This window comes from Ascaphus truei, chromosome 6, assembly GCF_040206685.1.
Source record: "Ascaphus truei isolate aAscTru1 chromosome 6, aAscTru1.hap1, whole genome shotgun sequence".
NCBI lineage: Eukaryota > Metazoa > Chordata > Amphibia > Anura > Ascaphidae > Ascaphus > Ascaphus truei.
In genome coordinates this window covers 137,310,577-137,382,665 of record NC_134488.1, presented here as the reverse complement: position 1 = coordinate 137,382,665, position 72,089 = coordinate 137,310,577, and the positions used below count along the sequence as shown (strand labels likewise).

General features: G+C 52.7%; 1 protein-coding gene across 1 annotated transcript; it reads right to left on the bottom strand.

Annotated features, from left to right (window-relative positions):
* Positions 1-20,697: 20,697 nt before the first annotated feature.
* LOC142497969 (sialic acid-binding Ig-like lectin 16) lies at positions 20,698-71,050 on the bottom strand. Its single transcript, XM_075606455.1, has 8 exons — positions 70,893-71,050; positions 68,389-68,513; positions 32,073-32,277; positions 27,401-27,543; positions 25,678-25,843; positions 25,425-25,557; positions 24,428-24,526; positions 20,698-21,162 (listed from the first exon to the last, which is right to left on the bottom strand). The coding sequence occupies exons 1-7, from the start codon at positions 70,945-70,947 to the stop codon at positions 24,436-24,438; spliced, it is 918 nt and encodes a 305-aa protein (XP_075462570.1). The 5' UTR covers positions 70,948-71,050; the 3' UTR covers positions 20,698-21,162; positions 24,428-24,435.
* Between the last annotated feature and the right edge of the window lie 1,039 nt (positions 71,051-72,089).

The window sequence follows — 72,089 nt, the reverse complement described above, 5'->3', positions numbered from 1 at the left end:
CCCCTGTGTGTGGCAGGCAGGAGAAGCGCACCGCCCCCTGTGTGTGGCAGGCAGGAGAAGCGCACCGCCCCCTGTGTGTGGCAGGCAGGAGAAGCGCACCGCCCCCTGTGTGTGTCAGTCAGGAGAAGCGCACTGCCCCCTGTGTGTGTCAGTCAGGAGAAGCGCACTGCCCCCTGTGTGTGTCAGTCAGGAGAAGCGCACTGCCCCCTGTGTGTGTCAGTCAGGAGAAGCGCACTGCCCCCTGTGTGTGGCAGGCAGGAGAAGCGCACTGCCCCCTGTGTGTGGCAGGCAGGAGAAGCGCACTGCCCCCTGTGTGTGGCAGGCAGGAGAAGCGCACTGCCCCCTGTGTGTGGCAGGCAGGAGAAGCGCACCGCCCCCTGTGTGTGGCAGGCAGGAGAAGCGCACTGCCCCCTGTGTGTGGCAGGCAGGAGAAGCGCACTGCCCCCTGTGTGTGGCAGGCAGGAGAAGCGCACTGCCCCCTGTGTGTGGCAGTCAGGAGAAGCGCACTGCCCCCTGTGTGTGGCAGTCAGGAGAAGCGCACTGCCCCCTGTGTGTGGCAGGCAGGAGAAGCGCACTGCCCCCTGTGTGTGGCAGGCAGGAGAAGCGCACTGCCCCCTGTGTGTGGCAGGCAGGAGAAGCGCACTGCCCCCTGTGTGTGGCAGGCAGGAGAAGCGCACTGCCCCCTGTGTGTGGCAGGCAGGAGAAGCGCACCGCCCCCTGTGTGTGGCAGGCAGGAGAAGCGCACCGCCCCCTGTGTGTGGCAGGCAGGAGAAGCGCACCGCCCCCTGTGTGTGGCAGGCAGGAGAAGCGCACCGCCCCCTGTGTGTGGCAGGCAGGAGAAGCGCACCGCCCCCTGTGTGTGGCAGGCAGGAGAAGCGCACCGCCCCCTGTGTGTGGCAGGCAGGAGAAGCGCACCGCCCCCTGTGTGTGGCAGGCAGGAGAAGCGCACCGCCCCCTGTGTGTGGCAGGCAGGAGAAGCGCACTGCCCCCTGTGTGTGGCAGGCAGGAGAAGCGAACTGCCCCCTGTGTGTGGCAGGCAGGAGAAGCGCACTGCCCCCTGTGTGTGGCAGGCAGGAGAAGCACACCGCCCCCTGTGTGTGTCAGTCAGGAGAAGCACACTGCCCCCTGTGTGTGTCAGTCAGGAGAAGCACACTGCCCCCTGTGTGTGGCAGGCAGGAGAAGCTCACTGCCCCCTGTGTGTGGCAGGCAGGAGAAGCGCACTGCCCCCTGTGTGTGGCAGGCAGGAGAAGCTCACTGCCCCCTGTGTGTGGCAGGCAGGAGAAGCGCACTGCCCCCTGTGTGTGGCAGGCAGGAGAAGCGCACTGCCCCCTGCGTGTGGCAGGCAGGAGAAGCGCACCGCCCCCTGTGTGTGGCAGGCAGGAGAAGCGCTCCGCCCCCTGTGTGTGGCAGGCAGGAGAAGCGCACCGCCCCCTGTGTGTGGCAGGCAGGAGAAGCGCACCGCCCCCTGTGTGTGGCAGGCAGGAGAAGCGCACTGCCCCCTGTGTGTGGCAGGCAGGAGAAGCGCACCGCCCCCTGTGTGTGGCAGGCAGGAGAAGCGCACCGCCCCCTGTGTGTGGCAGGCAGGAGAAGCGCACCGCCCCCTGTGTGTGGCAGGCAGGAGAAGCGCACCGCCCCCTGTGTGTGGCAGGCAGGAGAAGCACACCGCCCCCTGTGTGTGGCAGGCAGGAGAAGCGCACCGCCCCCTGTGTGTGGCAGGCAGGAGAAGCGCACCGCCCCCTGTGTGTGGCAGGCAGGAGAAGCGCACCGCCCCCTGTGTGTGGCAGGCAGGAGAAGCGCACCGCCCCCTGTGTGTGGCAGGAGAAGCGCACTGCCCCCTGTGTGTGGCAGGCAGGAGAAGCGCACCGCCCCCTGTGTGTGGCAGGCAGGAGAAGCGCACCGCCCCCTGTGTGTGGCAGGCAGGAGAAGCGCACTGCCCCCTGTGTGTGGCAGGCAGGAGAAGCGCACTGCCCCCTGTGTGTGGCAGGCAGGAGAAGCGCACTGCCCCCTGTGTGTGGCAGGCAGGAGAAGCACACCGCCCCCTGTGTGTGGCAGGCAGGAGAAGCACACCGCCCCCTGTGTGTGGCAGGCAGGAGAAGCACACCGCCCCCTGTGTGTGGCAGGCAGGAGAAGCGCACTGCCCCCTGTGTGTGGCAGGCAGGAGAAGCGCACCGCCCCCTGTGTGTGGCAGGCAGGAGAAGCGCACTGCCCCCTGTGTGTGGCAGGCAGGAGAAGCGCACCGCCCCCTGTGTGTGGCAGGCAGGAGAAGCGCACCGCCCCCTGTGTGTGGCAGGCAGGAGATGCACACTGCCCGCTGGCAGGTTCCTCCCCAATGGACATGTGACTATGATTAGCCAGTAGAAAGGCTGGTGAAGGAGGAGGGACTAAGATGGAGAGGGGCTTCTAAAAAGGGGGAAACCATGACAGTTGGGAGGAGATCCACGAGGGCCTCATGGACTTCAGGCTCTATCAAGAGAAAGTACAGAGACGGGGCACACGCGTGTTGCTCTACATGAGTACAGAGACGGGGCACACGCGTGTTGCTCTACGTGAGAGTACAGAGACGGGGCACACGCGTGTTGCTCTACGTGAGAATACAGAGACGGGCACACACATGTTGCTCTACGTGAGAGTACAGAGACGGTGCACACACATGTTGCTCTACGTGAGAGTACAGAGATGGGGCACACGCGTGTTGCTCTACGTGAGAGTACAGAGACGGGGCACACACATGTTGCTCTACGTGAGAGTACAGAGACGGGGCACACACATGTTGCTCTACGTGAAAGTACAGAGACGGGGCACACGCGTGTTGCTCTACGTGAGAGTACAGAGATGGGGCACACGCGTGTTGCTCTACGTGAGAGTACAGAGACGGGGCACACACATGTTGCTCTACGTGAGAGTACAGAGACGGGGCACACGCGTGTTGCTCTACGTGAGTACAGAGACGTGGCACACGCGTGTTGCTCTACGTGAGAGTACAGAGACGGGGCACACACGTGTTGCTCTACGTGAGAGTACAGAGACGGGGCACACACATGTTGCTCTACGTGAGAGTACAGAGATGGGGCACACACATGTTGCTCTACGTGAGAGTACAGAGACGGGGCACACACATGTTGCTCTACGTGAGAGTACAGAGATGGGGCACACGCGTGTTGCTCTACGTGAGAGTACAGAGACGGGGCACACGCGTGTTGCTCTACGTGAGAGTACAGAGATGGGGCACACGCGTGTTGCTCTACGTGAGAGTACAGAGACGGGACACACGCATGTTGCTCTACGTGAGAGTACAGAGACGGGGCACACGCGTGTTGCTCTATGTGAGAGTATAGAGACGGGGCACACGCGTGTTGCTCTACGTGAGAGTACAGAGACGGGGCACACACTTGTTGCTCTACGTGAGAGTACAGAGACGGGGCACACGCGTGTTGCTCTACGTGAGAGTACAGAGACGGGGCACACGCGTGTTGCTCTACGTGAGAGTACAGAGATGGGCACACACATGTTGCTCTACGTGAGAGTACAGAGATGGGGCACACACATGTTGCTCTACGTGAGAGTACAGAGATGGGGCACACGCGTGTTGCTCTACGTGAGAGTACAGAGACGGGGCACACACATGTTGCTCTACGTGAGAGTACAGAGACGGGGCACACACATGTTGCTCTACGTGAAAGTACAGAGACGGGGCACACGCGTGTTGCTCTACGTGAGAGTACAGAGTTGGGGCACACGCGTGTTGCTCTATGTGAGAGTACAGAGACGGGGCACACACATGTTGCTCTACGTGAGAGTACAGAGACGGGGCACACACATGTTGCTCTACGTGAGAGTACATAGACGGGACACACACATGTTGCTCTACGTGAGAGTACATAGACGGGACACACACATGTTGCTCTACGTGAGAGTACAGAGATGGGGCACACACATGTTGCTCTACGTGAGAGTACAGAGATGGGGCACACACATGTTGCTCTACGTGAGAGTACAGAGACGGGGCACACACATGTTGCTCTACGTGAGAGTACAGAGATGGGGCACACGCGTGTTGCTCTACGTGAGAGTACAGAGACGGGGCACACGCGTGTTGCTCTACGTGAGAGTACAGAGACGGGGCACATGCTTGTTGCTCTACGTGAGTACAGAGACGGGGCACACGCGTGTTGCTCTACGTGAGAGTACAGAGACGGGGCACACACATGTTGCTCTACGTGAGAGTACAGAGACGGGACACACACATGTTGCTCTACGTGAGAGTACATAGACGGGACACACACATGTTGCTCTACGTGAGAGTACAGAGATGGGGCACACACATGTTGCTCTACGTGAGAGTACAGAGATGGGGCACACGCGTGTTGCTCTACGTGAAAGTACAGAGATGGGGCACACGCGTGTTGCTCTACGTGAGAGTACAGAGACGGGGCACACGCGTGTTGCTCTACGTGAGAGTACAGAGACGGGGCACACGCGTGTTGCTCTACGTGAGAGTACAGAGACGGGGCACACACTTGTTGCTCTACGTGAGAGTACAGAGACGGGGCACACGCATGTTGCTTTACGTGAGAGTACAGAGACGGGGCACACACGTGTTGCTCTACGTGAGAGTACAGAGACGGGGCACGCGCGTGTTGCTCTACGTGAGAGTACATAGACGGGACACACACGTGTTGCTCTACGTGAGAGTACAGAGACGGGGCACACGCGTGTTGCTCTACGTGAGTGAACAGAGACGGGGCACACACGTGTTGCTCTACGTGAGAGTACATAGACGGGACACACACATGTTGCTCTACGTGAGAGTACATAGACGGGACACACACATGTTGCTCTACGTGAGAGTACAGAGACGGGGCACACACATGTTGCTCTACGTGAGAGTACAGAGACGGGGCATACATGTTGCTCTACGTGAGAGTACAGAGATGGGGCACACGCGTGTTGCTCTACGTGAGTACAGAGACGGGGCACACGCGTGTTGCTCTACGTGAGAGTACAGAGACGGGGCACACACATGTTGCTCTACGTGAGAGTACAGAGACGGGGCACACGCGTGTTGCTCTACGTGAGAGTACAGAGACGGGGCACACGCGTGTTGCTCTACGTGAGAGTACAGAGACGGGGCACACGCGTGTTGCTCTACGTGAGAGTACAGAGACGGGGCACACGCGTGTTGCTCTACGTGAGAGTACATAGACGGGACACACACATGTTGCTCTATGTGAGAGTACATAGACGGGACACACACATGTTGCTCTACGTGAGAGTACAGAGACGGGGCATACGTGTTGCTCTACGTGAGAGTACAGAGACGGGGCACACGCTTGTTGCTCTACGTGAGAGTACAGAGATGGGGCACACGCGTGTTGCTCTACGTGAGTACAGAGACGGGGCACACGCGTGTTGCTCTACGTGAGAGTACAGAGACTGGGCACACACATGTTGCTCTACGTGAGTACAGAGACGGGGCACACGCGTGTTGCTCTACGTGAGAGTACAGAGACGGGGCACACGCGTGTTGCTCTACGTGAGAGTACAGAGACGGGGCACACGCGTGTTGCTCTACGTCAGAGTACAGAGACGGGGCACACACGTGTTGCTCTACGTGAGTACAGAGACGGGGCACACGCGTGTTGCTCTACGGGAGAGTACAGAGACGGAACGGGTGGAGAGCAGCCTAAAGTGTGGGCGCGAGACCAGGAGATCGGGAGCAGCCCTGAGGAGCGACAGAGGGGATCCCCCAAATGGTCAGAGGAGACAGGGGTACCGGAGTAACCTTTGTGAGGCACAGGCCTGCTACACATCAGCCATTATTACCATGAGCTCCAACCATGTGCTGGTACCTACAGTATGGGTCTGAATACCCAGGATTGGGAGGCCTCGGAGTTAGTGACACTGTAATACGCAGGGTTGGGAGGCCTCGGAGTTAGTGACACTGTAATACGCAGGGTTGGGAGGCCTCGGAGTTAGTGACACTGTAATACGAAGGGTTGGGAGGCCTCGGAGTTAGTGACACTGTAATACTCAGGGTTGGGAGGCCTCGGAGTTAGTGACACTGTAATACGCAGGGTTGGGAGGCCTCGGAGTTAGTGACACTGTAATACGCAGGATTGGGAGGCCTCGGAGTTAGTGACACTGTAATACGCAGGATTGGGAGGCCTCGGAGTTAGTGACACTGTAATACGCAGGGTTGGGAGGCCTCGGAGTTAGTGACACTGTAATACCCAGGATTGGGAGGCCTCGGAGTTAGTGACACTGTAATACTCAGGGTTGCGAGGCCTCGGAGTTAGTGACACTGTAATACTCAGGGTTGGGAGGCCTCGGAGTTAGTGACACTGTAATACTCAGGGTTGGAGGCCTCGGAGTTAGTGACACTGTAATACACAGGATTGGGAGGCTTCAGAGTTAGTGACACTGTAATACTCAGGGTTGGGAGGCCTCGGAGTTAGTGACACTGTAATACGCAGGGTTGGGAGGCCTCGGAGTTAGTGACACTGTAATACGCAGGGTTGGGAGGCCTCGGAGTTAGTGACACTGTAATACGCAGGGTTGGGAGGCCTCAGACTTAGTGACACTGTAATACGCAGGGTTGGGAGGCCTCGGAGTTAGTGACACTGTAATACGCAGGGTTGGGAGGCCTCGGAGTTAGTGACACTAATACCCAGGATTGGGAGGCCTCAGAGTTAGTGACACTGTAATACGCAGGGTTGGGAGGCCTCGGAGTTAGTGACACTAATACCCAGGATTGGGAGGCCTCGGAGTTAGTGACACTGTAATACGCAGGGTTGGGAGGCCTCGGAGTTAGTGACACTGTAATTCCCAGGGTTGGGAGGCCTCTGAGTTAGTGACACTGTAATACCCAAGATTGGGAGGCCTCGGAGTTAGTGACACTGTAATACGCAGGGTTGGGAGGCCTCGGAGTTAGTGACACTGTAATTCCCAGGGTTGGGAGGCCTCGGAGTTAGTGACACTGTAATACGCAGGTTTGGGAGGCCTCGGAGTTAGTGACACTGTAATACGCAGGGTTGTGAGGCCTCGGAGTTAGTGACACTGTAATACCCAGGATTGGGAGGCCTCGGAGTTAGTGACACTGTAATACTCAGGGTTGGGAGGCCTCGGAGTTAGTGACACTGTAATACGCAGGGTTGGGAGGCCTCAGAGTTAGTGACACTGTAATACTCAGGGTTGGGAGGCCTCGGAGTTAGTGACACTGTAATACCCAGGATTGGGAGGCCTCGGAGTTAGTGACACTGTAATACGCAGGGTTGGGAGGCCTCGGAGTTAGTGACTCTGTAATACCCAGGATTGGGAGGCCTCGGAGTTAGTGACACTGTAATACTCAGGGTTGGGAGGCCTCGGAGTTAGTGACACTGTAATACGCAGGGTTGGGAGGCCTCGGAGTTAGTGACACTAATACCCAGGATTGGGAGGCCTCGGAGTTAGTGACACTGTAATACGCAGGGTTGGGAGGCTTCGGAGTTAGTGACACTGTAATTCCCAGGGTTGGGAGGCCTCGGAGTTAGTGACACTGTAATACCCAGGATTGGGAGGCCTCGGAGTTAGTGACACTGTAATACGCAGGGTTGGGAGGCCTCGGAGTTAGTGACACTGTAATACTCAGGGTTGGGAGGCCTCGGAGTTAGTGACACTGTAATACCCAGGATTGGGAGGCCTCGGAGTTAGTGACACTGTAATACGCAGTGTTGGGAGGCCTCGGAGTTAGTGACACTGTAATACTCAGGGTTGGGAGGCCTCGGAGTTAGTGACACTGTAATACGCAGGGTTGGGAGGCCTCAGAGTTAGTGACACTGTAATACTCAGGGTTGGGAGGCCTCGGAGTTAGTGACACTGTAATACCCAGGATTGGGAGGCCTCGGAGTTAGTGACACTGTAATACGCAGGGTTGGGAGGCCTCGGAGTTAGTGACACTGTAATACCCAGGATTGGGAGGCCTCGGAGTTAGTGACACTGTAATACTCAGGGTTGGGAGGCCTCGGAGTTAGTGACACTGTAATACGCAGGGTTGGGAGGCCTCGGAGTTAGTGACACTAATACCCAGGATTGGGAGGCCTCGGAGTTAGTGACACTGTAATACGCAGGGTTGGGAGGCTTCGGAGTTAGTGACACTGTAATTCCCAGGGTTGGGAGGCCTCGGAGTTAGTGACACTGTAATACCCAGGATTGGGAGGCCTCGGAGTTAGTGACACTGTAATACGCAGGGTTGGGAGGCCTCGGAGTTAGTGACACTGTAATTCCCAGGGTTGGGAGGCCTCGGAGTTAGTGACACTGTAATACGCAGGGTTGGGAGGCCTCTGAGTTAGTGACACTGTAATACGCAGGGTTGGGAGGCCTCGGAGTTAGTGACACTGTAATACCCAGGATTGGGAGGCCTCGGAGTTAGTGACACTGTAATACTCAGGGTTGGGAGGCCTCGGAGTTAGTGACACTGTAATACGCAGGGTTGGGAGGCCTCGGAGTTAGTGACACTGTAATACTCAGGGTTGGGAGGCCTCGGAGTTAGTGACACTGTAATACCCAGGATTGGGAGGCCTCTGAGTTAGTGACACTGTAATACGCAGTGTTGGGAGGCCTCGGAGTTAGTGACACTGTAATACCCAGGATTGGGAGGCCTCGGAGTTAGTGACACTGTAATTCGCAGGGTTGGGAGGCCTCGGAGTTAGTGACATTGTAATACTCAGGGTTGGGAGGCCTCGGAGTTAGTGACACTGTAATACGCAGGGTTGGGAGGCCTCGGAGTTAGTGACACTGTAATACTCAGGGTTGGGAGGCCTCGGAGTTAGTGACACTGTAATACGCAGGGTTGGGAGGCCTCGGAGTTAGTGACACTGTAATACTCAGGGTTGGGAGGCCTCGGAGTTAGTGACACTGTAATACGCAGGGTTGTGAGGTGTCGGAGTTAGTGACACTGTAATTCCCAGGGTTGGGAAGCCTCGGAGTTAGTGACATTAATACCCAGGGTTGGGAGGCCTCGGAGTTAGTGACACTGTAATACCCAGGGTTGGGAGGCCTCGGAGTTAGTGACACTAATACCCAGGGTTGGTAGGCCTCGGAGTTAGTGACACTGTAATACGCAGGGTTGGGAGGCCTCGGAGTTAGTGACACTGTAATACGCAGGGTTGGGAGGCCTCGGAGTTAGTGACACTGTAATACTCAGGGTTGGGAGGCCTCGGAGTTAGTGACACTGTAATACGCAGGGTTGGGAGGCCTCGGAGTTAGTGACACTGTAATACGCAGGGTTGGGAGGCCTCGGAGTTAGTGACACTGTAATACCCAGGATTGGGAGGCCTCGGAGTTAGTGACACTGTAATACGCAGGGTTGGGAGGCCTCGGAGTTAGTGACACTGTAATACGCAGGGTTGGGAGGCCTCGGAGTTAGTGACACTAATACCCAGGGTTGGGAGGCCTCGGAGTTAGTGACACTGTAATACCCAGGGTTGGGAGGCCTCGGAGTTAGTGACACTGTAATACTCAGGGTTGGGAGGCCTCGGAGTTAGTGACACTAATACCCAGGATTGGGAGGCCTCGGAGTTAGTGACACCGTAATACGCTGGATTGGGAGGCCTCGGAGTTAGTGACACTGTAATACGCAGGATTGGGAGGCCTCGGAGTTAGTGACACTAATACCCAGGGTTGGGAGGCCTCTGAGTTAGTGACACTGTAATACGCAGGGTTGGGAGGCCTCGGAGTTAGTGACACTGTAATACGCAGGGTTGGGAGGCCTCGGAGTTAGTGACACTGTAATACGCAGGATTGGGAGGCCTCGGAGTTAGTGACACTGTAATACGCAGGGTTGGGAGGCCTCGGAGTTAGTGACACTGTAATACGCAGGGTTGGGAGGCCTCGGAGTTAGTGACACTGTAATTCCCAGGATTGGGAGGCCTTGGAGTTAGTGACACTGTAATACGCAGGGTTGGGAGGCCTCGGAGTTAGTGACACTGTAATACGCAGGGTTGGGAGGCCTCGGAGTTAGTGACACTAATACCCAGGGTTGGGAGGCCTCGGAGTTAGTGACACTGTAATACCCAGGGTTGGGAGGCCTCGGAGTTAGTGACACTGTAATACTCAGGGTTGGGAGGCCTCGGAGTTAGTGACACTAATACCCAGGATTGGGAGGCCTCGGAGTTAGTGACACCGTAATACGCTGGATTGGGAGGCCTCGGAGTTAGTGACACTGTAATACGCAGGATTGGGAGGCCTCGTAGTTAGTGACACTAATACCCAGGGTTGGGAGGCCTCTGAGTTAGTGACACTGTAATACGCAGGGTTGGGAGGCCTCGGAGTTAGTGACACTGTAATACGCAGGGTTGGGAGGCCTCGGAGTTAGTGACACCGTAATACGCTGGATTGGGAGGCCTCGGATTTAGTGACACTGTAATACGCAGGATTGGGAGGCCTCGGAGTTAGTGACACTAATACCCAGGGTTGGGAGGCCTCTGAGTTAGTGACACTGTAATACGCAGGGTTGGGAGGCCTCGGAGTTAGTGACACTGTAATACGCAGGGTTGGGAGGCCTCGGAGTTAGTGACACTGTAATACGCAGGATTGGGAGGCCTCGGAGTTAGTGACACTGTAATACGCAGGGTTGGGAGGCCTCGGAGTTAGTGACACTGTAATACGAAGGGTTGGGAGGCCTCGGAGTTAGTGACACTGTAATACTCAGGGTTGGGAGGCCTCGGAGTTAGTGACACTGTAATGCGCAGGGTTGGGAGGCCTCGGAGTTAGTGACACTGTAATACGCAGGGTTGGGAGGCCTCGGAGTTAGTGACACTGTAATACGCAGGGTTGGGAGGCCTCGGAGTTAGTGACACTGTAATACGCAGGGTTGGGAGGCCTCGGAGTTAGTGACACTGTAATACGCAGGATTGGGAGGCCTCGGAGTTAGTGACACTGTAATACGCAGGATTGGGAGGCCTCGGAGTTAGTGACACTGTAATACGCAGGGTTGGGAGGCCTCGGAGTTAGTGACACTGTAATACCCAGGATTGGGAGGCCTCGGAGTTAGTGACACTGTAATACTCAGGGTTGCGAGGCCTCGGAGTTAGTGACACTGTAATACTCAGGGTTGGGAGGCCTCGGAGTTAGTGACACTGTAATACTCAGGGTTGGAGGCCTCGGAGTTAGTGACACTGTAATACACAGTATTGGGAGGCTTCGGAGTTAGTGACACTGTAATACTCAGGGTTGGGAGGCCTCGGAGTTAGTGACACTGTAATACGCAGGGTTGGGAGGCCTCGGAGTTAGTGACACTGTAATACGCAGGGTTGGGAGGCCTCGGAGTTAGTGACACTGTAATACGCAGGGTTGGGAGGCCTCAGACTTAGTGACACTGTAATACGCAGGGTTGGGAGGCCTCGGAGTTAGTGACACTGTAATACGCAGGGTTGGGAGGCCTCGGAGTTAGTGACACTAATACCCAGGATTGGGAGGCCTCAGAGTTAGTGACACTGTAATACGCAGGGTTGGGAGGCCTCGGAGTTAGTGACACTAATACCCAGGATTGGGAGGCCTCGGAGTTAGTGACACTGTAATACGCAGGGTTGGGAGGCCTCGGAGTTAGTGACACTGTAATTCCCAGGGTTGGGAGGCCTCTGAGTTAGTGACACTGTAATACCCAAGATTGGGAGGCCTCGGAGTTAGTGACACTGTAATACGCAGGGTTGGGAGGCCTCGGAGTTAGTGACACTGTAATTCCCAGGGTTGGGAGGCCTCGGAGTTAGTGACACTGTAATACGCAGGTTTGGGAGGCCTCGGAGTTAGTGACACTGTAATACGCAGGGTTGTGAGGCCTCGGAGTTAGTGACACTGTAATACCCAGGATTGGGAGGCCTCGGAGTTAGTGACACTGTAATACTCAGGGTTGGGAGGCCTCGGAGTTAGTGACACTGTAATACGCAGGGTTGGGAGGCCTCAGAGTTAGTGACACTGTAATACTCAGGGTTGGGAGGCCTCGGAGTTAGTGACACTGTAATACCCAGGATTGGGAGGCCTCGGAGTTAGTGACACTGTAATACGCAGGGTTGGGAGGCCTCGGAGTTAGTGACACTGTAATACCCAGGATTGGGAGGCCTCGGAGTTAGTGACACTGTAATACTCAGGGTTGGGAGGCCTCGGAGTTAGTGACACTGTAATACGCAGGGTTGGGAGGCCTCGGAGTTAGTGACACTAATACCCAGGATTGGGAGGCCTCGGAGTTAGTGACACTGTAATACGCAGGGTTGGGAGGCTTCGGAGTTAGTGACACTGTAATTCCCAGGGTTGGGAGGCCTCGGAGTTAGTGACACTGTAATACCCAGGATTGGGAGGCCTCGGAGTTAGTGACACTGTAATACGCAGGGTTGGGAGGCCTCGGAGTTAGTGACACTGTAATACTCAGGGTTGGGAGGCCTCGGAGTTAGTGACACTGTAATACCCAGGATTGGGAGGCCTCGGAGTTAGTGACACTGTAATACGCAGGGTTGGGAGGCCTCGGAGGTAGTGACACTCTAATACCCAGGATTGGGAGGCCTCGGAGTTAGTGACACTGTAATACTCAGGGTTGGGAGGCCTCGGAGTTAGTGACACTGTAATTCCCAGGGTTGGGAGGCCTCGGAGTTAGTGACACTGTAATACGCAGGTTTGGGAGGCCTCGGAGTTAGTGACACTGTAATACGCAGGGTTGTGAGGCCTCGGAGTTAGTGACACTGTAATACCCAGGATTGGGAGGCCTCGGAGTTAGTGACACTGTAATACTCAGGGTTGGGAGGCCTCGGAGTTAGTGACACTGTAATACGCAGGGTTGGGAGGCCTCAGAGTTAGTGACACTGTAATACTCAGGGTTGGGAGGCCTCGGAGTTAGTGACACTGTAATACCCAGGATTGGGAGGCCTCGGAGTTAGTGACACTGTAATACGCAGGGTTGGGAGGCCTCGGAGTTAGTGACACTGTAATACCCAGGATTGGGAGGCCTCGGAGTTAGTGACACTGTAATACTCAGGGTTGCGAGGCCTCGGAGTTAGTGACACTGTAATACTCAGGGTTGGAGGCCTCGGAGTTAGTGACACTGTAATACACAGTATTGGGAGGCTTCGGAGTTAGTGACACTGTAATACTCAGGGTTGGGAGGCCTCGGAGTTAGTGACACTGTAATACGCAGGGTTGGGAGGCCTCGGAGTTAGTGACACTGTAATACGCAGGGTTGGGAGGCCTCGGAGTTAGTGACACTGTAATACGCAGGGTTGGGAGGCCTCAGACTTAGTGACACTGTAATACGCAGGGTTGGGAGGCCTCGGAGTTAGTGACACTGTAATACGCAGGGTTGGGAGGCCTCGGAGTTAGTGACACTAATACCCAGGATTGGGAGGCCTCAGAGTTAGTGACACTGTAATACGCAGGGTTGGGAGGCCTCGGAGTTAGTGACACTAATACCCAGGATTGGGAGGCCTCGGAGTTAGTGACACTGTAATACGCAGGGTTGGGAGGCCTCGGAGTTAGTGACACTGTAATTCCCAGGGTTGGGAGGCCTCTGAGTTAGTGACACTGTAATACCCAAGATTGGGAGGCCTCGGAGTTAGTGACACTGTAATACGCAGGGTTGGGAGGCCTCGGAGTTAGTGACACTGTAATTCCCAGGGTTGGGAGGCCTCGGAGTTAGTGACACTGTAATACGCAGGTTTGGGAGGCCTCGGAGTTAGTGACACTGTAATACGCAGGGTTGTGAGGCCTCGGAGTTAGTGACACTGTAATACCCAGGATTGGGAGGCCTCGGAGTTAGTGACACTGTAATACTCAGGGTTGGGAGGCCTCGGAGTTAGTGACACTGTAATACGCAGGGTTGGGAGGCCTCAGAGTTAGTGACACTGTAATACTCAGGGTTGGGAGGCCTCGGAGTTAGTGACACTGTAATACCCAGGATTGGGAGGCCTCGGAGTTAGTGACACTGTAATACGCAGGGTTGGGAGGCCTCGGAGTTAGTGACACTGTAATACCCAGGATTGGGAGGCCTCGGAGTTAGTGACACTGTAATACTCAGGGTTGGGAGGCCTCGGAGTTAGTGACACTGTAATACGCAGGGTTGGGAGGCCTCGGAGTTAGTGACACTAATACCCAGGATTGGGAGGCCTCGGAGTTAGTGACACTGTAATACGCAGGGTTGGGAGGCTTCGGAGTTAGTGACACTGTAATTCCCAGGGTTGGGAGGCCTCGGAGTTAGTGACACTGTAATACCCAGGATTGGGAGGCCTCGGAGTTAGTGACACTGTAATACGCAGGGTTGGGAGGCCTCGGAGTTAGTGACACTGTAATACTCAGGGTTGGGAGGCCTCGGAGTTAGTGACACTGTAATACCCAGGATTGGGAGGCCTCGGAGTTAGTGACACTGTAATACGCAGGGTTGGGAGGCCTCGGAGGTAGTGACACTGTAATACCCAGGATTGGGAGGCCTCGGAGTTAGTGACACTGTAATACTCAGGGTTGGGAGGCCTCGGAGTTAGTGACACCGTAATACCCAGGATTGGGAGGCCTCGGAGTTAGTGACACTGTAATACGCAGGGTTGGGAGGCCTCGGAGTTAGTGACACTGTAATTCCCAGGGTTGGGAGGCCTCGGAGTTAGTGACACTGTAATACGCAGGGTTGGGAGGCCTCGGAGTTAGTGACACTGTAATACGCAGGGTTGGTAGGCCTCGGAGTTAGTGACACTGTAATACCCAGGATTGGGAGGCCTCGGAGTTAGTGACACTGTAATACTCAGGGTTGGGAGGCCTCGGAGTTAGTGACACTGTAATACGCAGGGTTGGGAGGCCTCGGAGTTAGTGACACTGTAATACTCAGGGTTGGGAGGCCTCGGAGTTAGTGACACTGTAATACCCAGGATTGGGAGGCCTCGGAGTTAGTGACACTGTAATACGCAGTGTTGGGAGGCCTCGGAGTTAGTGACACTGTAATACCCAGGATTGGGAGGCCTCGGAGTTAGTGACACTGTAATTCGCAGGGTTGGGAGGCCTCGGAGTTAGTGACATTGTAATACTCAGGGTTGGGAGGCCTCGGAGTTAGTGACACTGTAATACGCAGGGTTGGGAGGCCTCGGAGTTAGTGACACTGTAATACTCAGGGTTGGGAGGCCTCGGAGTTAGTGACACTGTAATACGCAGGGTTGGGAGGCCTCGGAGTTAGTGACACTGTAATACTCAGGGTTGGGAGGCCTCGGAGTTAGTGACACTGTAATACGCAGGGTTGGGAGGCGTCGGAGTTAGTGACACTGTAATTCCCAGGGTTGGGAAGCCTCGGAGTTAGTGACATTAATACCCAGGGTTGGGAGGCCTCGGAGTTAGTGACACTGTAATACCCATGGTTGGGAGGCCTCGGAGTTAGTGACACTAATACCCAGGGTTGGTAGGCCTCGGAGTTAGTGACACTGTAATACGCAGGGTTGGGAGGCCTCGGAGTTAGTGACACTGTAATACGCAGGGTTGGGAGGCCTCGGAGTTAGTGACACTGTAATACTCAGGGTTGGGAGGCCTCGGAGTTAGTGACACTGTAATACGCAGGGTTGGGAGGCCTCGGAGTTAGTGACACTGTAATACGCAGGGTTGGGAGGCCTCGGAGTTAGTGACACTGTAATACCCAGGATTGGGAGGCCTCGGAGTTAGTGACACTGTAATACGCAGGGTTGGGAGGCCTCGGAGTTAGTGACACTGTAATACGCAGGGTTGGGAGGCCTCGGAGTTAGTGACACTAATACCCAGGGTTGGGAGGCCTCGGAGTTAGTGACACTGTAATACCCAGGGTTGGGAGGCCTCGGAGTTAGTGACACTGTAATACTCAGGGTTGGGAGGCCTCGGAGTTAGTGACACTAATACCCAGGATTGGGAGGCCTCGGAGTTAGTGACACCGTAATACGCTGGATTGGGAGGCCTCGAAGTTAGTGACACTGTAATACGCAGGATTGGGAGGCCTCGGAGTTAGTGACACTAATACCCAGGGTTGGGAGGCCTCTGAGTTAGTGACACTGTAATACGCAGGGTTGGGAGGCCTCGGAGTTAGTGACACTGTAATACGCAGGGTTGGGAGGCCTCGGAGTTAGTGACACTGTAATACGCAGGATTGGGAGGCCTCGGAGTTAGTGACACTGTAATGCCCTGGATTGGATGGCCCGGGAGTACCCCACGTGCATGTCTCCCCCACGTACCCACGTGCATGTCACCCCCCGTACCCCACTTACATGTCACCCTCTGTACCCCACTTACATGTCACCCTCTGTACCCCACGTGCATGTCACCTCCTGAACCCCACGTGCATGTCTCCCCCCGTACCCCAGGTGCATGTCACCCCCCGTACCTCTTACATGTCACCCTGTGTACCCCACTTACATGTCACCCTCTGTACCCCACTTACATGTCACCCTCTATACCCCACGCGCATGTCTCCCCCCGTACCCCACTTTTATGTCACCCTCTGTACCCCACTTACATGTCACCATCTGTACCCCACGTGCATGTCACCCCCGTACCCCACGTGTATGTCACCCCCCGTACCCGTCACCCCCGTACCCCACGTGCATGTCACCCCCGTACTCCGCGTGCATGTCACCCCCGTACCCGTCACCCCCGTACCCCACGTGTATGTCACCCCCCGTACTCGTCACCCCCGTACCCCGCGTGCATGCCCCCCCGTACCCCGCGTGCATGTCCCCACCGTACCCCGCGTGCATGTCACCCCCGTACCCCAAGTGCATGTCACCCCCCCATACCCGTCCCCCCCGTGCATGGCACCCCACCGTACATGTCACACCCCCCCGTACCCCGCGTGCATGTCACCCCCCCGTACCCCGCGTGCATGTCCCCCCCGTACCCCATGCATGTCGCCCCCCCATACTCCCCGTACCCCATGTGCATGTCACCCCCCATACCCCGCGTGCATGTCCCCCCCCTGTACCCCGTGCATGTCTCCCGCCCCTGTACCCTGTGCATGTCTCCCCCCCCATACCCCCCGTACCCTACGTGCATGTCACCCCCCATAGCCCCCGTACCCCTGTGCATGTCTCCCCCCCCATACCCCCTGTACCCCACGTGCATGTCACCCCCCATACCCCGCATGCATGTCCCCCCCCTGTACCCCGTGCATGTCTCCCCCCTGTACCCCGTGCATGTCTCCCCCCCCATAACCCCTGTACCCCACGTGCATGTCACCCCCCATACCCCGCATGCATGCCCCCCCCTGTACCCCGTGCATGTCTCCCCCCCTGTACCCCGTGCATGTCTCCCCCCCTGTACCCCGTGCATGTCTCCACCCCATACCACCCTTACCCCGTGTGCATGTCACCCCCGTACATGTCACCCCCCGTAACCCGTGCATGTCGCCCCCCCCCATTCCCCCCGTACACCCGTGCATGTCCCCCCGCCCCATACCCCCCGTACCCCCGTGCATGTCCTCACTCCCTGGTCAGTTTGCTCAGCGCTGTGACTCAGAACGGAAATAAAAGGGTTTCTCTAACCCTGAGATCCGGGTCACCGCTGGCAGTGTGTGGGTTAACAGGTTGAGCGATGCTCTGAGGGGTTAAGTCGGCCTGCGCGATGCTCTGCGGCTCTCAGTACACAGGAAGTTATCAGTATGGGATGCAGAACAGGCCAGCCCACGCATGTGATCAGCAATGCCACGTGTCAATACCATGGACACGCCTGTGTTACTACTAAAGCACTGCAGGGGTTGGGTTACCAGGCAGTACTAAGAAGAAGTACTAAGGCAGAAGGGGGCCACCACCAAGTCAGGTTGGCACGATATCCCTGCTTCAGCACAGGTGGCTCAATCAGCGGCTCAGTCTTTGACTGCACCACCTGTGCTGAAGCAGGGATATCCGGAGAACATGGCCTGGTGGTGCCCCCGTGTTGTAAAGGAATTGGATGGGCCTCGCCGGACATATCTATTGTTAACTCTTTCAGGGACAGGCTTTTAATAAAGGCAGCTAGGAGGGGAGGGGTTATGTAAAGGGGAGGGGTTATGTAAAGGGGAGGGGTTATGTAAAGGGGAGGGTTATGTAAAGGGAGAGGAGGGGTTATGTAAAGGGGAGGGGTTATGTAAAGGGGAGGGGTTATGTAAAGGGGAGGGTTATGTAAATAGAGGAGGGGTTATGTAAAGGGGAGGGGTTATGTAAAGGAGAGGAGGGGTTATGTAAAGGTGAGGGGTTATGTAAAGGGGAGGGGTTATGTAAAGGGAGGGGTTATGTAAGGGGAGGGGTTATGTAAAGCGGGAGGTGGGGTTATGTAAAGGAGGAGGGGTTATGTAAATAGAGAGGAGGGGTTATGTAAATAGAGAGGAGGGGTTATGTAAAGGGGAGGGGTTATGTAAATAGAGAGGAGGGGTTATGTAAATAGAGAGGAGGGGTTATGTAAATAGAGAGGAGGGTTATGTAAAGGGGTGGGGTTATGTAAATAGAGAGGAGGGGTTATGTAAATAGAGTGGGGGGGTTATGTAAATAGAGAGGAGGGGTTATGTAAATAGAGGAGGGTTATGTAAATAGAGAGGAGGGGTTATGTAAATAGAGAGAAGGGGTTATGTAAATAGAGAGGAGGGGTTATGTAAATAGAGAGGAGGGGTATGTAAAGGGGAGGGGTTATGTAAATAGAGAGGAGGGGTATGTAAAGGGGAGGGGTTGTGTAAAGGGGAGGGGTTGTGTAAAGGGGAGGGGTTTGTGTAAAGGGGGGGGGTTTGTGTAAAGGGGACGAGGGGTTTGGTAAAGGGGACGAGGGGTTATGTAAAGGGGGAGGCGGGGTTATGTAAAGGGGGAGGCGGGGTTATGTAAAGGGGGAGGCGGGGTTATGTAAAGGGGAGGCGGGGTTATGTAAAGGGGAGGCGGGGTTATGTAAAGGGGAGGGGTTATGTAAAGGGGAGGGCTTATGTAAAGGGGAGGGCTTATGTAAAGGGGAGGGCTTATGTAAAGGGAGGGGTTATGTAAAGGGATGGGTTATGTAAAGGGAGGGGTTGTGTAAAGGGGAGGGTTGTGTAAAGGGGAGGGTTTGTGTAAAGGGGAGGGGTTTGTGTAAAGGGGAGGGTTTGTGTAAAGGGGAGGGTTTGTGTAAAGGGGAGGGTTTGTGTAAAGGGGAGGGGTTATGTAAAGGGGAGGTGTTATGTAAATAGAGGAGGGGTTATGTAAACAGAGAGGAGGGGTTTATGTAAAGGGGAGGTGTTCTGTAAAGGGGAGGGGTTCTGTAAAGGGGAGGGGTTATGTAAAGGGGAGGGGTTCTGTAAAGGGGAGGGGTTATGTAAAGGGGGCGGTTATGTGAAGGGGAGGGGTTATGTAAAGGGGAGGGGTTATGTAAAGGGGAGGGGTTATGTAAAGGGGAGGGGTTATGTAAAGGGGAGGGGTTATGTAAATAGAGGAGGGGTTATGTAAACAGAGAGGAGGGGTTTATGTAAAGGGGCGGTTCTGTAAAGGGGAGGGGTTCTGTAAAGGGGAGGGGTTATGTAATGGAGGCAGTTCTGTAAAGGGGAGGTGTTTATGTAAAGGGGAGGTGTTTATGTAAAGGGGAGGGGTTATGTAAAGGGGAGGGGTTATGTAAAGGGATCGGAGGTTATATTACACACAGATATAATGTTTCTTTTGCCTTAATACATATATAGCCCCCGTATCCCTCAGGGGATTGTCACATGCTGCGGCTTAGTTAATAGGGCGGCTGCATTTGCAATTACGGCCTTTTCAGTGCAAGGGAGCCTGCGCTGGCAGTTCTGAATAGAGACAAGTAAGAGAGGCTGCAGTTACATGTTGCTAGGCAACCAGTGAAGCTGTGAGAGATGACAGTTTAGACAGCTTTTAAAAAGAGTTGGAGCTGGGGGAGTTAGGGTGTGTGTGCAGGGAGCAGTAGCCCCTAGCACTAGGCCTAGTTACCCCCAGAGGTCCCAGATAAGTTACCATTCCCCAGTTTGTGGTTGCTTCAGGGACAGGCCCTACGTAAGGAGATCTGCCCCTTTAGCTATTTGGTTAAGTTAGGACACCCTCAGTGTCGAGCAGCCTGATTGCTGGGTCTGGGCCCAGACCCCTCAGTTACATAGAGACTATCTTCGTGGAGGCCCAGCCAAGCAGTGACTGCGGCCGGCCGGCTACAGGCGGATCCCCGTCAAGGTACAGACGGTGTGGAGCTGTGGTGATATTATCCACGCTGTAAGTCGCCCCACGCGTAGGAGGACATCACGTCGGATCAGACGGATCCATACCGGTTGTATAGCGGTACCCGCGGGCTGGAGCCCCGGGCAGGTATCTATAAATAGTCCAGGGATAGCGCTATCTCCATCACACGTGGGTGGGTTTGGACATAAGGTACTCTGGGGAATACTTATGTTGATGTGTGCACCCGGTGCACGTCCATGTGTACGGCTATATGCATTATTCTGTGTGGTACAGGTACCGAAGTTATTAGTATTAGCAATAGTAAACAGTTATTAGCATACACTGTGTGCGTGTCTTATTATTGTGGTTCCTGTAAGAGGACCATCCCACTCAGGTGGGAACCCTTACAGGTGGAGGCGCTGTGTACGACGAATCAGGTAACCCCAGGCTCCCAGTGGCGGAGATTCAGGTTTTCTGTGAGCCTATCAGGTAACGCACCACACCCGGTAACATAAGTGTATTTCCCCACATGGTCCCCGTCTGCGATAGGGGGGGGGGGGGGGGAGGTGTTACACATAAGGAGTGCCGAGTCCTGTTCTGTTTCTGCACAAGATTTAATCCCCAAAGACAGCCCGGGGTATCACACTCGGGGTAACGGGGCAGAAACATCTCATTCCAAGCAGCAGAACACAGCGTTACCGCGTCAGTATCCGGTAATTAGGGGACTGTCCCTGAGGGGCCGGCTGGGCACATCCCAAAGTTACAACGATCAGCGTTAAATCACAGAACAGTTCAAGAAAATGCAGAATTCCTATAATATCCCAATTTTACACCAAGATTTCCCCTGAATGGATTTTACATCCGAAATACACCCCCCCCCCCCCACTGCTCCCCTTCCCCACGCCTCCTTCTCTCGTTTCTCTATCTCTGGGGGTATTGGTTACACAGAAGTCCCGTCACCACATGCGGAGAGACACACGGACAGAAGCATGTTCTGCGTGACTGAGGGCCACGGAGCCACGTCCCAGCGGAGCCGGCGACACGTCCCTCCTCCGCAGTCCTGGGAAGGAACAGATAGGAGAGTTAGTGTATAGTGCAGAACACAGGCTCTGCCGCTGCTGCTCTGCCGCTGCTGCTCTGCCGCTGCTGCTCTGTCTGACCCGAGGCACAGGGATGTGATGTAATGCCAGAATGAGGAGAGCGTCACAGGACGAGGAGAGCGTCACAGAAGGAGGAGAGTGTCACAGAAGGAGGAGAGTGCGTCACAGGACGAGGAGAGCGTCACAGGACGAGGAGAGCGTCACAGGACGAGGAGCGCGTCACAGGACGAGAAGAGCGTCACAGGACGAGGAGAGCGTCACAGGATGAGGAGAGCGTCACAGAATGAGGAGAGCGTCACAGAATGAGGAGAGCGTCACAGGAGGAGGAGAGCGTCACAGAACGTGGAGAGCGTCACAGGACAAGGAGAGCGTCACAGAAGGAGGAGAGCGTCACAGGACGAGGAGAGCGTCACAGAACGTGGAGAGCGTCACAGGACGAGGAGAGCGTCACAGAAGGAGGAGAGCGTTACAGGACTAGGAGAGCGTCACAGGATGAGGAGAGCGTTACAGGACTAGGAGAGCGTCACAGGATGAGGAGAGCGTCACAGGATGAGGAGAGCGTTACAGGACTAGGAGAGCGTCACAGAATGAGGAGAGCGTCACAGGATGAGGAGAGCGTTACAGGACTAGGAGAGCGTCACAGAAGGAGGGAGCGTCACAGGACGAGGGGAGCGTCACAGGACGAGGAGAGCGTCACAGGACGGAGGAGAGCGTCACAGGACGAGGAGAGCGTCACAGAATGAGAAGAGCGTCACAGGACGAGGAGAGCGTCACAGGACGAGGAGAGCGTCACAGAATGAGGAGAGCATCACAGGACGGAGGAGAGCGTCACAGGACGAGGAGAGCGTCACAGAAGGAGGAGAGCGTCACAGGACGAGGAGAGCGTCACAGAACGAGGAGAGCGTCACAGAACGTGGAGAGCGTCACAGGACGAGGAGAGCGTCACAGAATGAGGAGAGCGTCACAGAACGAGGAGAGCGTCACAGGACGAGGAGAGCGTCACAGGACGAGGAGAGCGTCACAGGACGAGGAGAGCGTTACAGGACGAGGAGAGCGTCACAGAACGAGGAGAGCGTCACAGGACGAGGAGAGCGTCACAGAACGTCACAGAAGGAGGAGAGCGTCACAGAATGAGGAGAGCGTCACAGAACGTCACAGAAGGAGGAGAGCGTCACAGAATGAGGAGAGCGTCACAGGACGGAGGAGAGCGTCACAGGACGAGGAGAGCGTCACAGAACGTCACAGAAGGAGGAGAGCGTCACAGAATGAGGAGAGCATCACAGAACGTCACAGCAGGAGGAGAGCGTCACAGAAGGAGGAGAGCGTCACAGGACGGAGGAGAGCGTCACAGGACGAGGAGAGCGTCACAGAAGGAGGAGAGCGTCACAGAACGAGCAAAGCGTCACAGGAGGAGGAGAGCGTCACAGGACGAGGAGAGCGTCACAGAACGAGGAGAGCGTCACAGGACGAGGAGAGCGTCACAGGACGAGGAGAGCGTCACAGAATGAGGAGAGCGTCACAGGACGAGGAGAGCGTCACAGAAGGAGGAGAGCGTCACAGGACGAGGAGAGCGTCACAGAACGTGGAGAGCGTCACAGGACGAGGAGAGCGTCACAGAAGGAGGAGAGCGTTACAGGACTAGGAGAGCGTCACAGGATGAGGAGAGCGTCACAGGATGAGGAGAGCGTTACAGGACTAGGAGAGCGTCACAGGATGAGGAGAGCGTCACAGGATGAGGAGAGCGTTACAGGACTAGGAGAGCGTCACAGAAGGAGGAGAGCGTCACAGGACGAGGAGAGCGTCACAGGACGAGGAGAGCGTCACAGGACGAGGAGAGCGTCACAGAATGAGGAGAGCGTCACAGGACGAGGAGAGCGTCACAGAAGGAGGAGAGCGTCACAGGACGAGGAGAGCGTCACAGAAGGAGGAGAGCGTCACAGAATGAGGAGAGCGTCACAGGACGAGGAGAGCGTTACAGGATGAGGAGAGCGTCACAGGACGAGGAGAGCGTCACAGGACGAGGAGAGCGTCACAGGACGAGGAGAGCGTTACAGGACGAGGAGAGCGTCACAGAAGGAGGAGAGCGTCACAGAACGTCACAGAAGGAGGAGAGCGTCACAGAATGAGGAGAGCGTCACAGGACGTCACAGAAGGAGGAGAGCGTCACAGGACGGAGGAGAGCGTCACAGGACGAGGAGAGCGTCACAGAAGGAGGAGAGCGTCACAGAACGAGCAAAGCGTCACAGGAGGAGGAGAGCGTCACAGGACGAGGAGAGCGTCACAGAATGAGGAGAGCGTCACAGGACGAGGAGAGCGTCACAGAAGGAGGGAGCGTCACAGGACGAGGGGAGCGTCACAGGACGAGGAGAGCGTCACAGGACGAGGAGAGCGTCACAGAACGAGGAGAGCGTCACAGAACGAGGAGAGCGTCACAGGACGAGGAGAGCGTCACAGAAGGAGGGAGCGTCACAGGACGAGGGGAGCGTCACAGGACGAGGAGAGCGTCACAGGACGAGGAGAGCGTCACAGAACGTGGCGAGCATCAGAGGACGAGGAGAGCGTCACAGGACGAGGAGAGCGTCACAGGACGAGGAGAGCGTCACAGGACGAGGAGAGCGTCACAGGACGAGGAGAGCGTCACAGAACGTGGCGAGCATCAGAGGATGAGGAGAGCGTCACAGGACGAGGAGAGCGTCACAGGACGAGGAGAGCGTCACAGAACGTGGCGAGCGTCACAGGACGAGGAGAGCGTCACAGAACGTGGCGAGCATCAGAGGACGAGGAGAGCGTCACAGAACGTGGCGAGCATCACAGGACGAGGAGAGCGTCACAGGACGAGGAGAGCGTCACAGAACATGGCGAGCGTCACAGAACATGGCGAGCGTCACAGAACATGGCGAGCGTCACAAAACATGGCGAGCGTCACAGAACATGGCGAGCGTCACAGGACGAGGAGAGCGTCACAGGACGAGGAGAGCGTCACAGGACGAGGAGAGCGTCACAGGACGAGGAGAGCGTCACAGAAGGAGGAGAGCGTCACAGAAGGAGGAGAGCGTCACAGGACGAGGAGAGCGTCACAGGATGAGGAGAGCGTCACAGAAGGAGGAGAGCGTCACAGAAGGAAGAGAGCGTTACAGGACGGAGGAGAGCGTCACAGGACGAGGAGAGCGCCACAGAACGTGGCGTGTGCGAGAGTACCCATGTGCTTCTTGCAGTGATACTGACCTCTGCATTTACATGAAGAGGGGCTGTGTGTCCGATGTGGTCGCGCACACAGACTCAGCGCTGCCCTTGTATATGGGACTTCTCTTCTCAGTATTCACCCTGTGATCGGAGAGACGGAGATACACATTTATATACAGTCACATGAACCCATCACTACCAGGAGTCTGTCATGCTCTGGAACCTGCTCTGGAACCTGCTCTGGAACCTGCACTGGACCGTGAGGAAGAACATGTTTGAGATGTCCTGTCTGTGCCACATGCAGAAGGAGGAACAGGAACCACTCTCTCTCTGCGGCACAATGTCACCATGTGGAGAAAGGGACACAACCCCCCTACCCCCTGCTGGTGTCGCTGTGTCCCCCTGCAGTGGGCGACAGACACGTTGGGTGATAAGTTCCTCCAGTGTCACCTTGCGGGGCGATGGACAGACTTATTACATCACGGAACAAAACAGTAGGTTCCACGCTCCAAAAGCCCAGTTACCCCAAAGTATTTGGGAACATCTCCGTACCTGCTGATAAGAGCAACGTTTTGGAACCAGAATACCCTTCTATCAGCTTTTCTACACATCAAATATCCAACCTTAGTAAAGGAGAAGGTCCCGTCACTCACACATATGAAACGCGAGGTAGCCGCGGCAGTGCGTCACGGCATCAATATCAGGCGCTCTGTAAAACAACATGGGCTCTTCTAACTCTCTATAGGGTCAGATATATGTGCGGGACGCCTGCTCGAGGGCTGTCCTGATATTTAGCCAAATCTGCGTTGTTTTCTGGGCTTGCAAGCTGTCAGACTTGGTGAATAATTTGGTTCCGGAGCCGCCATTAATAATCCCCCAACTGTTTATCTGCCTATTTGAAGAGTGCTGCCCGAGTCTGTGTCATCATGTCCCCTTGTGGTGAGCTGGGCAGAACTTTTACATCCCAGTGTCCCTTCCGTGTCGCGGTGTGGGAGGTGATCAAAGGTCAGTGATGGGGGTCAGGCGACCGGACACTCACCAGCTGATATGCGGTTTTCTCATCTGGCGATTGCGGTGACGAATGCAGAGGACGAGAAGAGTTATCACAAGGAGCAGCAGCATCACGGCCGGAGCAGCAATGTACAGCAGGAAATCTTCCACTCCGGCGCCAGCTGAAAAACAGACTGCCATTCAGTGTACAGCATTTTGGGGCAGATTTACTAAGCGCTGCAAAGATATTAGGCTCCCATTTAAGTGTCTCTGCTGAGCAGTGACGATGCTGCGCTAGTTACCATACAAATACTCGGTGTGTTTGGGTATCACCCGCAGCGAGAAGCTCTTCGTCTTGACCAGGTCATAATCCTCGGGGTGACGGGCCTGGCATGTGTACCTTCCTGCCTGCTCCGGATTCACCTTCGTGAGATACAGGGTGTCCGAGGGCATAATCCAGTCACCGAACTGCAGAGACATAGCAGGATACACTTCCTATAAGAATCTGCTGGAGGGGCGGGGTCTCCCCCGGGGATGGGGCTGGGGTCTCCCGCCCTTCAGAGATGGGGCTGGGATCTCCCCCCCCCAGGGATGGGGCAGGTGTCTCCCGCCCTTCAGAGATGGGGCTGGGATCTCCCCCCCCCCCCAGGGATGAGGCAGCAAGGGTCTCCCCCCAGGAATAGGGCAGGGGTCTCTCCTCGCCCCCGCAGGGATAGGGTGGGTGTCTCTCTTTGCCTCCCTAGGGATAGGGTGGGGGTCTCTTGCTTCCCCCAGGGATGTCAACTGTATAATAAACACTGCTAGTTTACAAAAATATGGGTAAGGTGTAGTTTGTGGCGCACAGCGGCAAAAACCAGGTCATGTGGCAATACAAATATATTTATTCAAGCTGCATTAAAAAACGGTAAAGAGTACAACACTCCTACGCGTTTCGTGCTGTGAGGCACTTTATCAAGGAGCCCGACGTCACAGACCCCTGAAGAAGGTGTCCGACACGTTGGGCATGTGTGCAATTTGGATGGATTTCTAACAATGCAATACAATCATTTTTACCGATTACCGATTTTACCGACACTTAGTGCCGTGCCGGTAATATAGGTCACTTGTGATCTTATTTTGACTATGCCTTATCTCCTCTGCCGTGCACCACGACTGCCTCCTGGGAAAGGCTCTTTACCCCGTGTGTGTGTGTGTGTGTGTGCGCGCGTGGCCATTGTGTGTGTGTGCGTGGCCATAGTGTGTGTGTGTGTGTGCGCGACCATAGTGTGTGTGTGTGTGTGTGCGCGGCCATAGTGTGTGTGTGTGTGTGTGCGCGACCATAGTGTGTGTGTGTGTGTGTGCGCGCGGCCATAGTGTGTGTGTGTGTGCGCGGCCATAGTGTGTGTGTGCGTGGCCATAGTGTGTGTGTGTGTGTGTGTGTGTGTGTGTGTGTGTGTGTGTGTGTGTGTGTGTGTGTGTGCGCGGCCATAGTGTGTGTGTGTGTGTGCGCGGCCATTGTGTGTGTGTGCGCGGCCATAGTGTGTGTGTGTGTGTGTGTGTGTGTGTGTGTGTGTGTGTGTGTGTGTGTGTGTGTGCGCGGCCATAGTGAGTGTGTGTGTGTGTGCGCGACCATAGTGTGTGTGTGTGTGTGTGTGTGCGCGGCCATAGTGTGTGTGTGTGTGTGTGCGCGGCCATAGTGTGTGTGTGTGCGCGGCCATAGTGTGTGTGTGTGTGTGTGTGCGCGGCCATAGTGTGTGTGTGTGCGTGGCCATAGTGTGTGTGTGTGCGCGGCCATAGTGTGTGTGTGTGTGTGTGTGTGTGTGTGTGTGTGCGCGGCCATAGTGTGTGTGTGTGTGTGTGTGTGTGTGTGTGTGTGTGTGTGTGCGCGGCCATAGTGTGTGTGTGCGCGGCCATAGTGTGTGTGTGTGTGTGTGTGCGCGGCCATAGTGTGTGTGTGTGTGTGCGCGGCCATAGTGTGTGTGTGTGTGTGTGTGTGCGCGGCCATAGTGTGTCTGTGTGTGTGGATATATATATCACCTCACTCACCTGCTGGCTCCACTCATAGTAAGGCTCCAGCGAGGAGGCTGCAGAGCACTTAATGGTCACATCGGACCCTTCGTCCACTAGCAGAACATCCCCCACGTTGGGGTTCCAGGTTTCGGCCCGCTGGAAGTATATGTCACGCAGGTCTAGGGGAAGAGATGGGGAGATTAATGGGGGGAGAGCGGGGGGGAGGGCGGGGAAGAGGGAGGAAAATGGAAGGGATGGGGAGGAGAGAGACAAAGGGAGAATGAAAGTACGGGACAGGATAAAAGAGAAGATAAGAGCTGGGAGAGCAGGTGATACTCTGACATCTACAAGATATATATGCGCACGCTCCATCGTTAACAAGAGATGGAGAAACACCATGGTGGAGAATACAAGGTCCTCAGAAAGAGCAGCCAGAATCGTCATTCAGTTATCACAGAGATACAGGCCTCAAATAATCCAAGTGTCTGCTCCAACACCAAGTCACATGGACAATGACGTGGAGACTTCTACAGTGACATCAACCAACTCAACACCAAGTCACATGGACAATGACGTGGAGACTTCTACAGTGACATCAACCAACGCAACACCAAGTCACACGGACAATGACGTGGAGACTTCTACAGTGACATCAACCAACTCAACACCAAGTCACACGGACAATGACATGGAAGCTTCTACCATGAAATCAACCAACTCAACACCAAGTCACACGGACAATGACATGGAGACTTCTACAGTGACATCAACCAACTCAACACCAAGTCACACGGACAATGACGTGGAGACTTCTACAGTGACATCAACCAACTCAACACCAAGTCACACGGACAATGACATGGAGACTTCTACAGTGACATCAAGCAACTCAACACCAAGTCACACGGACAATGACATGGAGACTTCTACAGTGACATCAACCAACTCAACACCAAGTCACACGGACAATGACATGGAGACTTCTACCATGAAATCAACCAACTTAACAACAATGGAAAGTGTCACCTCAAGATCTTTATGGGAGATTTCAGTGCATGATTGGTGCCCATCAGAAAGACCAAGCATCGGTGGGTAAGTGTGGGTACGGTAACGGGCATAAACGTGGCACAGATTGGCAGAATGTGAAAACTTCTTCATCATTAATTAATGCTTCAAGAAGAATCCAAACAGAACATGGACATGGAACGGACCCAATGGAATGAAGAATGAAATCGACTATCTCCTAATTAACAAGGAACACGTGATGAGACGCACCGTCCTTAACGGTTCTGACACAACAAGTGATCACCGATTGGTTCGCTGCAGATTACATCCGAATGCGACGTTGGAAAGAAGAAAAGTGATTAAAAATATGACGGAAACGATCAACATCAAGAAGCTCAAGAATAACCGCAGAGAATGTCACCGAACTGGACAATCGCTTCAGCTCAAAATGCATACGGACACTTTAACAAACAATTATGAAGATTGTAGTTGAAAGAACTGGAGGAATCGATAACAAAAACCGGACGAGGAGACCACAGGAAATGAATATGCAGAGCTGTGCGAGCCGCTCCGCAAACACGTAACTGGTTATGTAAGGAAATGGATCTGTGATACGGTAAGGAAGACACTGGGAGATAACACCAGCTTAAAGAAGACAAACGCCGCGACTTGTGGTTGGGAAGAAATCACCGCAATCAAACACGATGGTGGATCATCAATAAAGGATAGTGCAGTTATCATAAAGAGAGCTGAGAACTTGTACGAGAACACGGATATCTCAGGGCACAATCCAGCAGAGGACACGCGAGGAGGCACCACGGAGGATGTACCATGCTTCTTCTTCTTCTTCTTCCAGAAGTGGCAAAAGAAATAAAACCCATGTGAAGAATGGGAAGGCTCCCGGGGAAGATGGAATTACAACTAAAACCGTGAAAGAAGCCGGGGGAGAGAACCCGGCAAACGTCTTTACACGTGGCTCGAAGAACAGGAACATCCCACAGCAATGGAGTAAAGCCATAGTTATCCTCATCCACAGGAGACTAAGGAGACCTCAAGAACTACAGACCCATCAGTCTACTTCCAATCACATGCCACATTGTTACACAGATGCTCACTAATCGGCTGCAGAAGACTCTGGGCTTTGCCCGGCCAAGAGAACAAGCGGGATTTCCGTGGATAGAACACAACGGGCCACGTCCACGTCATGAAAGCAGTGATTTCCCGAAGAAATAAATACGATCTACCTCTCTTTAGGATTCGGTGTACACCTCAGCGGGTTTAAATGCATTAAGAAGACATAAGTGGTGGAGAAGCGTACTGTAAACTAATATTATCAGGAACATTCACGAGAATGTCACATCAACCATTAGATATCATGAAGTTACAAGCGAGATAAGGATCAGTAAGGGAGTGCGGCAGGAAGACACCGTGTCACCAGGATCAGCAAGGCAGTGCGGCAGGGAGACACCGTGTCACCAGGATCAGTAAGGGAGTGCGGCAGGGAGACACCGTGTCACCAGGATCAGTAAGGGAGTGCGGCAGGGAGACACCGTGTCACCAGGATCAGCAAGGCAGTGCGGCAGGGAGACACCGTGTCACCAGGATTAGTAAGGGAGTGTGGCAGGGAGACACTGTGTCACCAGGATCAGTAAGGGAGTGCGGCAGGGAGACACTGTGTCACCAGGATCAGTACGGGAGTGTGGCAGGGAGACACTGTGTCACCAGGATCAGTAAGGGAGTGCGGCAGGGAGACACCGTGTCACCAGGATCAGTAAGGCAGTGCAGCAGGGAGACACTGTGTCACCAGGATCAGCAAGGGAGTGCGGCAGGGAGACACCGTGTCACCAGGATCAGTAAGGGAGTGCGGCAGGGAGACACTGTGTCACCAGAATCAGTAAGGGAGTGCGGCAGGGAGACACCGTGTCACCAGGATCAGTAAGGGAGTGCGGCAGGGAGACACTGTGTTACCAGGATCAGTAAGGGAGTGCGGTAGGGAGACACCGTGTCACCAGGATCAGTAAGGGAGTGTGGCAGGGAGACACCGTGTCACCAGGATCAGTAAGGGAGTGCGGCAGGGAGACACAGTGTCACCAGGATCAGTAAGGGAGTGCGGCAGGGAGACACTGTGTCACCAGGATCAGTAAGGGAGTGCGGCAGGGAGACACCGTGTCACCAGGATCAGTAAGGGAGTGTGGCAGGGAGACACCGTGTCACCAGGATCAGTAAGGGAGTGCGGCAGGGAGGCACCGTGTCACCAGGATCAGTAAGGGAGTGCGGCAGGGAGGTACCGTGTCACCAGGATCAGCGAGGGAGTGTGGCAGGGAGGCACCGTGTCACCAGGATCAGTAAGGGAGTGCGGCAGGCAGACACTGTGTCACCAGGATCAGCGATGCAGTGCGGCAGGGAGACACCGTGTCACCAGGATCAGCGAGGGAGTGTGGCAGGGAGACACCATGTCACCAGGATCAGCGAGGGAGTGCGGCAGGGAGACACTGTGTCACCAGGATCAGTAAGGGAGTGCGGCAGGGAGACACTGTATTACCAGGATCAGTAAGGGAGTGCGGCAGGGAGACACTGTGTCACCAGGATCAGTAAGGGAGTGCGGCAGGGAGACACTGTATCACCAGGATCAGTAAGGGAGTGTGGAAGGGAGACACCATGTCACCAGGATCAGTAAGGGAGTGCGGCAGGGAGACACTGTGTCACCAGGATCAGCGAGGCAGTGCGGCAGGGAGACACTGTGTCACCAGGATCAGTAAGGGAGTGCGGCAGGGAGACACTGTGTTACCAAAGCTTGTCACTTAAACACTTGAAGAATTGTTCAAGACAAAGGAATCAAAATCAACAGTGAATATTTAAATCACCAACAATTTGCAGGTGACATTGTTATTTTTGCCACAAGTCCAGAAGACGTCCAGCAACAAATTTGAGAACTCGCTGAAGAAAGTAAGAATGTGGCCTCCGTATGAACCTCAGCGAGACCAAAGTGATGTTCAACAAACGTGATGTCTGCAAAGATTGAAATAACTCGAAAGAACTAGAAGAAGTTGAAGACTAGGTCTACCTTGGCCGGCAAATAACAATGGTTGGGGACGTTTTGGATGAAATCAACAGGAGAATAAAGATGGGATGGAGGAATTTGGACAAAACAAGACCATTTGTAAAGTGAACCTTCCACTGCGCCTCAAGAGGAAAGTTTTCCACCAAGGTGTTCTGCCCGTGCTCACGTACGGATGTGACTCTTGGACCCGAAGTGCGAAAATAATTCAGAATCTTCAGACAATGCAAAGTGTGGAGAGATGCATGCTGGGTATTACCCAAAGAGACAAGAAAAAGAATGAATGGGTTCGAAACCAAAACAAAATTCTGTGACATCCTCACAAGGATGAAGAAATTAAAATGGCGGCGGACTGGACATATCACAAGAAGAAATGACCATCGTTGGACAAAGATGAAACTCAACTGGATTCCAAGAGAGATTAAGACAACAAAAAGTAAGATGGGAGGACGGGATGAGGGATTGTGGGGAGCGACATGGAGAAGAGAGGCTGTAACCGCAGGACCTGAGAGATCATTGGGGAGGCTTCATCCAGAAGGGAGGAGACAAGGGCTGAAGATGATGATATATACTGTACATATTATATGTACACACACACACATATATACATATATATTTTCCACACACACAGTGATGGTCACTCACAGTACACAGGGATGGTGACGTTTTCGGATGCCTCATTTTCACGGCTCTGGTTGCCATTAGAAACACAGCGGTATGGACCGCTCTGCCACTCGGAGATATCCTTCAGCTGCAGCAGAAGGCGGCCATATTCTCGAGTCACGTTAAGGTTATAATACCAACAGCGGAAGTAACGGCCTGTGTCCAGGTCAATCCATGTCTTCATCCACTGAGAGAGAGAGAGAGAGAGAGGAGAAAGTGAAGAGAGAGAGAGAGAGAGAGAGAGAGAGAGAGAGAGAGAGAGAGGAGAAAGTGGAGAGAGAGAGGAGAAAGTGGAGAGAGAGAGAGAGAGAGAGAGAGAGAGAGAGAGAGAGAGAGAGAGAGAGAGGGAGGAGAAAGTGACGAGAGAGAGGAGAAAGTGAAGAGAGAGAGAGAGGAGAAAGAGAGGAGAAAGTGAAGAGAGAGAGAGAGAAGAGAGAGAGAGAAGAGAGAGAGAGGAGAAAGTGAAGAGAGAAAGAGGAGAAAGTGAAGAGAGAGAATAGAGAAAGAAGAGAAGGTTATAACACTGGAAAAACACTGTCCCCCCCCAAGCATCTTGTCTGCAGTATCCTGTTGGAATACAGGAGATTTGGATACACCTCCCAGAAGAAGACTGCACGACACCTATTGTGGACTCTCCTACGTTGGCCTTATCTGCCAACGCACCAGTTAGTCCTGTGTCTCTGTGTTATTCACCAACACGGATAATGCGCTTTTTCGACCCGTTTTTCCTTGTCCACCAAGTTTGGTGTAAATGTGAGAGAGAATATTACACGAAAAGGAAAAGACGTTTCCCCAATTTGGGGGATTTGTAGCATTTGGATAATTTTTCAGTACACTTTAGTAAGAAGATCGAAGCAAAATGTGTAATACAGGACTGCGCACAGGTACTGACACGTGTGTGAGGCCTGCGATAGTGTCCGATAACAGGACTGCGCACAGGTACTGACACGTGTGTGAGGCCTGCGATAGTGTCCGATAACAGGACTGCGCACAGGTACTGACACGTGTGTGAGGCCTGCGATAGTGTCAGATAACAGGACTGCGCACAGGTACTGACACGTGTGTGAGGCCTGCGCTAGTGTCCGATAACAGGACTGCGCACAGGTACTGACACGTGTGTGAGGCCTGCGATAGTGTCCGATAACAGGACAGCGCACAGGTACTGACACGTGTGTGAGGCCTGCGCTAGTGTCAGATAACAGGACAGCGCACAGGTACTGACACGTGTGTGAGGCCTGCGATAGTGTCCGATAACAGGACTGCGCACAGGTACTGACACGTGTGTGAGGCCTGCGATAGTGTCAGATAACAGGACTGCGCACAGGTACTGACACGTGTGTGAGGCCTGCGATAGTGTCCGATAACAGGACAGCGCACAGGTACTGACACGTGTGTGAGGCCTGCGATAGTGTCAGATAACAGGACAGCGCACAGGTACTGACACGTGTGTGAGGCCTGCGCTAGTGTCCGATAACAGGACTGCGCACAGGTACTGACACGTGTGTGAGGCCTGCGATAGTGTCCGATAACAGGACTGCGCACAGGTACTGACACGTGTGTGAGGCCTGCGATAGTGTCAGATAACAGGACTGCGCACAGGTACTGACACGTGTGTGAGGCCTGCGATAGTGTCCGATAACAGGACTGTGCACAGGTACTGACACGTATGTGAGGCCTGCGATAGTGTCCGATAACAGGACTGCGCACAGGTACTGACACGTGTGCGAGGCCTGCGATAGTGTCAGATAACAGGACAGCGCACAGGTACTGACACGTGTGTGAGGCCTGCGATAGTGTCCGATAACAGGACTGCGCACAGGTACTGACACGTGTGTGAGGCCTGCGATAGTGTCAGATAACAGGACTGCGCACAGGTACTGACACGTGTGCGAGGCCTGCGATAGTGTCAGATAACAGGACAGCGCACAGGTACTGACACGTGTGTGAGGCCTGCGCTAGTGTCAGATAACAGGACAGCGCACAGGTACTGACACGTGTGTGAGGCCTGCGATAGTGTCCGATAACAGGACTGCGCACAGGTACTGACACGTGTGTGAGGCCTGCGATAGTGTCCGATAACAGGACTGCGCACAGGTACTGACACGTGTGTGAGGCCTGCGATAGTGTCCGATAACAGGACTGCGCACAGGTACTGACACGTGTGTGAGGCCTGCGATAGTGTCAGATAACAGGACTGCGCACAGGTACTGACACGTGTGTGAGGCCTGCGATAGTGTCCGATAACAGGACTGTGCACAGGTACTGACACGTGTGTGAGGCCTGCGATAGTGTCCGATAACAGGACTGCGCACAGGTACTGACACGTGTGTGAGGCCTGCGATAGTGTCCGATAACAGGACTGTGCACAGGTACTGACACGTGTGTGAGGCCTGCGATAGTGTCCGATAACAGGACTGTGCACAGGTACTGACACGTGTGTGAGGCCTGCGATAGTGTCCGATAACAGGACTGTGCACAGGTACTGACACGTGTGTGAGGCCTGCGATAGTGTCCGATAACAGGACTGTGCACAGGTACTGACACGTGTGTGAGGCCTGCGATAGTGTCCGATAACAGGACTGTGCACAGGTACTGACACGTGTGTGAGGCCTGCGATAGTGTCCGATAACAGGACTGCACACAGGTACTGACACGTGTGTGAGGCCTGCGATAGTGTCCGATAACAGGACTGTGCACAGGTACTGACACGTGTGTGAGGCTGCGATAGTGTCCGATAACAGGACAGCGCACAGGTACTGACACGTGTGTGAGGCCTGCGATAGTGTCCGATAACAGGACAGCGCACAGGTACTGACACGTGTGTGAGGCCTGCGATAGTGTCCGATAACAGGACTGCGCACAGGTACTGACACGGGTGTGAGGCCTGCGATAGTGTCCGATAACAGGACAGAGCACAGGTACTGACACGTGTGTGAGGCCTGCGCTAGTGTCAGATAACAGGACTGCGCACAGGTACTGACACGTGTGTGAGGCCTGCGATAGTGTCCGATAACAGGACTGCGCACAGGTACTGACACGTGTGTGAGGCCTGCGATAGTGTCAGATAACAGGACTGCGCACAGGTACTGACACGTGTGTGAGGCCTGCGATAGTGTCAGATAACAGGACTGCGCACAGGTACTGACACGTGTGTGAGGCCTGCGCTAGTGTCCGATAACAGGACTGCGCACAGGTACTGACACGTGTGTGAGGCCTGCGATAGTGTCAGATAACAGGACTGCGCACAGGTACTGACACGTGTGTGAGGCCTGCGATAGTGTCAGATAACAGGACTGCGCACAGGTACTGACACGTGTGTGAGGCCTGCGATAGTGTCGGATAACAGGACTGCGCACAGGTACTGACACGTGTGTGAGGCCTGCGATAGTGTCCGATAACAGGACTGCGCACAGGTACTGACACGTGTGTGAGGCCTGCGATAGTGTCCGATAACAGGACAGCGCACAGGTACTGACACGTGTGTGAGGCCTGCGATAGTGTCCGATAACAGGACAGCGCACAGGTACTGACACGTGTGTGAGGCCTGCGATAGTGTCCGATAACAGGACTGCACACAGGTACTGACACGTGTGCGAGGCCTGCGCTAGTGTCAGATAACAGGACTGCGCACAGGTACTGACACGTGTGCGAGGCCTGCGATAGTGTCCGATAACAGGACTGCGCACAGGTACTGACACGTGTGCGAGGCCTGCGCTAGTGTCCGATAACAGGACTGCGCACAGGTACTGACACGTGTGTGAGGCCTGCGATAGTGTCCGATAACAGGACAGCGCACAGGTACTGACACGTGTGTGAGGCCTGCGATAGTGTCCGATAACAGGACTGCACACAGGTACTGACACGTGTGCGAGGCCTGCGCTTGTGTCAGATAACAGGACTGCGCACAGGTACTGACACGTGTGCGAGGCCTGCGATAGTGTCCGATAACAGGACTGCGCACAGGTACTGACACGTGTGCGAGGCCTGCGCTAGTGTCCGATAACAGGACTGCGCACAGGTACTGACACGTGTGCGAGGCCTGCGCTAGTGTCCGATAACAGGACTGCGCACAGGTACTGACACGTGTGTGAGGCCTGCGATAGTGTCCGATAACAGGACTGCGCACAGGTACTGACACGTGTGTGAGGCCTGCGATAGTGTCCGATAACAGGACTGCGCACAGGTACTGACCCGTGTGTGAGGCCTGCGATAGTGTCCGATAACAGGACTGCGCACAGGTACTGACCCGTGTGTGAGGCCTGCGATAGTGTCCGATAACAGGACTGCGCACAGGTACTGACACGTGTGTGAGGCCTGCGATAGTGTCCGATAACAGGACTGCGCACAGGTACTGACACGTGTGTGAGGCCTGCGATAGTGTCAGATAACAGGACTGCGCACAGGTACTGACACGTGTGTGAGGCCTGCGATAGTGTCCGATAACAGGACTGCGCACAGGTACTGACACGTGTGTGAGGCCTGCGATAGTGTCCGATAACAGGACTGCGCACAGGTACTGACACGTGTTTGAGGCCTGCGATAGTGTCCGATAACAGGACTGCGCACAGGTACTGACACGTGTGCGAGGCCTGCGATAGTATCAGATAACAGGACTGCGCACAGGTACTGACACGTGTGCGAGGCCTGCGATAGTGTCCGATAACAGGACTGCGCACAGGTACTGACACGTGTGTGAGGCCTGCGATAGTGTCCGATAACAGGACTGTGCACAGGTACTGACACGTGTGTGAGGCCTGCGATAGTGTCCGATAACAGGACTGCGCACAGGTACTGACACGTGTGTGAGGCCTGCGATAGTGTCCGATAACAGGACTGCGCACAGGTACTGACACGTGTGTGAGGCCTGCGATAGTGTCCGATAACAGGACTGCACACAGGTACTGACACGTGTGTGAGGCCTGCGATAGTGTCCGATAACAGGACTGCGCACAGGTACTGACACGTGTGTGAGGCCTGCGATAGTGTCCGATAACAGGACAGCGCACAGGTACTGACACGTGTGTGAGGCCTGCGATAGTGTCCGATAACAGGACTGCGCACAGGTACTGACACGTGTGTGAGGCCTGCGATAGTGTCCGATAACAGGACTGCGCACAGGTACTGACACGTGTGTGAGGCCTGCGATAGTGTCAGATAACAGGACAGCGCACAGGTACTGACACGTGTGTGAGGCCTGCGATAGTGTCCGATAACAGGACAGCGCACAGGTACTGACACGTGTGTGAGGCCTGCGATAGTGTCAGATAACAGGACTGCGCACAGGTACTGACACGTGTGTGAGGCCTGCGATAGTGTCAGATAACAGGACTGCGCACAGGTACTGACACGTGTGTGAGGCCTGCGCTAGTGTCAGATAACAGGACTGCGCACAGGTACTGACACGCGTGTGAGGCCTGCGATAGTGTCCGATAACAGGACTGCGCACAGGTACTGACACGCGTGCGAGGCCTGCGATAGTGTCAGATAACAGGACTGCGCACAGGTACTGACACGTGTGCGAGGCCTGCGATAGTGTCCGATAACAGGACTGCGCACAGGTACTGACACGTGTGTGAGGCCTGCGATAGTGTCCGATAACAGGACAGCGCACAGGTACTGACACGTGTGTGAGGCCTGCGATAGTGTCCGATAACAGGACAGCGCACAGGTACTGACACGTGTGTGAGGCCTGCGATAGTGTCCGATAACAGGACTGCGCACAGGTACTGACACGTGTGTGAGGCCTGCGATAGTGTCCGATAACAGGACTGCGCACAGGTACTGACACGTGTGTGAGGCCTGCGATAGTGTCCGATAACAGGACTGCGCACAGGTACTGACACGTGTGTGAGGCCTGCGATAGTGTCCGATAACAGGACTGCGCACAGGTACTGACACGTGTGTGAGGCCTGCGATAGTGTCCGATAACAGGACTGCGCACAGGTACTGACACGTGTGTGAGGCCTGCGATAGTGTCCGATAACAGGACTGCGCACAGGTACTGACACGTGTGTGAGGCCTGCGATAGTGTCAGATAACAGGACTGCGCACAGGTACTGACACGGGTGTGAGGCCTGCGATAGTGTCCGATAACAGGACTGCGCACAGGTACTGACACGTGTGTGAGGCCTGCGATAGTGTCCGATAACAGGACTGCGCACAGGTACTGACACGTGTGTGAGGCCTGCGATAGTGTCAGATAACAGGACTGCGCACAGGTACTGACACGTGTGTGAGGCCTGCGATAGTGTCCGATAACAGGACTGCGCACAGGTACTGACACGTGTGTGAGGCCTGCGATAGTGTCAGATAACAGGACTGCGCACAGGTACTGACACGTGTGTGAGGCCTGCGCTAGTGTCCGATAACAGGACTGCGCACAGGTACTGACACGTGTGTGAGGCCTGCGATAGTGTCAGATAACAGGACTGCGCACAGGTACTGACACGTGTGTGAGGCCTGCGATAGTGTCAGATAACAGGACTGCGCACAGGTACTGACACGTGTGTGAGGCCTGCGCTAGTGTCCGATAACAGGACTGCGCACAGGTACTGACACGTGTGTGAGGCCTGCGATAGTGTCAGATAACAGGACTGCGCACAGGTACTGACACGTGTGTGAGGCCTGCGATAGTGTCCGATAACAGGACTGCGCACAGGTACTGACACGCGTGTGAGGCCTGCGATAGTGTCCGATAACAGGACTGCGCACAGGTACTGACACGTGTGTGAGGCCTGCGCTAGTGTCAGATAACAGGACTGCGCACAGGTACTGACACGTGTGTGAGGCCTGCGATAGTGTCCGATAACAGGACTGCGCACAGGTACTGACACGTGTGTGAGGCCTGCGATAGTGTCAGATAACAGGACTGCGCACAGGTACTGACACGTGTGTGAGGCCTGCGATAGTGTCCGATAACAGGACTGCGCACAGGTACTGACACGTGTGTGAGGCCTGCGATAGTGTCCGATAACAGGACTGCGCACAGGTACTGACACGTGTGTGAGGATGCGATAGTGTCCGATAACAGGACTGCGCACAGGTACTGACACGTCTGTGAGGCCTGCGATAGTGTCCGATAACAGGACTGCGCACAGGTACTGACACGTGTGTGAGGCCTGCGATAGTGTCCGATAACAGGACTGCGCACAGGTACTGACACGTGTGTGAGGCCTGCGATAGTGTCCGATAACAGGACTGCGCACAGGTACTGACACGTGTGTGAGGCCTGCGATAGTGTCCGATAACAGGACTGCGCACAGGTACTGACACGTGTGTGAGGCCTGCGATAGTGTCCGATAACAGGACTGCGCACAGGTACTGACACGTGTGTGAGGCCTGCGATAGTGTCCGATAACAGGACTGCGCACAGGTACTGACACGTGTGTGAGGCCTGCGATAGTGTCCGATAACAGGACTGCGCACAGGTACTGACATGTGTGTGAGGCCTGCGATAGTGTCGGATAACAGGACTGCGCACAGGTACTGACACGTGTGTGAGGCCTGCGATAGTGTCAGATAACAGGACTGCGCACAGGTACTGACACGTGTGTGAGGCCTGCGCTAGTGTCCGATAACAGGACTGCGCACAGGTACTGACACGTGTGTGAGGCCTGCGATAGTGTCAGATAACAGGACTGCGCACAGGTACTGACACGTGTGTGAGGCCTGCGATAGTGTCCGATAACAGGACTGCGCACAGGTACTGACACGTGTGTGAGGCCTGCGATAGTGTCCGATAACAGGACTGCGCACAGGTACTGACACGTGTGTGAGGATGCGATAGTGTCCGATAACAGGACTGCGCACAGGTACTGACACGTGTGTGAGGCCTGCGATAGTGTCCGATAACAGGACTGCGCACAGGTACTGACACGTGTGTGAGGCCTGCGATAGTGTCCGATAACAGGACTGCGCACAGGTACTGACACGTGTGTGAGGCCTGCGATAGTGTCCGATAACAGGACTGCGCACAGGTACTGACACGTGTGTGAGGCCTGCGATAGTGTCCGATAACAGGACTGCGCACAGGTACTGACACGTGTGTGAGGCCTGCGATAGTGTCAGATAACAGGACTGCGCACAGGTACTGACACGTATGTGAGGCCTGCGATAGTGTCAGATAACAGGACTGCGCACAGGTACTGACACGTGTGTGAGGCCTGCGATAGTGTCCGATAACAGGACTGCGCACAGGTACTGACACGTGTGTGAGGCCTGCGATAGTGTCCGATAACAGGACTGCGCACAGGTACTGACACGTGTGTGAGGCCTGCGATAGTGTCCGATAACAGGACTGCGCACAGGTACTGACACGTGTGTGAGGCCTGCGATAGTGTCCGATAACAGGACTGCGCACAGGTACTGACACGTGTGTGAGGCCTGCGATAGTGTCCGATAACAGGACTGTGCACAGGTACTGACACGTGTGTGAGGCCTGCGATAGTGTCAGATAACAGGACTGCGCACAGGTACTGACACGTGTGTGAGGCCTGCGATAGTGTCCGATAACAGGACAGCGCACAGGTACTGACACGTGTGTGAGGCCTGCGATAGTGTCAGATAACAGGACTGCGCACAGGTACTGACACGTGTGTGAGGCCTGCGATAGTGTCAGATAACAGGACTGTGCACAGGTACTGACACGTGTGTGAGGCCTGCGATAGTGTCCGATAACAGGACTGCGCACAGGTACTGACACGTGTGCAAGGCCTGCGATAGTGTCCGATAACAGGACTGCGCACAGGTACTGACACGTGTGCGAGGCCTGCGATAGTGTCCGATAACAGGACTGCGCACAGGTACTGACACGTGTGTGAGGCCTGCGATAGTGTCAGATAACAGGACTGCGCACAGGTACTGACACGTGTGTGAGGCCTGCGATAGTGTCCGATAACAGGACTGCGCACAGGTACTGACACGTGTGCGAGGCCTGCGATAGTGTCCGATAACAGGACTGCGCACAGGTACTGACACGTGTGTGAGGCCTGCGATAGTGTCCGATAACAGGACTGCGCACAGGTACTGACACGTGTGTGAGGCCTGCGATAGTGTCCGATAACAGGACTGCGCACAGGTACTGACACGTGTGCGAGGCCTGCGATAGTGTCCGATAACAGGACTGCGCACAGGTACTGACACGTGTGTGAGGCCTGCGATAGTGTCCGATAACAGGACTGCGCACAGGTACTGACACGTGTGTGAGGCCTGCGCTAGTGTCCGATAACAGGACTGCGCACAGGTACTGACACGTGTGTGAGGCCTGCGATAGTGTCCGATAACAGGACTGCGCACAGGTACTGACACGTGTGTGAGGCCTGCGATAGTGTCCGATAACAGGACTGCGCACAGGTACTGACACGTGTGTGAGGCCTGCGATAGTGTCCGATAACAGGACTGCGCACAGGTACTGACACGTGTGTGAGGCCTGCGATAGTGTCCGATAACAGGACTGCGCACAGGTACTGACACGTGTGTGAGGCCTGCGATAGTGTCCGATAACAGGACTGCGCACAGGTACTGACACGTGTGTGAGGCCTGCGATAGTGTCCGATAACAGGACTGCGCACAGGTACTGACACGTGTGTGAGGCCTGCGATAGTGTCAGATAACAGGACAGCGCACAGGTACTGACACGTGTGTGAGGCCTGCGATAGTGTCCGATAACAGGACTGCGCACAGGTACTGACACGTGTGTGAGGCCTGCGATAGTGTCAGATAACAGGACTGCGCACAGGTACTGACACGTGTGTGAGGCCTGCGATAGTGTCAGATAACAGGACTGCGCACAGGTACTGACACGTGTGTGAGGCCTGCGATAGTGTCCGATAACAGGACTGCGCACAGGTGCTGACACGTGTGTGAGGCCTGCGATAGTGTCCGATAACAGGACTGCGCACAGGTACTGACACGTGTGTGAGGCCTGCGATAGTGTCCGATAACAGGACTGCGCACAGGTACTGACACGTGTGTGAGGCCTGCGATAGTGTCCGATAACAGGACTGCGCACAGGTACTGACACGTGTGTGAGGCCTGCGATAGTGTCCGATAACAGGACTGCGCACAGGTACTGACACGTGTGTGAGGCCTGCGCGTGTGTCCGATAACAGGACTGTGCACAGGTACTGACACGTGTGTGAGGCCTGCGATAGTGTCCCATAACAGGACTGCGCACAGGTACTGACACGTGTGTGAGGCCTGCGATAGTGTCAGATAACAGGACTGCGCACAGGTACTGACACGTGTGTGAGGCCTGCGATAGTGTCCGATAACAGGACAGCGCACAGGTACTGACACGCGTGTGAGGCCTGCGATAGTGTCCGATAACAGGACTGCGCACAGGTACTGACACGTGTGTGAGGCCTGCGATAGTGTCAGATAACAGGACTGCGCACAGGTACTGACACGTGTGTGAGGCCTGCGATAGTGTCCGATAACAGGACTGCGCACAGGTACTGACACGTGTGTGAGGCCTGCGATAGTGTCAGATAACAGGACTGCGCACAGGTACTGACACGTGTGTGAGGCCTGCGATAGTGTCAGATAACAGGACTGCGCACAGGTACTGACACGTGTGTGAGGCCTGCGATAGTGTCCGATAACAGGACTGCGCACAGGTACTGACACGTGTGTGAGGCCTGCGCGTGTGTCCGATAACAGGACTGCGCACAGGTACTGACACGTGTGTGAGGCCTGCGCTAGTGTCAGATAACAGGACTGCACACAGGTACTGACACGTGTGTGAGGCCTGCGATAGTGTCCGATAACAGGACTGCGCACAGGTACTGACACGTGTGTGAGGCCTGCGATAGTGTCCGATAACAGGACTGCGCACAGGTACTGACACGTGTGTGAGGCCTGCGCTAGTGTCCGATAACAGGACTGCGCACAGGTACTGACACGTGTGTGAGGCCTGCGATAGTGTCCGATAACAGGACTGCGCACAGGTACTGACACGTGTGTGAGGCCTGCGCTAGTGTCCGATAACAGGACTGCGCACAGGTACTGACACGTGTGTGAGGCCTGCGATAGTGTCCGATAACAGGACAGCGCACAGGTACTGACACGTGTGTGAGGCCTGCGATAGTGTCCGATAACAGGACAGCGCACAGGTACTGACACGTGTGTGAGGCCTGCGATAGTGTCCGATAACAGGACAGCGCACAGGTACTGACACGTGTGTGAGGCCTGCGATAGTGTCAGATAACAGGACTGCGCACAGGTACTGACACGTGTGTGAGGCCTGCGCTAGTGTCCGATAACAGGACAGCGCACAGGTACTGACACGTGTGTGAGGCCTGCGATAGTGTCCGATAACAGGACTGCGCACAGGTACTGACACGTGTGTGAGGCCTGCGCTAGTGTCCGATAACAGGACTGCGCACAGGTACTGACACGTGTGTGAGGCCTGCGATAGTGTCGGATAACAGGACTGCGCACAGGTACTGACACGTGTGTGAGGCCTGCGATAGTGTCCGATAACAGGACTGCGCACAGGTACTGACACGTGTGTGAGGCCTGCAATAGTGTCGGATAACAGGACTGCGCACAGGTACTGACACGTGTGTGAGGCCTGCGCTAGTGTCAGATAACAGGACTGCGCACAGGTACTGACACGTGTGTGAGGCCTGCGCTAGTGTCCGATAACAGGACTGCGCACAGGTACTGACACGTGTGTGAGGCCTGCGCTAGTGTACGATAACAGGACTGCGCACAGGTACTGACACGTGTGTGAGGCCTGCGATAGTGTCCGATAACAGGACTGCGCACAGGTACTGACACGTGTGTGAGGCCTGCGATAGTGTCAGATAACAGGACTGCGCACAGGTACTGACACGTGTGTGAGGCCTGCGATAGTGTCAGATAACAGGACTGCGCACAGGTACTGACACGTGTGTGAGGCCTGCGATAGTGTCCGATAACAGGACTGCGCACAGGTACTGACACGTGTGTGAGGCCTGCGATAGTGTCCGATAACAGGACTGCGCACAGGTACTGACACGTGTGTGAGGCCTGCGATAGTGTCAGATAACAGGACTGCGCACAGGTACTGACACGTGTGTGAGGCCTGCGATAGTGTCCGATAACAGGACTGCGCACAGGTACTGACACGTGTGTGAGGCCTGCGATAGTGTCAGATAACAGGACTGCGCACAGGTACTGACACGTGTGTGAGGCCTGCGATAGTATCAGATAACAGGACTGCGCACAGGTACTGACACGTGTGTGAGGCCTGCGATAGTGTCCGATAACAGGACTGTGCACAGGTACTGACACGTGTGTGAGGCCTGCGATAGTGTCCGATAACAGGACTGCGCACAGGTACTGACACGTGTGTGAGGCCTGCGATAGTGTCCGATAACAGGACTGCGCACAGGTACTGACACGTGTGTGAGGCCTGCGATAGTGTCCGATAACAGGACTGCGCACAGGTATTGACACGTGTGCGAGGCCTGCGATAGTGTCCGATAACAGGACTGCGCACAGGTACTGACACGCGTGTGAGGCCTGCGATAGTGTCCGATAACAGGACTGCGCACAGGTACTGACACGTGTGTGAGGCCTAACCCTAACCCTAACCCTGCGCTAGTGTCCGATAACAGGACTGCGCACAGGTACTGACACGTGTGTGAGGCCTGCGCTAGTGTCAGATAACAGGACTGTGCACAGGTACTGACACGTGTGTGAGGCCTGCGATAGTGTCCGATAACAGGACTGCGCACAGGTACTGACACGTGTGTGAGGCCTGCGATAGTGTCCGATAACAGGACTGCGCACAGGTATTGACACGTGTGCGAGGCCTGCGATAGTGTCCGATAACAGGACTGCGCACAGGTACTGACACGCGTGTGAGGCCTGCGATAGTGTCCGATAACAGGACTGCGCACAGGTACTGACACGTGTGTGAGGCCTGCGATAGTGTCAGATAACAGGACTGTGCACAGGTATTGACACGTGTGTGAGGCCTGCGATAGTGTCCGATAACAGGACTGCGCACAGGTACTGACACGTGTGTGAGGCCTGCGATAGTGTCAGATAACAGGACTGCGCACAGGTACTGACACGTGTGTGAGGCCTGCGATAGTGTCCGATAACAGGACTGCGCACAGGTACTGACACGTGTGTGAGGCCTGCGCTAGTGTCCGATAACAGGACTGCGCACAGGTACTGACACGTGTGTGAGGCCTGCGATAGTGTCCGATAACAGGACTGCGCACAGGTACTGACACGTGTGCGAGGCCTGCGCTAGTGTCCGATAACAGGACTGCGCACAGGTACTGACACGTGTGTGAGGCCTGCGCTAGTGTCCGATAACAGGACTGTGCACAGGTACTGACACGTGTGTGAGGCCTGCGATAGTGTCCGATAACAGGACTGCGCACAGGTACTGACACGTGTGTGAGGCCTGCGATAGTGTCCGATAACAGGACTGCGCACAGGTACTGACACGTGTGTGAGGCCTGCGCGTGTGTCCGATAACAGGACTGCGCACAGGTACTGACACGTGTGTGAGGCCTGTGATAGTGTCCCATAACAGGACTGCGCACAGGTACTGACACGCGTGTGAGGCCTGCGATAGTGTCAGATAACAGGACAGCGCACAGGTACTGACACGTGTGTGAGGCCTGCGATAGTGTCAGATAACAGGACTGCGCACAGGTACTGACACGTGTGTGAGGCCTGCGATAGTGTCCGGTAACAGGACTGCGCACAGGTACTGACACGTGTGTGAGGCCTGCGATAGTGTCCGATAACAGGACTGCGCACAGGTACTGACACGTGTGTGAGGCCTGCGCGTGTGTCCGATAACAGGACTGCGCACAGGTACTGACACGTGTGTGAGGCCTGCGATAGTGTCAGATAACAGGACTGCGCACAGGTACTGACACGTGTGTGAGGCCTGCGCTAGTGTCCCATAACAGGACTGCGCACAGGTACTGACACGTGTGTGAGGCCTGCGATAGTGTCAGATAACAGGACTGCGCACAGGTACTGACACGTGTGTGAGGCCTGCGATAGTGTCCCATAACAGGACTGCGCACAGGTACTGACACGTGTGTGAGGCCTGCGATAGTGTCCGATAACAGGACTGCGCACAGGTACTGACACGTGTGTGAGGCCTGCGATAGTGTCCGATAACAGGACTGCGCACAGGTATTGACACGTGTGCGAGGCCTGCGATAGTGTCCGATAACAGGACTGCGCACAGGTACTGACACGCGTGTGAGGCCTGCGATAGTGTCCGATAACAGGACTGCGCACAGGTACTGACACGTGTGTGAGGCCTGCGATAGTGTCAGATAACAGGACTGCGCACAGGTACTGACACGTGTGTGAGGCCTGCGATAGTGTCCGATAACAGGACTGCGCACAGTTACTGACACGTGTTTGAGGCCTGCGCTAGTGTCCGATAACAGGACTGCGCACAGGTACTGACACGTGTGTGAGGCCTGCGATAGTGTCCGATAACAGGACTGCGCACAGGTACTGACACGTGTGTGAGGCCTGCGCTAGTGTCAGATAACAGGACTGCGCACAGGTACTGACACGTGTGTGAGGCCTGCGATAGTGTCCGATAACAGGACTGTGCACAGGTACTGACACGTGTGTGAGGCCTGCGATAGTGTCCGATAACAGGACTGCGCACAGGTACTGACACGTGTGTGAGGCCTGCGATAGTGTCCGATAACAGGACAGCGCACAGGTACTGACACGTGTGTGAGGCCTGCGATAGTGTCAGATAACAGGACTGCGCACAGGTACTGACACGTGTGTGAGGCCTGCGATAGTGTCAGATAACAGGACTGCGCACAGGTACTGACACGTGTGTGAGGCCTGCGATAGTGTCCGATAACAGGACTGCGCACAGGTACTGACACGTGTGTGAGGCCTGCGATAGTGTCCGATAACAGGACTGCGCACAGGTACTGACACGTGTGTGAGGCCTGCGATAGTGTCCGATAACAGGACTGCGCACAGGTACTGACACGTGTGTGAGGCCTGCGCTAGTGTCCGATAACAGGACTGCGCACAGGTACTGACACGTGTGTGAGGATGCGATAGTGTCAGATAACAGGACTGCGCACAGGTACTGACACGTGTGTGAGGCCTGCGCTAGTGTCCGATAACAGGACTGCGCACAGGTACTGACACGTGTGTGAGGCCTGCGATAGTGTCCGATAACAGGACTGCGCACAGGTACTGACACGTGTGTGAGGCCTGCGATAGTGTCAGATAACAGGACTGCGCACAGGTACTGACACGTGTGTGAGGCCTGCGATAGTGTCCGATAACAGGACTGCGCACAGGTACTGACACGTGTGTGAGGCCTGCGATAGTGTCCGATAACAGGACTGCGCACAGGTACTGACAGGTGTGTGAGGCCTGCGATAGTGTCAGATAACAGGACTGCGCACAGGTACTGACACGTGTGTGAGGCCTGCGATAGTGTCAGATAACAGGACTGCGCACAGGTACTGACACGTGTGTGAGGCCTGCGATAGTGTCAGATAACAGGACTGCGCACAGGTACTGACACGCGTGTGAGGCCTGCGATAGTGTCCGATAACAGGACTGCGCACAGGTACTGACACGTGTGTGAGGCCTGCGATAGTGTCCGATAACAGGACTGCGCACAGGTACTGACACGTGTGTGAGGCCTGCGATAGTGTCCGATAACAGGACTGCGCACAGGTACTGACACGTGTGTGAGGCCTGCGATAGTGTCCGATAACAGGACAGCGCACAGGTACTGACACGTGTGTGAGGCCTGCGATAGTGTCAGATAACAGGACTGCGCACAGGTACTGACACGTGTGTGAGGCCTGCGATAGTGTCCGATAACAGGACAGCGCACAGGTACTGACACGTGTGTGAGGCCTGCGATAGTGTCCGATAACAGGACTGCGCACAGGTACTGACACGTGTGTGAGGCCTGCGATAGTGTCCGATAACAGGACTGCGCACAGGTACTGACACGTGTGTGAGGCCTGCGCTAGTGTCCGATAACAGGACTGCGCACAGGTACTGACACGTGTGTGAGGCCTGCGCTAGTGTCCGATAACAGGACTGCGCACAGGTACTGACACGTGTGTGAGGCCTGCGATAGTGTCAGATAACAGGACTGCGCACAGGTACTGACACGTGTGTGAGGCCTGCGATAGTGTCCGATAACAGGACTGCGCACAGGTACTGACACGTGTGCGAGGCCTGCGATAGTGTCCGATAACAGGACTGCGCACAGGTACTGACACGTGTGTGAGGCCTGCGATAGTGTCAGATAACAGGACTGCGCACAGGTACTGACACGTGTGTGAGGCCTGCGCTAGTGTCCGATAACAGGACTGCGCACAGGTACTGACACGTGTGTGAGGCCTGCGATAGTGTCCGATAACAGGACTGCGCACAGGTACTGACACGTGTGTGAGGCCTGCGATAGTGTCCGATAACAGGACTGCGCACAGGTACTGACACGTGTGCGAGGCCTGCGATAGTGTCCGATAACAGGACTGCGCACAGGTACTGACACGTGTGTGAGGCCTGCGATAGTGTCAGATAACAGGACAGCGCACAGGTACTGACACGTGTGTGAGGCCTGCGATAGTGTCCGATAACAGGACTGCGCACAGGTACTGACACGTGTGTGAGGCCTGCGATAGTGTCAGATAACAGGACTGCGCACAGGTACTGACACGTGTGTGAGGCCTGCGATAGTGTCCGATAACAGGACTGCGCACAGGTACTGACACGTGTGTGAGGCCTGCGATAGTGTCCGATAACAGGACTGCGCACAGGTACTGACACGTGTGTGAGGCCTGCGCTAGTGTCCGATAACAGGACTGCGCACAGGTACTGACACGTGTGTGAGGCCTGCGCGTGTGTCCGATAACAGGACTGCGCACAGGTACTGACACGTGTGTGAGGCCTGCGATAGTGTCAGATAACAGGACTGCGCACAGGTACTGACACGTGTGTGAGGCCTGCGATAGTGTCCGATAACAGGACTGCGCACAGGTACTGACACGTGTGTGAGGCCTGCGCTAGTGTCCGATAACAGGACTGCGCACAGGTACTGACACGTGTGTGAGGCCTGCGCGTGTGTCCGATAACAGGACTGCGCACAGGTACTGACACGTGTGTGAGGCCTGCGATAGTGTCAGATAACAGGACTGCGCACAGGTACTGACACGTGTGTGAGGCCTGCGCTAGTGTCCGATAACAGGACTGCGCACAGGTACTGACACGTGTGTGAGGCCTGCGCTAGTGTCAGATAACAGGACTGCGCACAGGTACTGACACGTGTGTGAGGCCTGCGATAGTGTCCGATAACAGGACAGTGCACAGGTACTGACACGTATGTGAGGCCTGCGATAGTGTCGGATAACAGGACTGCGCACAGGTACTGACACGTGTGTGAGGCCTGCGATAGTGTCAGATAACAGGACTGCGCACAGGTACTGACACGTGTGTGAGGCCTGCGATAGTGTCCGATAACAGGACTGCGCACAGGTACTGACACGTGTGTGAGGATGCGATAGTGTCGGATAACAGGACTGCGCACAGGTACTGACACGTGTGTGAGGCCTGCGCTAGTGTCAGATAACAGGACTGCGCACAGGTACTGACACGTGTGTGAGGCCTGCGATAGTGTCCGATAACAGGACTGCGCACAGGTACTGACACGTGTGTGAGGCCTGCGATAGTGTCCGATAACAGGACTGTGCACAGGTACTGACACGTGTGTGAGGCCTGCGATAGTGTCAGATAACAGGACTGCGCACAGGTACTGACACGTGTGTGAGGCCTGCGATAGTGTCCGATAACAGGACTGCGCACAGGTACTGACACGTGTGTGAGGCCTGCGATAGTGTCAGATAACAGGACTGCGCACAGGTACTGACACGTGTGTGAAGCCTGCGCTAGTGTCCGATAACAGGACTGCGCACAGGTACTGACACGTGTGTGAGGCCTGCGATAGTATCCGATAACAGGACTGCGCACAGGTACTGACACGTGTGTGAGGCCTGCGATAGTATCCGATAACAGGACTGCGCACAGGTACTGACACGTGTGTGAGGCCTGCGCTAGTGTCAGATAACAGGACTGCGCACAGGTACTGACACGTGTGTGAGGCCTGCGATAGTGTCCGATAACAGGACTGCGCACAGGTACTGACACGTGTGTGAGGCCTGCGATAGTGTCCGATAACAGGACTGCGCACAGGTACTGACACGTGTGTGAGGCCTGCGATAGTGTCGGATAACAGGACTGCGCACAGGTACTGACACGTGTGTGAGGCCTGCGATAGTGTCAGATAACAGGACTGCGCACAGGTACTGACACGTGTGTGAGGCCTGCGATAGTGTCCGATAACAGGACTGCGCACAGGTACTGACACGTGTGTGAGGCCTGCACTAGTGTCCGATAACAGGACTGCGCACAGGTACTGACACGTGTGTGAGGCCTGCGATAGTGTCCGATAACAGGACTGCGCACAGGTACTGACACGTGTGTGAGGCCTGCGATAGTGTCCGATAACAGGACTGCGCACAGGTACTGACACGTGTGTGAGGCCTGCGATAGTGTCGGATAACAGGACTGCGCACAGGTACTGACACGTGTGTGAGGCCTGCGATAGTGTCAGATAACAGGACTGCGCACAGGTACTGACACGTGTGTGAGGCCTGCACTAGTGTCCGATAACAGGACTGCGCACAGGTACTGACACGTGTGTGAGGCCTGCGATAGTGTCCGATAACAGGACTGCGCACAGGTACTGACACGTGTGTGAGGCCTGCGCTAGTGTCCGATAACAGGACTGCGCACAGGTACTGACACGTGTGTGAGGCCTGCGCTAGTGTCCGATAACCCCAGATAAAAATACCACATGTCCCTGTCAGGTCTGCCACCCTGCCATTCCCCATTATCTCTTAGCACACAGCGCTTCCTCTGCAGCCAGGGATTCTGGGTAATGACATGCGAATGAGCACTCGCAGTGCGCCTCTCTTTACTTCTTATCCATATGAACATGGGACCCCGATAAGTGTGTGTGTGTGTGTGTGTGTGTGTGTGTGTGTGTGTGTGTGTGTGTGTGTGTGTGTGTGCCGTATTACACAGCTTTCTCAGCACTAGGTGTGTGTGTGTGTGTGTGTGTGCCGTATTACACAGCTTTCTCAGCACTAGGTGTGTGTGTGTGTGTGTGTGTGTGTGTGTGTGTGTGTGTGTGTGTGTGTGTGTGTGTGTGTGTGTGTGTGTGTGCCGTATTACACAGCTTTCTCAGCACAAGGTGTGTGTGTGTGTGTGTGTGTGTGTGTGTGTGTGTGTGTGTGTGTGTGTGTGTGTGTGTGTGTGTGTGTGTGTGTGTGTGTGTGTGTGTGTGTGTGTGTGTGCGTGCCGTATTACACAGCTTTCTCAGCACAAGTGTGTGTGTGTGTGTGTGTGTGTGTGTGTGTGTGTGTGTGTGTGTGTGTGTGTGTGTGTGTGTGTGTGTGTGTGTGTGTGCCGTATTACACAGCTTTCTCAGCACAAGGTGTGTGTGTGTGTGTGTGTGTGTGTGTGTGTGTGTCGTGTGTGTGTGTGTGTGTGTGTGTGTGTGTGTGTGTGTGTGTGTGTGTGTGCCGTATTACACAGCTTTCTCAGCACAGCCTGGCTAAAAGGTGTCTGTGTGTGTCTGCCTGTGTGTGTGTGTGTGTCTGCCTGTGTGTGTGTGTGTGTGTGTCTGCCTGTGTGTGTGTGTCTGCCTGTGTGTGTGTGTGTCTGCCTGTGTGTGTGTGTGTGTGTGTCTGCCTGTGTGTGTGTCTGCCTGTGTGTGTGTCTGCCTGTGTGTGTGTCTGCCTGTGTGTGTGTGTGTCTGCCTGTGTGTGTCTGCCTGTGTGTGTGTGTGTCAGCCTGTGTGTGTGTCAGCCTGTGTGTGTGTGTGTGTCTGCCTGTGTGTGTGTGTGTCAGCCTGTGTGTGTGTGTGTGTCTGCCTGTGTGTGTGTGTGTCAGCCTGTGTGTGTCTGCGTGCGTGCCGTACACAGCTTTCCGACCATAACCCAACCCACACACAGCAGTCTCCCTGAGGACTAGACAGATAACAGGAAGTCATCTAGTGTGGCCCTGCTCTGTGTATACCACTCTCCTCCTTACTCCCCTTGTGTATACCACTCCCCCTGTGTATACCACTCTCCCTGTGTATACCGCTCTCCCTGTGTATACCGCTCTCCCTGTGTATACCACTCCCCCTGTGTATACCTGCCCCCTGTGTATACCTGCCCCCTGTGTATACCTGCCCCCTGTGCATACCTGCTCCCCTGTGCATACCTGCTCCCCTGTGCATACCAGTCCCCCTGTGTATACCTGCCCCCCTGTGCATACCAGCCCCCCTGTGCATACCAGCCCCCCTGTGCATACCAGTCCCCCTGTGTATACCTGCCCCCCTGTGCATACCAGCCCCCCTGTGCATACCAGCCCCCCTGTGCATACCAGTCCCCCTGTGTATACCTGCCCCCTGTGCATACCTGCTCCCCTGTGCATACCTGCTCCCCTGTGCATACCAGTCCCCCTGTGTATACCTGCCCCCCTGTGCATACCAGCCCCCCTGTGCATACCAGCCCCCCTGTGCATACCAGCCCCCCTGTGCATACCAGTCCCCCTGTGCATACCAGCCCCCCTGTGCATACCAGCCCCCCTGTGCATACCAGCCCCCCTGTGCATACCAGTCCCCCTGTGTATACCAGTCCCCCTGTGCATAACAGCCCCCCTGTGCATACCAGCCCCCCTGTGCTGTCCCCTGTGTATACCTGCCCCCTGTGCATATTTGCTCCCCTGTGCATACCTGCTCCCCTGTGCATACCAGCCCCCCTGTGCATACCAGCCCCCCTGTGCATACCAGCCCCCCTGTGCTGTCCCCCTGTGTATACCAGTCCCCATGTGCTGTCCCCCCCCCCTGTGTATACCAGTCCCCCTGTGTATACCTGCCCCCCTGTGCTGTCCCCCCCTGTGCATACCAGCCCCCCTGTGTATACCTGCCCTGTGCATACTGCTCCCCTGTGCATACCTGCTCCCCTGTGGCATACCAGCCCCCCTGTGCATACCAGCCCCCCTGTGCATACCAGCCCCCCCCTGTGCTGTCCCCCTGTGTATACCAGTCCCCATGTGCTGTCCCCCCCCCCCTGTGTATACCAGTCCCCCTGTGTATACCTGCCCCCCTGTGCTGTCCCCCCCTGTGCATACCAGCCCCCCTGTGCTGTCCCCCCTGTGTATACCAGTCCCCCTGTGTATACCTGCCCCCCTGTGCTGTCCCCCCCTGTGCATACCAGCCCCCCTGTGCCAGCGACCACGGTACCGTGCCTGGACAACACCGGGATCTCTTCATTAAAACTGAATTGACTGACCAGGAATGCAGCCAAACGGTTTCAACCACAACTGCGCCAACAACTCTCTCAGGCTCCGACGAAGCCGCACCAGAGCGTGCCGGAGCCGAGACAAAGGGCGCGCGTGATCAGCTCCACACGCCCGGCCACCACCATGTTAATACTGGGCGGGCGATCTGGCAGCCACAAGCAGTCACTGTACAGAAGAGCTTACAATCTAATGTTTATTCCTGAAACAAAGGGAGATAACTGTCTCGTCCAGGTCACAAGCCAGCGACACTGGGGTGTTACTCAGTAACATTACGGCCCCTATGGGGGCCTATACATAATGATTCTATATACAGTACAGGCACCTTTTCTGCACACGATAAAACCTCATTTTCTCACTCACGCGAATCCTTTTATTCTGTCCCAGATATAGCTGCTAACACTTAGCGCCGGACATAGATATATACACACAGTCTTATAGGGAAAAGGGGAACGTTATACTGTGTTTCACAAAAAGGGTGAGAAGGGGACACAGCAAGAGAAAGGGAGAGAGGTGAGGGGGGATAGGAGAGAGAGAGAAAGATAGAGAGAGAGAAGGAGAGGGGGGGAGAGAGAGAGAAGGAGAGATGAGAGAGAGAGAGAGAGAGAGAGAGAGAGAGAGAGAGAGAGAGAGAGAGAGAGAGAGAGAGAGAGAGAGAAAGAGAGAGAAGAGAGAGAGAGAGAGAGAGAGAGAGAGAAAGAGAGAGAAAGAGAGAGAAAGAGAGAGAGAGAAAGAAAAGGTAACATGACAGGAGAGGAGAGAGAGAGAGAAAAGGTAACATGGCAGGAGAGAGAGAGAGAGAAGAGAGAGAGAAAAGGTAACATGGCAGGTAACATTGTCTCCAACAGAAACTGGCAATACTAGAAAAATTCAGCCAGACCTGGGCACTCTCGAAAAACCAGAATAATGGTATTCCAGAAAAAATCTAAAAAACATCCAACCATATCGCAATTCCCACTGAATGACAATGCACTGGACACATACCTTGGTCTGACAACCAGCTCATCAGGGAAATTCAACCTGGCCATAAATACACTGAAGGAGAAGGCCCGCAGAGCATTTTATGCTATAAGGAAACAGATATACCACCTCAAACCACCAATAAGAATCTGGGAGAAAATATTCAACAGCATCATCATGCCCATCCGTCTGTATGGCAGCGAGGTGTGGGGCCCTGTAACATACCCAGACCCCACACACCCATCCTTCTGTATGGCAGCGAGGTGTGGGGCCCTGTAACATACCCAGATACCACACACCCATCCTTCTGTATGGCAGCGAGGTGTGGGGCCCTGTAACATACCCAGATACCACACACCCATCCTTCTGTATGGCAGCGAGGTGTGGGGCCTTGTAACATACCCAGACACCACACACCCATCCTTCTGTATGGCAGCGAGGTGTGGGGCCCTGTAACATACCCAGATACCACACACCCATCCTTCTGTATGGCAGCGAGGTGTGGGGCCCTGTAACATACCCAGATACCACACACCCATCCTTCTGTATGGCAGCGAGGTGTGGGGCCTTGTAACATACCCAGACACCACACACCCATCCTTCTGTATGGCAGCGAGGTGTGGGGCCCTGTAACATACCCAGATACCACACACCCATCCTTCTGTATGGCAGCGAGGTGTGGGGCCCTGTAACATACCCAGATACCACACACCCATCCTTCGGTATGGCAGCGAGGTGTGGGGCCCCTGTAACATACCCAGACTCCACACACCCATCCTTCTGTATGGCAGCGAGGTGTGGGGCCCTGTAACATACCCAGATACCACACACCCATCCTTCTGTATGGCAGCGAGGTGTGGGGCCCTGTAACATACCCAGATACCACACACCCATCCTTCTGTATGGCAGCGAGGTGTGGGGCCCTGTAACATACCCAGATACCACACACCCATCCTTCGGTATGGCAGCGAGGTGTGGGGCCCTGTAACATACCCAGACTCCACACACCCATCCTTCTGTATGGCAGCGAGGTGTGGGGCCCTGTAACATACCCAGATACCACACACCCATCCTTCTGTATGGCAGCGAGGTGTGGGGCCCTGTAACATACCCAGATACCACACACCCATCCTTCTGTATGGCAGCGAGGTGTGGGGCCCTGTAACATACCCAGACTCCACACACCCATCCTTCTGTATGGCAGCGAGGTGTGGGGCCCTGTAACATACCCAGACTCCACACAGCCATCCTTCTGTATGGCAGCGAGGTGTGGGGCCCTGTAACATACCCAGGCTCCACAAAATGGGGTACCAGCCCAACAGAAATACTGCATCTGGAATTCTGCAAACACCTTCTCCAAGTACACAGGAGTACATGAAACAATGCATGTCGGGCTGAGCTGGGCCGCTTTCCTCTACTGCTCACGGTACAGAAGAGAGCACTGACATTCTGGGCCCACCTAAACAAGAGCCAACCACAGTCTTACTGCTACAGAGCAATGCGAAGCCAGGACCTCCTCACTAAACCCTGTGCCATCAAACAACTTGTCCTCTCACGCCAAGGACAAAACCCCACACAGATCAACAGCCTGCCGAAAAAAGAAATCAACTCAATCTCCAGCGAAATGAAGAAGCAGTATGTGACTATGTGGGGAAATGATATCCAGCGCTCAAAGAAGCTGGAAACCTACCACAGCCTACAGAGAGAATACACTCTGGCACCCTACCTACTGTAGGTAAAAGACCCAAAACAGAGACAGACCCAGAGCCAGTACAGAATCAGCGCCCACAGCCTAGAAATAGAAACAGGCAGACACCGACAGAACTGGAAGCCCCGGGAGATGAGACTGTGCCAAAGATGTGAGCTAGGAGAGCTAGAAGACGAAACACACAATACTCTGAAGTGAGGAGTGCCCACCTAGAGAAACTAACTGCTGTTATCCAGAACTTTAATAATATAGAGGAGAACCAACAAATAGCGATCCTCCTGGGAGAAGATGAAACCACAGCAGAACTGGCTACACACTATGTCAGCACCTGCCACAGGCTGAGAGACGCCCACTAACCCCCACATCCCTGCGTGAAACTGTTACCCATATACCCTGCAATCATTATACCCTACCCCCTAGTATTCGTGTAAATATTGTCCCCCATCCCCTATTATTCACGCTTTGGCAATACTGAAATGTTCTTTCATCATGCCAATAAAGGAGAGAAAGAGAAAGAGAGAGAGAAAGAGAGAGAGAAAGAGAGAGAGAGAGAGAGAGAGTAACATGTCGGGAGAGAGAGAGAGAGAATAAGGTAACATGGCAGGAGAGAGAGAGAGAATAAGGTAACATGGCAGGAGAGAGAGTGAAGGTAACATGGCGGGAGAGAGAGAGAAGATAACATGGTGGGAGAGAGAGAGAGAGAGAGAGGTAACATGGCAGGAGAGAGAGAGAAGGTAACATGGTGGGAGAGAGAGAGAGAGAGAAGCTAACATGGCGGAAGAGAGAGACAGAGTATTGTAGGATAGAGGAGAATAGGAGATATATAAACATATATAATGATGAGGACTATGAAAAGTCTTCACAGTGAAATAACAGCTACTGCAGCCACTAAAATGTGGAAGGAGGCCCGGGCTGAGTGGTGTAACAAACAAGAAAGCTTCACAATGTGAGACCACATGATTTCTGGGGAAGTGAAAGAGAAATGATATAGTCATGATGAGAGAGATAAGGAGAGGGAGAGGGAGAGGGAGAGGGAGAGAGAGAGAGAGAGAGAGAGAGAGAGAGAGAGAGAGAGAGAGAGAGAAGGAGAGAGAGAGATAAGGAGAGAGAGAGATAAGGAGAGAGAGAGATAAGGAGAGAGAGATAAGGAGAGAGAGATAAGGAGAGAGGGAGAGATAATGAGAGAGGGAGAGATAAGGAGAGAGAGAGGGAGAGAGAGAGAGATATATATAAGGAGAGAGAGAGAGATATAAGGAGAGAGAGAGAGAGATAAGGAGAGAGAGAGAGATAAGGAGAGGGAGAGAGAGAGAGAAGGAGAGAGAGATATATAAGGAGAGAGAGAGAGATAAGGAGAGAGAGAGAGATATAAGGAGAGAGATATAAGGAGAGAGAGAGATAAGGAGAGAGAGAGACGTACATTAACCCCCACACCCCTGTGTGAAACTGTTACCCATATACCGGGCAAGCATTATACCCTATCCCTAGTATTCGTGTAATTATTGTCCCCCACCCCTATTATTCACGCTTTGGCATACTGAAATGTTCTTTCAACATGCCAATAAAGCTGATTTGATTTGATTTGATTTGATATAAGGAGAGAGAGAGATATAAGGAGAGAGAGAGAGAGAGATAAGGAGAGAGAGAGATAAGGAGAGAGAGAGATAAGGAGAGAGAGAGAGATAAGGAGAGAGAGATAAGAAGAGAGAGAGAGATAAGGAGAGGGAGAGAGAGATAAGGAGAAAGAGAGAGATAAGGAGAGAGAGATAAGAAGAGAGAGAGAGATAAGGAGAGGGAGAGAGAGATAAGGAGAAAGAGAGAGATAAGGAGAGAGAGAGATAGATAAGGAGAGGGAGATAAGGAGAGAGAGATAAGGAGAAAGAGAGAGATAAGGAGAGAGAGAGAGATAAGGAGAGAGGGAGAGATAATGAGATAAGGAGAGAGAGAGATAGGGAGAGAGAGATAAGGAGAGAGAGATAAGGAGAGAGAGAGAGAGATAAGGAGAGAGGGAGAGATAATGAGATAAGGAGAGAGAGAGATAGGGAGAGAGAGATAAGGAGAGAGAGATAAGGAGAGAGAGAGAGAGATAAGGAGAGAGGGAGAGATAATGAGATAAGGAGAGAGAGATAGGGAGAGAGAGATAAGGAGAGAGAGAGAGAGATAAGGAGAGAGGGAGAGATAATGAGATAAGGAGAGAGAGAGATAGGGAGAGAGAGATAAGGAGAGAGAGAGAGAGATAAGGCGGGAGAGAGATAAGAAGAGAGAGATAAGGAGAGAGAGAGAGAGAGATAAGGCGGGAGAGAGATAAGAAGAGAGAGATAAGGAGAGAGAGAGAGATAGATAAGGAGAGAGAGATAAGGCGGGAGAGAGATCAGAAGAGAGAGAGAGAGATAAGAAGAGAGATAGATAAGGAGAGAGAGATAAGAAGATAGATAGATAAGGAGAGAGAGATAAGAAGAGAGATAGATAAGGAGAGAGAGATAAGAAGAGAGATAGATAAGGAGAGAGAGATAAGAAGAGAGATAGATAAGGAGAGAGAGATAAGGCGGGAGAGAGAGAGAGATAAGGAGCTGTTGTCACCTTCAGAAAGATTCTGAGAAAAAATGCGAGCAGGAAACAGACTGCAATGAGCAGCAGTGCGAGGAGCAGACAGAGCGGCGAGGAGCAGACAGAGCGGCGAGGAGCAGACAGAGCGGGGAGCAGACAGAGCGGGGAGGAGCAGACAGAGCGGGGAGCAGACAGAGAGAGGAGCAGACAGAGAGGGGAGCAGACAGAGAGGGGAGCAGACAGAGAGGGGAGCAGACAGAGCGGGGAGCAGACAGAGAGGGGAGCAGACAGAGCGGGGAGCAGACAGAGAGGGGAGCAGACAGAGCGGGGAGCAGACAGAGAGGGGAGCAGACAGAGAGGGGAGCAGACAGAGCGGGGAGCAGACAGAGAGGGGAGCAGACAGAGCGGGGAGCAGACAGAGAGGGGAGCAGACAGAGCGGGGAGCAGACAGAGCGGGGAGCAGACAGAGAGGGGAGCAGACAGAGCGGGGAGCAGACAGAGAGGGGAGCAGACAGAGCGGGGAGCAGACAGAGAGGGGAGCAGACAGAGAGGGGAGCAGACAGAGCGGGGAGCAGACAGAGCGGCGAGGAGACAGAGCGGGGAGCAGACAGAGCGGCGAGGAGACAGAGCGGGGAGCAGACAGAGCGGCGAGGAGACAGAGCGGGGAGCAGACAGAGCGGCGAGGAGACAGAGCGGGGATCAGACAGAGAGGGGAGCAGACAGAGCGGGGAGCAGACAGAGCAGGAAGCAGACAGAGAGGGGAGCAGACAGAGAGGGGAGCAGACAGAGAGGGGAGCAGACAGAGCGGGGAGCAGACAGAGCGGCGAGGAGACAGAGCGGGGATCAGACAGAGAGGGGAGCAGACAGAGAGGGGAGCAGACAGAGCGGGGAGCAGACAGAGCAGGAAGCAGACAGAGAGGGGAGCAGACAGAGCGGGGAGCAGACAGAGCAGGAAGCAGACAGAGAGGGGAGCAGACAGAGAGGGGAGCAGACAGAGAGGGGAGTGTTACAAAAGTTTCTTCTTCAGAAAATCAGGACTCAGTTTCAGTTCAAATATATCAGCAGTTTATTCTTCAATCAGCTTTCAATCTTCAATAAGCTTTTACATAGCAAAGATACATACATACTCTTACTTGTCAGTTCAAAATACAGAAGGGTAGTAGTTTAAACTACATTACCCATGATTCTTATACTTTTCTGAACAAAGAACTCATCAATCAATGTCTCTTTCTCTCCTGATTAAACAGACTGATTTCCTTAGGAGGTAAAAACCCCTAGGGACCTTCTGCTGGCAGACAGGACCCCGAGACACTGATACCTACATACTGTTTATACAATTATAACCATATGTGAACTCTGATTTCCAAGCTGACCATGAGCCTTTCATGAAAGCAGCATGAAAGCAGCATGTTGAACTTATAACATGTTAACCAGTTGGGTGCTGAATATATATAATACATGTGTATATACTTGTATTGCTATTCTACTTTTAATACAGAAAATATATAACTAAACTTATTTCATCAAGCCCCTCTTTGATACTGTAAGTATCATTTCTTATAAGCTGATCTTGTAATTAAACAATTTGCTTGAGAATCATAGTCTGCCCAAATGTTAGTATTTGTTTTTGTCATGTTTAACCTAATTATTACTAGTTTTGTCCTATTAAAACTTCAACATTCCATATTATTCACTCTTACTACTCCCTGGATTATTTGATTAACCCCTCCTATCCTTCTACAAAACCGTGTATCATTGCTATTATCACTTAAAACTCCTGTTAAGACACACTCATAAGGATATTTCATACATTCAACAAGATTAGTTTGTTCTTCACATTCCATTGCTGTCCCCAAAGAAACCATTGTACTGCACAATAATAATAATAATAATGTCATTGTTCTGTATACTGAGGTCCCCCAGTTCCAGATCTTCCGTTGTTTTGCTTCTTTCTTTGGTAAAAGTTTCTTTGGAATGAATTCATCTGAACATTGTTCTGAATCAGGTATTCGCTTATACCCTTCCTGCATCATAAATGCTTCATATCCAAATGGTCGTACAGTCCATTGTCCAATGTTAAAAGTCATCTGTAACATAAAAAAACTAAAACAGTATCATTGTTCTTTTAACCCTTGACCTTCATAACTAGCTTACATTGATCAATATGTACTAACATGGAAGCACTTGCTTTTGGTTTGGTATTAACACGTTGTATTTGTAGAACAGTTTGACCCATTTTCTTAAGAATAGTATAAGGTCCTTCCCAACCTGCATGCCATGGGCCAGGTTTCCTGAATGTTTTTACCATAACTTTCATTCCTGGAAGAAATTTATAAGCTGGATTCACTTTTACATCCCCATTTTCTCTAGGAGCCATGTTTTCTGCCGCAAAATGTAAAAGTTTAGCTAACTGACCTTGCAATACAGATAACCATTGAGTATGCTCGGTGGCCATCTTTAATGGTCCCGAAACTTGAGGTTCTGATGGAAAAACTAAAGGCATCCGCCTTCCAGTCATTAACTCATGAGGAGTTAACCGTGTTCTTGCATTGGGTGTTGCTCGAATAGACATAAGAACTCCTGGTAAATGATTAACCCAATGTTTGCCATATTCTGCTAACATCTTTTTAAGTCTTGATTTCAATGTTCTATTCATTCTTTCAACTATCCCAGCTGACTGCGGATGATATGGGACATGAAACCGCTGCTGGATCCCCAGCAGGGAACATAAATATTTCATAATTTCACCTATGAAATGTGGCCCATTATCTGATTCAATTACTCTTGGAAATCCCCAAACTGAAAACACTTCTTTCCACAAAGCTTTGGCTGTGCTTAGAGCAGTATTGTTGGTTAGTGGAATAGCTTCTACCCATTTGGAGAATATATCCACTATTACAAGACAATACTGTAGCCCTCCTGGAGCTGCTGGTAAAGGACCTATGAAATCAATTTGAATCGATTCCCAGGGACCACCTGCCAAAGGCACTCGCTGTAATACAGGTCTCTGTCCTTTGGGCCTTGGATTGAATTGAGCACAAATTAAACATTCCTCACATACTTCCTGACACCTTTTTTCAATATTTTCACCCTCAAATTTAGCCATGATAATTTCTTTTAAAGATTGAATTCCTATATGACCCAATTGACAGTGATTGAATTGAATTAGTTCCTTTAAGATCCCTTTTGGAACATATGGACAGAAAGTACCATCATCTCTTATGGATCCCCATAAGCCTGTTTCTTTATGTAGTGTATAGTCCCTTTTTAACATAGATTCCTGCTGTTGTTGCAATAGCTTTAAATCTGCAACTGGTTCTCCTAGTGTTTCTCTTTTAAGGGTAACTGCAAGAATTATGTGTTCAGGATATAACAATTCTCCTACCAAAGCAGCTTCTCGAGCAGCTTTGTCTACGAGATTGTTATTGATAGACTCATAATCTTTTGTGACCTGGTGCGCTTTAACCTTTATGATACTACACCTGTCAGGTGTTTTAGCAGCTTGATCAAAGAGTTCTTGCAATATTACACCATGAGCCAATGGTTTATTTTGAGAGTCCACCATACCACGCTTGGACCATACAGGTAAATGTAGTGTAAGTGATTTAACTACATACCCACTATCACTAAAGATGTTACAGTGTTCATAACCCATATTGATGGCTTTCTTAACTGCCTCTAATTCTGCCCTTTGAGCTGACATCCCTCCAGGAAGTCTATATTTCCAGACTTCTTGCGTGTCAGGATTCAAAATAGCAAAACCTGTTTTGTACTGCCCTTCATAGAAAAAGCGTGCCCCATCTACAAACAATGATACTCCGTCCGGCTTCATTTGTTTGGAGAATGGAGACCATGCCTCTTCCTCTACTGCTTCCTGACAATCATGAGGAGTCCCAGAAAAATTCATTAGCTCAGGTAAAACAAATTTTGTGCTACTCTCTACCGTTAAGAGTCGATCCTGTAATTTTAATACCCACTGAGCTAATCTAGCAGAATGTACTGCCATGTCTGTGCGGGACTGGAGAAGTTTTAAAGGTGTATGTGGTGTTTGGATTATAATAGTCCCAAATCCTATTATGTGTTCCATTGCTTCTAAAGCCCAATTAATAGCCATTAATTGTTTAACACATTCATACATCCCCTTCTCAACTGGTGTCATTAAGCGAGAGAAGTATCCCAATATCCTCTCTTCTTTGTATTGTTTTTGCAAAAGCACTGCAGAAATAGATTCTTTCCCTGCATGACACTGTATGATATAAGGTGAATCTATCACAGGTGCAGCTAATGTTGGGGCTCGGCTGAGTTCCCGTTTAAGCTGAACCCATGCTTGCTCAGTTACATCTGTCCAGAGTAACGTGTCCTGCAATTGTGAACCTTTTAAAAGATCATACAATGGTTTGGCAATTCCTGCCATATTCATGATAAACTCTCTACTGAAGTTAACTAATCCTAGAAACTTCCGAAGATCACCTATTGTAAGTGGCCTAGGTAATAATTGTACTGCTTCTACACGTTTTTGTCGTGGAGATTTACCTTGATCTGTAATATCCACTCCCAAAAAAGCAACTTTTGACTGCAGCAGCTGTACTTTTTGTGTGTTCAATTTTAAGCCTGCTTGCATCAATGCTTCACAAAGATAATGTAAAATGTTTACATGCTCCTGTATATCCTCTGTTTGAATAAGAAGGTCATCTACATACTGCAAAATCTTATCTCCATATCCTAAGGGTTCAATTACACCTGCTAGCGCTTTATGGAAGTATACCGGCGAGGAATGGAAACCTTGCGGGAGTACTCTCCATAAATATTGTTTATTTTGAAAAGTAAAAGCAAACCTGTACTGACTTTTCTCAGCAAGTGGAATTGCAAAATAGCCGTTTCTTATATCTAGGCAAGAAAAATACTTTGCTTTACCATTAACCCTTGCCATGATATCAGGAGATGAAGCCACGAGATGTGCTGCTGGAGGTGTGTATTTATTTACAACGCGTAAATCCACCACCAACCTCCAAGACCCATCTGCTTTCTTCACTGGCCAAATTGGAGAATTGCATTTAGAATTACCTTCTCTTAGTGCCCCTTGTCTTACCAAAGCATCTATTATTTCTTTAATAGGTTTTTCTGCTTCTTGTGGGAATTTGTACTGTCTTACTGCTGGTGGATCAGGACCTTCAACTACAACTTCCACCTCCATCCGCCCACAATCCTGTTTGGATGTGGACCAGAGATCTGGAAACTGCAATTGAAGCTGTGCCAGCAATCCACTAGTGTCCTCCAGTAATGCTTGTTTCTCTTTAACTTGCACAGGACATGTATCCCAAAAATCAGTCAATCCAAAACATACCCCTTCTGTTCTAGGTTTAACTCTGGGCCATGGATTATCATAATTTGCTTTCCAAAGGATCAAATTATGCAAATCAACAGTTAATCCATGTTTGAGAATATTGTCCATCCCTAAAATATTATACAGACCTCCCGGCTGAAACCAGAAATCCCATATTTCTGTGCCCCAATGTAATTTTACTTTTTTATTGGAAGCTAAATAAGCCATGTCATGTGAACCATTAAACCCAATTAATGTAATAGATGTGTTGCTATCATCTATGGCTATATTCTCTTTTGTGAGAGACACTGAAGCCCCAGTGTCCACTAAAAACTCCAGTCTTTTCCCCTCCATTGTTCCTTGTATATATGGTCTGCCATCTCCCCCTAGAGTAATTTCTGTAAGGTATGACAAAGGATCAATGGGAGGACCACACCCCTATGCTGAAGCAACTAATCCCTTTACAATTCTTTCACCAGACTTGCATTGATCAGCCTCATCCATACGAGCCTTTATTAACATTATCTCATCCCTGCATGCCTGGTATTCACTAATAGTACAAGTGGATGCTGAAGGAGCGGAAGGAATTACATATTTCTCTTCGCTTCTGATAGCATGCACTGACTGTACTTGATTATTGTAAGTTTGGGCATGTCCCTGTTTCTTGTATGCTGGGTTAAGCCCATTTTCCTTACCCTTGTTTTCCTGGTCTGCCTGAAACTTGTAACAATTTCTTTTAAAATGACCTGGTTTATTACAGTAAAAACACACACACTCCTGATTTTGTGCATTATCAGCAGATTGATTTCTCTGATTGTTCCATCCCTGCCCTTTTCCCTGAGAGCCTTTGAACCCCCCACGGTTAGCAGATCTACCTCTTGATGCTACATAAGATACTTGACCAAATCCTTCATCCTCAAAACCTTGATAAGCAAAGACTTTGGCTGCTTCCATGCCCTTATTTTGAAAAAGCATTCGAGCCTCCAAAATCTGTGATGCAGCATGATCCACATTAGGTGAGTCAAATGCTCTAAACTTTACTACATCTGATAACCCCTGAATTTTACTGACAAATTCAATAACACATTGCTTATCATCATCTTTTGTCATTTTAGCAGGATCTTTGCTATTTATTAAACACCATGCCTTAGTCCACATACTAGCACAAACTCTCATGTCATCCTCTTTATTTATTTTAAAAGAGTCCAGAACATTAGGGAGCAGTCTCTCAACTCCCGTAGCACTCTGTACTACCAATAGCAATCTTTGAGTCTCAGAAGGGAAAATGTTTTTTAACACTTCATCATCATCTCCTTTTCCCCACTGTGCCTCATCATCTTGCAAAATTTGATTTTGTATCATTGTTTCAAATTTAGATTTTACCCATGAACTAAGGGCAGCTGGTAACCAAATTAACAACATTTTGTATGCATCAACATTGTCAAACCCTCTTTTTGTTATTTCTCCTTCAAAAATACCACAATTGTAAAATGGACCTTTTTTCTCATCATACTTAGGAAAGTCTTTTACCAACTTGGACATTTTTAGATTGTCCAAATTAGAAGAGCCTGTCACAGTATGCAAATGATTGGACAAATCAGATTTTAGCAAATCCCAATTAACTTTTTCTTCTGCATACTTAGTACCTTCTAATACTTGTATTCCCTGTGATAGAGGATCAGTAACTTTCCACAATACCTCAGTGCGGTCTATTAAATCACCCACACTGCGAATAGTGTCTTTTTGAACCTCTTGCAATTTTTCAGCATCGTCACTCAAAGCTCGCACTGCTGCCCGCAGTAGATCAACAGTGAGGCGATTCTGACCAAGAGCTTCTTTTAATGGTCCTATACGCACTTTCATTTTTTGTACCTGAGGTGACTCCTCAGCAGATTCTGAAGTACCTGTCTCAACTGTTTCAATAACAGTCATATTATCCAGAACCTGATCTAGGTTGTCAATGGCATTTACTATTTTACTCATTAAATCAGACATTTGATTATAAGCAGGTACTCTTGGAGTACTGAGTCTAGACAAGCGAGGCATAGATTGTGGACCACGTGGTGTAGACATATTTAAAGTACTGTTCGTGGTTACACCCATTATTGCCCCCATCAATATATCCCTCTTGTCTTTAGACTGAGTACATACAATACAACCATCACTTTCCTTTTTATAACACTCTTGCATTGCATTTGAAGTATCTATAAAACCTTTAGCTAACAAGCCTACTTTCTTTTCATCTTTAAACATTTCAAATGTTCTCCCTTCTACTTCTTTAATTCCATCTAAGACAAACAACATAAAATCATCCCAAATATCCAAAGGATTACCCCCAGAGATGTTGGTATCCAAAGAATATTTGGAGGCTTTTCTCTTAAGCCAGTCCATTTTCAAACGATAATCAATATATGGACTAAAAAAAACTTTAAATTTGATTATCGTGACTACCCTCCTTCAGTATGTAAGTAACGAATAACGTACCGTTACAGGGGTTCTGAAGTGGAAGCGTGCACTCCTCCACTATATAGCACCCCTTTTTCTTCTGTATCTTTGCTCAAGAGACACCCCGCCTTATTCCGGGCCCAAATGAAGTAACCAGGCGACCTTGGGTTGCTGATTTGTCTCTTTCCTTGGTCTTTGTACTTCACAAAATAACAGACGTCTTTCCTTTATCCTCACGGTATACCAAATCTTCCTCCTGAACTGGAACCAATTTCCTTGAATGAAGTCTTTCAATTCCGGATCTTCATGGGCAACGTTTACAGACTAGGAATAAGGTCTATGGAAACCCTCTCTCCTTTTGGGAGACACGATAACTCTCACCTTTTTATTCCTTTTAGCTGTTAGTCCATGCCCGCTGCATTCTCCACCATTATGTTACAAAAGTTTCTTCTTCAGAAAATCAGGACTCAGTTTCAGTTCAAATATATCAGCAGTTTATTCTTCAATCAGCTTTCAATCTTCAATAAGCTTTTACATAGCAAAGATACATACATACTCTTACTTGTCAGTTCAAAATACAGAAGGGTAGTAGTTTAAACTACATTACCCATGATTCTTATACTTTTCTGAACAAAGAACTCATCAATCAATGTCTCTTTCTCTCCTGATTAAACAGACTGATTTCCTTAGGAGGTAAAAACCCCTAGGGACCTTCTGCTGGCAGACAGGACCCCGAGACACTGATACCTACATACTGTTTATACAATTATAACCATATGTGAACTCTGATTTCCAAGCTGACCATGAGCCTTTCATGAAAGCAGCATGAAAGCAGCATGTTGAACTTATAACATGTTAACCAGTTGGGTGCTGAATATATATAATACATGTGTATATACTTGTATTGCTATTCTACTTTTAATACAGAAAATATATAACTAAACTTATTTCATCAGGGAGCAGACAGAGAGGGGAGCAGACAGAGCGGGGAGCAGACAGAGAGGGGAGCAGACAGAGCAGGGAGCAGACAGAGAGGGGAGCAGACAGAGCGGGGAGCAGACAGAGAGGGGAGCAGACAGAGCGGGGAGCAGACAGAGAGGGAAGCAGACAGAGAGGGGAGCAGACAGAGCGGGGAGCAGACAGAGAGGGGAGCAGACAGAGCAGGAAGCAGACAGAGAGGGGAGCAGACAGAGCGGGGAGCAGACAGAGCGGGGAGCAGAGCGAGGAGCAGACAGAGAGGGGAGGAGACAGAGCGGGGAGCAGACAGAGAGCGGGGAGCAGACAGAGCGGCGAAGAGACAGAGAGGGGAGCAGAGCGAGGAGCAGACAGAGAGGGGAGCAGACAGAGCGGGGAGCAGACAGAGCGGGGAGCAGACAGAGAGGGGAGCAGACAGAGCGGGGAGCAGACAGAGCGGGGAGCAGACAGAGCGGGGAGCAGACAGAGAGCGGGGAGCAGACAGAGCGGGGAGCAGACAGAGCGGGGAACAGACAGAGAGGGGAGCAGAGCGAGGAGCAGACAGAGCGGGGAGCAGAGCGAGAAGCAGACAGATACAAATCATTGCTCCCACGGGCCTCATTGCCTCTTTGTATCTTTTTGCCTTATTTGTGTCATTCTGTTCATGTGATTATCAAATCTCTTTATTCCCTTTGTACCGCACTGCGGCATATGTTAGCGCCTTACAAATAAACCATAATAATACTGACACAGTCAACCATGCAGTATACACACACACACACACACACACACACACACACACACACACACACACACACACACACACACACACACACACACACACACACACACACACACACACAGTCACACACACAGACAAAGATAAACACATACTTTCAGATACACACACCTACACACTTTCGGACACACACCTACACACTTTCGGACACACACCTACACACTTTCGGACACACACCACTAACCTTGCTGTATTTCTGGAACGTGAATTCGTCCATATCGGTCTTCGGGTCGGACACACACTCCAGGGTCACATCCTCCCCCTCCAGGACCGGGGCCCGGGGGCCAGAGACCTGTAACACAGGGGGGGCTGAGAGAGACATGCACAAGTCATTCACTGACCGGTAACTGGGCGCGGAGATCATTAACCCCTTCACCTCACCGGGAGAGGGGAGAGACAATGCAGCTGGCAAGTAATTCAAGTGGTAATGTAGGTCCAGTTACAGGAGAGAGAAAAACACACAACATAACCACAAGTATCAACTAAAGTACAGAGCTTCCCAAACCTCACAGGTCTCTTCTTCACATGTACAGAGCTTCCCAAACCTCACAGGTATCTTCTTCACATGTACAGAGCTTTCCAAACCTCACAGGTCTCTTCTTCACATACACAGAGCTTTCCAAACCTCACAGGTCTCTTCTTCACATGTACAGAGCTTTCCAAACCTCACAGGTTTCTTCTTCACATGTACAGAGCTTTCCAAACCTCACAGGTCTCTTCTTCACCTGTACAGAGCTTTCCAAACCTCACAGGTCTCTTCTTCACCTGTACAGAGCTTTCCAAACCTCACATGTCTCTTCTTCACATGTACAGAGCTTTCCAAACCTCAGAGGTCTCTTCTTCACATACACAGAGCTTTCCAAACCTCACAGGTCTCTTCTTCACATGTACAGAGTTTTCCAAACCTCACAGGTCTCTTCTTCACATGTACAGAGCTTTCCAAACCTCACAGGTCTCTTCTTCACCTGTACAGAGCTTTCCAAACCTCACAGGTCTCTTCTTCACCTGTACAGAGCTTTCCAAACCTCACAGGTCTCTTCTTCACATGTACAGAGCTTTCCAAACCTCACAGGTCTCTTCTTCACATGTACAGAGCTTTCCAAACATCACAGGTTTCTACTTCACATGTACAGAGCTTTCCAAACCTCACAGGTCTCTTCTTCACCTGTACAGAGCTTTCCAAACCTCACAGGTCTCTTCTTCACCTGTACAGAGCTTTCCAAACCTTACAGGTCTCTTTTAAGAGTGTACTAAAGAGGAGACCTGTGAGGCTGGCAAAGCTCTGTACAATAGAGCCTCAACTAGAATTATATTTTTATTTTGGTCAATTAAAAGGTTTCACAATCTTCTGCATCTTCATCATCAGGAGAGCGTCGCCGCCTGGTACAGCGCTGTGTACATGAGAGGTGAGCAGGGCAGATTCATAGGTGACCTATGAACGTATAGATATTTATATAGAACTATCTGAATCGTAATTCATATATGCATTACATTAATCCCCTTTACTGGGATCTCTCTGGCAGTGAAGGGGTTAACTTGTCCTGCAACCCCGAAACTAGCTGCATAAATGCACCAGTTCTTCCTAAATGTCGCCACAAACCACAGCACGCACGCAACCCAGGCCCTCTCCGTGGCTTCAGCCGTGGGCATGCAACCCAGGCCCTCTCCGTGGCTTTAGCCGTGGGCATGCAACCCAGGCCCTCTCCGTGGCTTCAGCCGTGGGCATGCAACCCAGGCCCTCTCCGTGGCTTCAGCCGTGGGTATGCAACCCAGGCCCTCTCCGTGGCTTCAGTCGTTGGCATGCAACCCAGGCCCTCTCCGTGGCTTGAGCCGTGGGCATGCAAACCAGGCCCTCTCCGTGGCTTCAGCCGTGGGCATGCAGTGGGATTTAGGGTTTTAAAGAGAAATACCGATACACTGAGACGTATACAGAACACACACGGGTGTATAGAAACCCAGTGATACACACACACACAAACACACACACAGACACACACACACACACACACACAACACAATGCACAGGAACACAGAGAGACACAGCTAAACATGCACATAGATACACACACACACACACACACACACACACACACAACACAATGCACAGGAACACAGAGAGACAAAGCTAAACATGCACATAGATACACACACACACACACACACACACACACACACACACACACACAGAGATAAACATGACCATAAACATAAACACAGACACAACTAAAATGTGGATGCGGACACACACAACCTACACACAACCTACACAAAACCCCACAAAATACACAGAGATACAGTTGCGCGCGCACACACACACAAAGATAAACAAGAAAATAAGTATCCAGACACACAATTACACAAATAAACAAACCAGGCAAGAGATACAAAGAAAAATAGACACAAATAATGACAAATTAAACAAAGCCACATGAACAGACATATTTAATAACAAAAACATAGGTACACAAACACGTCACAAAGAAACAGGTACACAGATACACATGCACAGTTTACACTTGGATACAAAGACACACAAAATGAATAACAAAGACAGGCAAACATACATTTAGAAACATAGAAAAAGTTACACAAAGACACACAAATTGCACTGTGACACATTCAGTCACACACGGATACAAAGACACATAGCCACAGATATACAAATACATACATCGGCTCACAACTTACCCCCCTGTGTGTTAAGAACACAAAGCAAAGAGATCACCCACACAACACACTTCATCTTGCTGCTTGTTGATGCGTTTCTGTTGTCTAAACTTCCAGCTTCCTGGTATAGACAGTCAGACACACACACACGCACACACACGCACACACACACACACGTCATAACACGGAGACTACACCCTCACAGGGTTAATTACAAAGCCGGACATGGAAGTTTGCAAACTCTTCCCACCACTGGCCAATGGGAGTGCGGCGGGACTGCCGCATCACCTGTTACCGGGCAGATACAGCTGGAACAGTCCTGAAAGGCAAAGTGTGTGCTGTGTGTCAGCACTGTGTCACCCAGGGGCGGCCAACTCAGTCCTCAAGGGCCCTCAACAGGCCTGGTCTTCCGGATATCCCTGCTTCAGCACAGGTGGTGCAGTCGTTGACTGTGCCACTGATTGAGCTACCTGTGCTGAAACTGGGATACCCTAAAAACCTGACCTGTTAGTGCCCGCGAGGACCAGGGTTGGCCGCCCCGGGGTTAACCCTTTGATGCCAGATCAGCCTGCCACGCTTTGTCTTTATACGGACTGTAGGCACCGAGACTTCACTGAGCCACTTCCAGCCACGGGACACACAGCATGGGCTGGGAGGCGCCCGCTCCTTGTGATAACGGGCTGCAGGCACCGAGACCACACTGAGCCACTTCCAGCCACGGGACACACAGCGTGGGCTGGAGGCGCCCGCTCCTTGTGATAACGGGCTGCAGGCACCGAGACCACACTGAGCCACTTCCAGCCACGGGACACACAGCGTGGGCTGGAGGCGCCCGCTCCTTGTGATAACGGACTGCAGGCACCGAGACCACACTGAGCCACTTCCAGCCACGGGACACACAGCGTGGGCTGGAGGCGCCCGCTCCTTGTGATAACGGGCTGCAGGCACCGAGACCACACTGAGCCACTTCCAGCCACGGGACACACAGCGTGGGCTGGAGGCGCCCGCTCCTTGTGATAACGGGCTGCAGGCACCGAGACTTCACTGAGCCACTTCCAGCCACGGGACACACAGCGTGGGCTGGAGGCGCCCGCTCCTTGTGATAACGGGCTGCAGGCACCGAGACTTCACTGAGCCACTTCCAGCCACGGGACACACAGCGTGGGCTGGAGGCGCCCGCTCCTTGTGATAACGGGCTGCAGGCACCGAGACTTCACT

Bases quoted from the DNA above. Each gene is read 5' to 3' on its own strand.
- LOC142497969 (XM_075606455.1), bottom strand. From the start codon at position 70,947: ATGAAGTGTGTTGTGTGGGTGATCTCTTTGCTTTGTGTTCTTAACACA. The intron at 32,278-68,388 runs GTTAGTGGTGTG...TCTCTCTCTCAG, and splicing joins CGTTCCAGAAATACAGCAAG to TGGATGAAGACATGGATTGA. The intron at 25,844-27,400 runs GTGAGTGAGGTG...ATGTCTCTGCAG, and splicing joins ACTATGAGTGGAGCCAGCAG to TTCGGTGACTGGATTATGCC.